This window comes from Lytechinus pictus, chromosome 16 (genome assembly GCF_037042905.1).
Source record: "Lytechinus pictus isolate F3 Inbred chromosome 16, Lp3.0, whole genome shotgun sequence".
NCBI classification, from domain to species: Eukaryota; Metazoa; Echinodermata; class Echinoidea; order Temnopleuroida; family Toxopneustidae; genus Lytechinus; species Lytechinus pictus.
In genome coordinates this window covers 10,356,194-10,407,200 of record NC_087260.1, presented here as the reverse complement: position 1 = coordinate 10,407,200, position 51,007 = coordinate 10,356,194, and the positions used below count along the sequence as shown (strand labels likewise).

At 36.6% G+C, this 51,007-nt stretch overlaps 3 protein-coding genes across 5 annotated transcripts; all 3 read left to right on the top strand.

The window, feature by feature from the left end:
- Nucleotides 1-10,232: 10,232 nt before the first annotated feature.
- Nucleotides 10,233-22,121, top strand: LOC129278494 (arf-GAP domain and FG repeat-containing protein 1-like). Of its 2 annotated transcripts, none has more exons than XM_064111709.1 (6): nucleotides 10,233-10,468; nucleotides 13,080-13,173; nucleotides 13,490-13,768; nucleotides 14,515-14,647; nucleotides 15,289-15,486; nucleotides 21,988-22,121. In XM_064111709.1, exons 1-6 carry the CDS (start codon nucleotides 10,308-10,310, stop codon nucleotides 22,104-22,106), a joined length of 984 nt encoding a protein of 327 aa, XP_063967779.1. In that variant the 5' UTR covers nucleotides 10,233-10,307; the 3' UTR covers nucleotides 22,107-22,121. The 2 variants fall into 2 exon arrangements, with proteins under 2 accessions (XP_063967779.1, XP_063967778.1); XM_064111708.1 differs by having other exon boundaries at nucleotides 10,234-10,468; nucleotides 15,286-15,486.
- A 4,592-nt stretch (nucleotides 22,122-26,713) lies between these two features.
- On the top strand, nucleotides 26,714-37,354 carry LOC129278856 (pro-resilin-like). The gene is made up of 4 exons (XM_064111707.1): nucleotides 26,714-26,952; nucleotides 30,608-31,114; nucleotides 31,494-32,080; nucleotides 32,836-37,354. Exons 1-4 carry the CDS (start codon nucleotides 26,811-26,813, stop codon nucleotides 32,911-32,913), a joined length of 1,314 nt encoding a protein of 437 aa, XP_063967777.1. The 5' UTR covers nucleotides 26,714-26,810; the 3' UTR covers nucleotides 32,914-37,354.
- An 8,009-nt stretch (nucleotides 37,355-45,363) lies between these two features.
- LOC129279239 (uncharacterized) lies at nucleotides 45,364-50,343 on the top strand. 2 transcript variants are annotated; one of them, XM_064111131.1, is made up of 2 exons: nucleotides 45,364-45,625; nucleotides 47,998-50,343. In XM_064111131.1, exon 2 carries the CDS (start codon nucleotides 48,055-48,057, stop codon nucleotides 48,808-48,810), a length of 756 nt encoding a protein of 251 aa, XP_063967201.1. In that variant the 5' UTR covers nucleotides 45,364-45,625; nucleotides 47,998-48,054; the 3' UTR covers nucleotides 48,811-50,343. The 2 variants fall into 2 exon arrangements, with proteins under 2 accessions (XP_063967201.1, XP_063967200.1); XM_064111130.1 differs by having other exon boundaries at nucleotides 45,431-46,713; nucleotides 47,998-50,318.
- The last annotated feature ends 664 nt before the right edge of the window (nucleotides 50,344-51,007 follow it).

The window sequence follows — 51,007 nt, the reverse complement described above, 5'->3', positions numbered from 1 at the left end:
CCTAAGGAAATAGAAGTTCAAACTTATATCACATGCTGCAAATTTAAACTTTATAAAAACAGACAAAAAATAATTTTGTTATGATAATACAATGGGAAGTATAACACAAATTTTCAAAGAATAAGAAGCCAGCATTTGGGAATTGCCTTTAATTATTTGAAATGCGTTTAATCGTAACTGGGTTTTTTTTTTTGCAATGGGCTACAAGGGACGTAAATATAATAAACATACAATGATAAGGAGATGAAAAGATAAAACTGTTGTTAATAATAATAATAATAATAATATATTTACCCAGGGTAGCCACTTCAGTTCCGAAAACTGTTCTCCCGCGGGCCATGCTATTATATTTACCCCGGCTAAGCTAGGCTACTTATTCAGATGCACACATCTTTTTGAGGAATTACTTCCTGTCGGTACCCATTTACCTCACCTGGGTCGAGTGCAGCATACTGTGGATAAATTCCTTGCTGAAGGAAACTACGCCATTACATGGCTGGGATTTGAACCCACGAACCTCTGTTTCAAAGTTCGGAGACTAATCCACTGGGCCACGACGCTCCACACTGTCAAACCAAATTAGGACAATCCGGGGCTTTTGGTAAAATTGTACAAGGGAGATTACTTTTATGGCGTTTTAAACCTCGTTCCAATTTGACATGTTCAAAAAGAAAGTGCAAGATTCGGCATGAATTAGTTATTTGCATCGATTTTGATTACTTTTCTTAATGAATATTGAAGGTCTTCCTTCACGGTTCATACTATCATAATATAAAAAAAAAACTAATTGGATTTATTTTCACAAACTGCAAAATAAGCAAAGGTGCCGCTGTCGTAAATTTTTGATCAAGGTTTCCTTACAGGTGTTAGCAACACTTGATTCGCGCCGACGCTATAGGTTTGGGAGATTTTACAGATATGAATATACAATGTAAACACAATACTCACGAGATTTGACCGTCACAGTTTTTTTCTGAATTATAAAGATCTATCTACAGTAGATGATTGACTAGGTTTATTTCCAAACTTTCTCTATATTACTCTCCTCCCGTTTCTTTTAATCTAATAAAAAGAGGTAGCAGATCTCTCGGGACATGCGAACGGACAATATGCTGTTTCTTAAACTGAACCAGTCGCAAAAATGAAACAAGGGTTTAGACCCAACTCTTCAAATATAATCAGGGTCGAATTGGCGTGCTTGTGATTAGTTGAAAGTCAAATTGTGTTTGAATTTCGGAGATGCCTTTCATCACAACTCTTTCTAGAATAGGTCGCAGAGGATTCTGAAGTTTTGAGATGCCTATCTCCATAATCGTCTGAAAATCAAAGCCGCGTTCGGGGAGCTCCCGATTTTTAGTTCTCCCAAATTTTCTTTTGTTCGTGCCAAGGATCTGGGTAACGATGAACTTGATAATTGGAAAGCGATAAAATACATTCTTGGCCTAGTTTAGAGAGCAGTCAAATTGGATAGGCTTTTGAGTAGGCATAATAAAACTTAGAATCGGGAATCGTTTTCATCATCAAGCAAAAACAAAACAAAAACAAAAATCAGAAGAAATTACGCGTACCGGGAAATGAAAATAGTTTAAAAATTCATTTTCCTCCGAAACGTACTAGAATTAATGCTATTTTACTTGTATCAATACCTCGAATTTTCTGAATAATTATTCAAATGCTTTATGATATATCATCTATTAGTAATCATTGTCATTTATAATATTCGATAAAAGTTCATGAATAAAATTTTGGAAAACAATTATCAATAATCATGGTCCCAAATGAACATATTTGTAACCTATACGCCAATCAACTGCATGATTTTAAGAGCTATAAGACTTACTTGATAATCTGCCTCTGTTGGTTTCCGAGCAGTGTACAAATCCATTTCATAATAAATCACGTCCTTTGACATCCACGTTTCAATCACACTATAAATATATTCATAGCCTTTGGACATCCTTTTTTTTTTCTTTTTATATACAGTGCGTCCCAGAAAAAAGGGAACCGGGATTCCCAGTTAATATCAAAAGATTATATAGTATTTCATTTATTCATGTTTTTATACTGTAATGTCAATTGAGTCCAGTTTTCTTTGAATCAAGTTTTTGTTTTGCATGACTCGATGACCGTGATTTTCTAATTGTGCAGTGTTCAACTTAACGAACCAATGCTTTGGAAAAGAGGTTGTGACTTTTGGAATAAGGTATAAATAGCATTCATCCAAAGTAGGTCAATAATGCTTAAAGAATTTTTGCATGATCCATTTTCGATTAAATGGTTTTCTTTTGTTATACTATTTTTGTACCATTTTCTGGAATGTAATAAGCTGTTTTCATGTTTGTTCTTTAATCATTCAATATGATTTCATTTTCACATAATATTTCGAGTCTAGTGTAGCTCAAACCATGAAGTAAATACATAAATCTGTATAAAAGGTAGGTATGAATATATTTTAGATAATGTATACATGTTTACTGGAGAACGGTTACATGATTTTTTTATTAATCATCATGCAATTAAGATATTTATCTTTTTTTTTAGGCCAAGTAGAAAGGTTCACGCTACTGAGGAGCAAAAAGAGTTTGAAATTTCAATGTCAAAACGAAATTGCGCAGAAATGGGTCAAGACTTGTTAAGGTCGATACACTGTCGGACGTCAAATCGTTTGTATTTTTTCTTTTTTTTACGTAATATTTTGTTTTTATTTTATTTATTCATTTTTTCTGGGGGTAATTTCTTTAAACTTATTTCGAGATGAGAAAAGTTTCGGATTCACACGTAAGATTGTGCGCAAATTATGTCTGAGATCCCTCAGTATTTATTGTTTAAAAACTGCCATGTGTTAATGGTTTACTATTCGTATTTGATCTTAAATCAAAGAGGAGATTCATTTTTTTCTTAATGACTGTGACATTTATTTCTTGAAATGGGTTCCCTTTTTTTCTGAAACACACTGTACAGTCTTCCCATTCATGGAGGGTAATAATGAAAGGAGTTTATGAGGAGTGCTTGATATTAAACTCAGCCATTCACCTCTGGGGAAATGCCTCAAGCCCCGTCGAAAGCACACGGAATGTTACCACGATCGGACATTTTTCATTTCCCTAAAATGCAATATTGATTTCAATCTCAGGAATTGAATTACTCAAGAAAGGTCGTGTTTGGGTTGGATGTGGTTATCATTCGTCGACGCCGCCGATTTATTCTTTACACAGAAACATTAGTTTGAATGGGTCGGGTCCGCCGCGTTCTATAAATGAATTGTTGACATTTGCCTGTAAGGTTATAATGGTATAGCCACATGCAACGCGGCGACACCGACTGCTTGTGTCTGATGCATACAAAAAAAACCTCATAGCCATTTTTGCCATAGTTTTTCCCCGAGTATTTCACTGTGTTATTGTCAATGGCATAACTTTGTTTGCCGTGGTTTTTGTTTATTTGCCAGAGTTCCTTTTCGCAAAAGTTTTTTTTTGCATCAGGCCCACCAAACCTATACTGCATTACAATGTTTAGGATCGATCGGTTTCCAATCGGTTGCGTTGATGTAAACTGTAGCACAACGTCGAAGTCACACTGGCAAACACCGTCTCCATGATCGACAAAGGTTATTACGTTATTTCCAATGACTTATCATCGGTCGGTTTGGAGTCAATTTCGTTGGTGTGACCAAGGCATAAGCATGACTAAAACAAGATAAGATGATAACAGGGAGAGCGTTTTGCTGAGTGAGAAGATGAAGAAGAAAAAAAGAGTCAGCGAGAATGAAGAGGTTGACGCAATTCGGGGGGGGGGGGGAGGAGCATGACTTTTTTTGTTGCTTGTCAGACTAAATGCTGATGATTTTCTAGGTACTCCACTGGGTTGAGGGATGATGAACTGTAAAGAAAAGGATGAATGATGGAAACGGAGAAAGAAAGAAAAAGAGACCGAAGCGCGCGCGAGAGAGAGATATATATATAGTTTTATGGATGAAACATTCGAGGAAGGACATCTTTCTTTTTTTTTTTGATTTTTTAAGTATCCCAGACGATGAAACTACATAATTATGGTTTGGAAGAGTGCTGAAAATCAATTTTGAAGAATTTCTTTAAAAAATAATAATGAATGAAATAAAGAGAGAGAGAGAGAGAGAATGAACTTTTTGGCTGAGTGTTATCAGAGAAAATCCTTTGATTACTAACGTTACATCCTTTAAAAGGGCATGCAGAAAGGCCGAGGAGCAAACTGAATTATTATAATCGTTCTCTTTTTATTCTCTCCTCTCTCTTTGAGTGTGTGTTCATGCCACTTCTGCAGCATAAATCAACTTTCCCTGTTAGCTGATACGATGTTTTTCACGGGTGTAACGCTTGAAAGGAAGCTATCATCACAGTTTGAGGCTCTGTTAAGAACCATGACATCGTGGTTATATACACGACGAAAGTTAATAACTTCCTCAAACATGTCACACAAGCATTTCAATACCGCTTTCCAATTACCCCATGATAGCCGTGCACTGTGGCATATTTTGTCCGGCGAATGTAATGCTTGATATTGTGAGCATGGAAATACATTACTGTATACAATAAGGAAATATTAACGGATGAGAAATGTTCCTTCAAGGAAATAGTTTTAGTTTGATACAATCCTGTAAAAGTTCATACTAGGGAAATAATCAACAGTCCAAATTTACTTAGAATATGAATAGATGTCAGAAATCTCTATGGTTAGGATCAAGTCCAGAATTACATCAATACAAAAAGTTAAAAGTTATTATAATTTTGTTTAGTTAGGATGTATATAATGAGTTTGGAAAAAGCCATATTATAATCTATGTTGTACTAAAATAAACACTTGAATATAAAAGTCAACTTATATCAAAAGAAATAAGGTTACTTAGTTGAATTTCATTTAATACTTATATTACACACAATCTACCAGTTTTCATGGTTTTATGAACAATGCGTAATACTTTGTTGTGTTTTCGAGCTCTTGTTTTCTTTTTATATATTTTTTAGGATGGCATTACTGATGTAATGACATCTTCCCCTAAAAGTAAAAACATATATATTGTACAGTGCGTTATCTCTAATTTCATCTCACATCACAAAGTTAAATTTCGATCCTTCATAACTGCAATTGAATTGCATAATAATGATTGTAATATTGACGATGATGATGACTGTGATGATGATGGTGGTGGTGGTGGTGGTGGCGGTGGTCATCATCATCATCATCACCATGGTAAAGAAGATGATGATGATGATAATGATGATGGTAATGATGGTGAAGAAGATGATGATAATGATAACGATGATGGTGATGATGATGATGATTAGGATGCTAATAATAATTTTGGTATAATAATAACAACAATCATGAGTCCAACAATAAGAAAAGGGATGAAAAGAGGAAGAATGATAATAAAACCAATAATTATTATCAATAAATAATGAAAATTGCCGTTGTTATCATTGTTTGTGTCATCATTATCATTCTGATAAAAAAGATGATGATTATGATGATAATATTTACAATAGTAATAATGAAAATTAAAATTATTATAATTATCATTATGATAATGAGCATAAAAATAATGATGATAAGTAAAATAATGGTAATGAAGATAACAATAACATTGACATGAAAAATATAATGAACATAGTGACTAAAGAAGTATCACTATAAAGATGGTGATGATAATAGCTAAAAGAATACACACTTAAAATGTTGGACAACATACTGTCTACTGTGTTGGGTAATGTATGTTGGTAATATATATATATATATATATATATATATATATATATATATATATATTATGGGCAACTATTATCCAACCTTTTTATGAGTGTAATGTATATGATACAAGGTACAGGAATTGGTATAACAAATAACAAAAATCATATTAGGGAAAGCAATTTATTTTTTCAAATATTAAGTGACCTCAAAATCTTGACTTTGTGACTTTATACATGTTATACGACTGATTATGATTTACCATTATTATACTGTCCAGATTAAGTCTTTTTTATAACTATCATTATTGTCAACTGCTTACAAAATTTGTCTGTGAGGCTGCAATATTCTCTTTGAAACCACCCTTAAATATACTTGAATTTAAATAAACGCTCCATTGCGGAGAAACTTTTTAAATTGTTAAAATTACGGAAAAACTTACTTGGAGCAGCAAACAGACAACCACTAATAGGATCCTTTCAAAATTCAGTCCTCGTCACGCTTATTATTGCACTTGAGATGATATCACGACTCCATTATACCACTTTGTATATTTATGCTGAGATTGAAACATGAACACTCACAAAACCAACATCACCAGCTGCAATAATTGTGTCCAGACGACAAAAGAGTTCAGCGGAAATTTTGCAATTTGGCGCGCGGAGAATAAGTGTGGTATTTTATCGCAAATTGTGGCGCCTCATTCGCGGCGCCACACGCCGCACACCGTAGTCCGTACAAATACGTTCAGAACGGACGTAGGCTGCTTGCGCAAATCCAGGTTAGCATGGTTAAGTCCGCGCAGATCGAAAAATATATTAATAAAGCAAGATTAATGCAGTGATTGAATATGATTGGCATGGGGGATTGACAGCGATCTCTCTCTATCTCTCTCTGCCATATCCCCAAACTCTCTCTCTCCACCTCCCCCCGCCTCTCTCTCTCTCTCTGTTCTGTCTTTCACGCTCGACTCACTGAAGGTCGCATACTCCATAAACACCGGTTTCAATTTAACACCAGCCCGGTATCTATCAGGTCCACACCAGAGAAGCATTGAAACAACACCAGTTTGGAATCAAACCGATGCAGATTTAATACTGATTGGTGTAAGTTGTATAAACACCTACCTGGTGTATGTTGTCTAACACTTAGATTCCAGGCTTGTTGCAAATCAACAGCGGAGTTTTTGCAGTGCATGCCTCCAATTAGGTCAAGTAATCACTAAACCCCCCCCCCCCCCTTGACCCGTATCATAATCGATGTCATGTATATGAAAAAATCATATAAACCTATAAAATTAGTGAATGATTGATATCTGATGACAATTTTTTTCGCATATCCCCTTTCCCAATGATTTGTGACTCTTACTGCTTCAGATAAGTCCCAAGATTGTTTACCCCTTATTTGGCGGAGTTTATTTTTAGTTGCCAAATAAAACTTATCACCAATGGATTTCCATATACGATTGAATGGATCAATCAATGGATCAATCAATGGATCAAAATAATGGATCAATCAATGAATCAATATCAATCGTTACGATTGAATGGATCAATCGTAACTCTTTATAAGACGGGGTCCATGGGTGTTAAAACTGGCATTATGATTTTAGCTGGTGTTCTTAGAGGACTGCACTCTGATCTGAGGTGTTAGAATTACAATCTTGAGTTTGAGAATAACTTCAAACGGTGTTAAAGGTAACAAAATGTGTTAAACCAGTGGGTGTGGAACTAACACCACGAATCTAACACCGCTGTAAAATGACAAGTGTGACCCTCCATATTAGTCAAAAACTATATAAAATGACTATATAAAAGTGTGCAACTATTGTATTAGTCACATTTGACTATTCGCTATAGTCTCGTTTAACTTGAATTTATGATAGTAAGATATACATCAGCTGCACCCAACTGACTTATGAATCTCCTCATTTGGACTAATTTGCATTTAGAGTACCATAATGCACGCTGGTTATTATGATTTTTACTTTTTAGTTAAAATTAAATTTATAAAAGGGGTCAGCGGAGTCTTTCATTGTAGTCATAATCTGACTAGTTTCTAGTAAAAAAAGTCACATAATCTTCACTTGAACAGAGAAATTTCTGACTAAAATGTAATATGTGACTAGAAAAGATAGCTCCCTAAGATGACTATTTTCCTCTTGCATTCTAAAAAAAAATTGAGGTAAAATTTACCCAATATTGGGTAAAAAGGGAACATGCATGTTTGTTGGGTAATTTTTCCCCCCATATTGGGCAAAAATGCATATTTTAAGGGAACATTTCAACGCAATATTGCGTAAAATTTACAACGTATAATTTGTGATCATTTTACCCAGCAAACGCATGCATGTTCCCATTTTACCCAATATTGGGTAAACTTTTTTTAGAGTACGTGTGTTAAAGCAGTTAAGAGAGTGCTTTAAAGACATAAATTCTAATCGTTTTGATGATCACCAAACAGGTTTGAACAGAACAGAATTCTCTAGACGACAGAATTAAGTTATTGTATAAATGATTTGAAATTATGTGTGCCAAAATGGTTTTGGAAAATATGCGTGATTGTTGAGAACATTGCAAATTCTACAGTAAATTCTTGCAGAGTGACGGGTCTCTTTCCAAGCCAATAATGAAAGTGTCCCAATAGGGGGCGCTGGTCAGAACTGGCTTCAAAGAACATCATCCTCCGAATTTACTTTGAATAATATATGCATCGAATTGGAAATAATGTCGGTATACGACTCGACTGCCCTACTCGAAATTCACGGTAAAAATTGATGATTTTCTAAACTTCGACCCCTTTTTTATAATAAAGTTGCGTTCAGGGTATCCTATCCTTCAATATAGGCCCTACAGCTCAGTCAATTTCAAATGTCTTAATTATTCACAAACCTGTCTTGAGAGATGTGTTAAAAAATGGCACAGATCGTAACTACCCAGCAATTAAAGATGTTTTTACATTGTTCATTTTTAAAAAGGTCATGTGGTATTTCAAGCCAAAATTTATATAGGGGGCTAGCAAAAGAATTGTGCATGAATTTCGTACTAGGTAGCTTTTTTCCATTGCCACAATGGCGAAGTTTTTTCTCCTATGAGGCAAGAATAATCGGAGAGGGGTGGGGGGTAGCCACCGCTGAGGTGATGCTATTTTATTGGGCATTAATGGGTGGGGTCGTGGTTAAATTGGCTGGTGCACTGGTGAAAAAAAAATTAGCTTCTAAAATTAATGCAGCCAGTCCCCCCCCCCCCCCCACCATCTAAACGATGCGAGCGAGAAAAATATTGTTGACATTTTTGTTACAAAAAAGTTTTTGATAAGTTTTTGACATGCCAAGATATTCAGAAAATTAGTTAATTCCTTAAATTTGCTTGTCTCTCTTCTTCATTCATTTGGGTATAATATTGGGAAACTTTTGGGGGACATCGCCCCAATTAAAGCCCCCCCCCCCTCATTTGTGTCCAGTTGCGGTAAAATCTACTAACACCATATAATTCGGCAATTTTAAATGAGATATATCCATCGCAATATATGCTTTTTTTTCTAAATAAATTCCCCATGTTCCGCCCCCCCCCCGGGGGGGGGGGCTCCCCAATGTTGCCGAATAAAACACCAAACGTCTGCTCTTGAGCAACTTTTTTTGGAGGGGTGATCAAGTTTAGTGCCCAAGTTAATTCGATCCCCTGAGTTCCACTCACATTAAGCAGATGGTGGAACCAGAACAAGTACAAATTGAAAAGAAGACATTTCGGGAGACATTTACAATAGAAGGGCAATAGGACTATCTGTATAATTATTATTGCAAGTAATTTACCCTCCCCCCAGTGGCGTACCTAGGATTTTCCACAGGGGGGGGGGGGGCAAATTCGTCCGCCAAAAAAATTGACAAGCAAAAAACACACAAAAAAAGGTCTTCAACCACAAAGGATCTCGTCCGCCAAAAAATTAGACAAGCCAAAAAAAAAAAAAAAAAGGTCTTCAACCACAAATAAAGGATTTCGTACCAGAAAAAAATTTGACAAGCAAAAAAAAAAGGTCTTCAAGACTCGTCAGGGGGGGGCAGGGATATGTCCCTTGCATGGGTTGTGACTCATGAGGGGGGCACTCTGCCCCCTCTGCCCCCCCCCCCCCCGTAGGTACGCTAGTGCCTCCCCCCCTCCCCCCGCACACACACTCAAAACAGGCGACACGCAGATTTTGGGAAAGTCTTTCAAATGAACTTAGAAATTGTGTTCGACACGAAATGACCTTGCATGACTAATTAAGGGGGCGTGCGTGCCCGAGCCATTATTCATCGAGCATTTCACATGATAAAATTAAAAGACGATATCGTTTTAGGAAAATCCACATTGGGTCTTACCATGAACCGGCATGGTCTTACCAAATTCCTCTAAAACGAAGACAACCTTTTTTTTTCAACACCTTAAAATGAATCAACAGATGTATATGAAGTATACCCTTGGTATAACAGCCAATAATTGTGTTATTTTAGGAAGAATGCCAACGCAAGCGACAGGTTGGATGTAGGAGATAACAAACGATAACAAAATTCGTGGGATTATCGATTGCATTGTTGCGATTCATTCAAAATGGCGTCCAAGAGGAAGCAAGATGACAAGCACCTTAAACAATTACGGGAGATGGTTAGCAGAGAACACAATAAAACGTGTTTTGAGTGTAATCAGAGGGGACCTACATATGTTGACATGACAATAGGGACATTTGTATGTACATCATGCAGCGGAATTTTGTAAGTATTGAGATCAAACTTGACATACCGGCATTTCGTCATGTTCATTTGGGCGGGTAGTGCAGCGGGCGGGCATGACTTACGGTTACGTGTTCATTATGCACGGGCGGCTGCTGGCGGTTGTGTGAGGTACAGTGCGTTACACGCGTGGGGCGTGTAACTGCCACTCTGTCACAGCCATCGGCCTATGCGTATTCAACTAATGTCATGTCTTTGGTCTTTAATCTTGGATATTATCATTCTCTTGCACTATTATCTTATAAATCATTTAGATGCCATTAATTTTATGCAGGAGGCATCTTTGTTTGACTCGAATTGTCAGATTGTTACTGAAAATGAAATTCTGTTTCTGTTTGATTCCCCCCCCCCCAAAAAAAAAAAAGAATAACATGGCTTATTTATTCGACAGGTGGCCTGCCAAGATGTCAATCTTATTTTCATCATTTTACAAGGCACAAATGCAAACCAGGCTAGCTAGCCCTTTCCTTCAGAAGTTATACTTATACACATCAATCAATCAAATTATTAAATATAAAATCTACAGCTATACTAGTATTATACTTTATAGTATAGCTATCATTCACCAGCCAGCAAAGGAATTCAAAACTATTAAAATGAAACGAGGCCTAGCCTAGGCCTAGATTTTAAAGAAAACAAAATTTTCCCTTAAGGCTTAAGAAATGCAAAGGTTGTGGCAAAGCAAGCAGAAGCATGACTCTGCATGAGTCTATCTGGGATTTAAGAGTTAGGATTACCAAAAATGTGCTAGAAATTAAATCGGTGATCTTGTTCAGAGGACAGTGCAGAGACAATCTTGAGTTTATTTTTATTTTTTTGCAAGCTTATCATTACGATGGTATCTTATGACAAATAAAACAAATCTGTGACCATGGCTACTCTGGTGCTCTGACAAAGTCAATCGCATTATTAAAAAGTTGCAGAGAGATGCTGGCCTACTCCCTCTTTTCCCTGAATGATTCAACTACAATATTGGGGGAAAAAAAGAATGGTTGCTGCAACTTAGGAGTTACCATACTTAAAAGCATGGTTTTCATAGCATTGGCCAGTCATTTGATTTTGTTGTACATAGGCCAATTGATGCTTAATGACAATGTCAGACCTTCATTTTTGAGGAGCGCGATCGCGCCGGCGCTCCTACCGCAAAAAATCGCGCTCCTAAAAAAAAAAAAAAAAAAAAAAAAAAAAATTCACATTTTACATCTTTAAATCCATTAAAAGGCCATCTATTTTCCATAATTCCTTGAAATTATTTTGATTTGGTTGAAAACTATCAGAAAAATGAAGAATATTCACCTCTTTCCCGACTCTGATTTGAATTTAAACTCGGTAAATATTGTAGTCCCATATATAGATTTTCATGGCAACACCATGGAAATCTACATGTATTGTGGGACTTCAAATCATTTTTCTGATAGTTTTCAACTAAATCAAAATAATTTCAAGGAATTATGGAAAATAGATGGCCATTGCATGGATTTAAAGAATGAAATTTTAGCTTTTTTTTTTTTTTTTTTTTTTTTAGCAGGAGCGCAATATTTTGTAAACGTATTGACCCAGGCCTAGTTTCACCACAGATTAATTAATAGCTACACAGCTATTGCATATACGATGTTAAGAAAAATCTACAATTTATCATACATGTATTGTATTGAATTGATTTGAGCTCCTCAAGGAGAGCGATTCTGAGGAGCTCAATTGAGCTCAAAAAAATAAGGAGAGCGATTTATTGAGCTCCACGAAATTATAAACGTGAAGGACTGTAATGTGTACATTTTTTTTAACTTCGGCCATCAATGTACGTGTAAAAGGAAGAAGACTGCGACCTAGGATGGAAGGAAAGCTTGTTTTTATTAACCATTTCATTTTTCAAAGTGCTTGTATTATTTTAGATAAGAATTGCTGGCATTAAGCCCATTTACTATTCACATTTGTTTTGCTTTTTTCAATTTAAGCATTGTAGACAGCCAACCAGAGCTTGTTAACTCTTTTCTTCTGTTTTCCTGTTTATTCTTGCATTTTACATCCTTTAGTAGTGTGAGACAAAATGTTTCAGAATGCTTTTAAGTTTTAAATGCCGTTATCTGATTTTGTACATGTGAACCAAACACCCTTCTTTGGATTGTGTGCATGCCAGTATAAATAATGATTTAATGTACTGTATTTGCGATGGTGTACTAATTCCTGGATGTTATATTTTGAAACTCAAGTACTGACTCTTGCTCTAGGAGAGAGAGAGAGATCCTTTATGGTCTTTAAAAATTTAAAAGTCAACATGATATTTTGGCAACAAAGGGTCCAGGGTCAAAGGTGGACAAAGACAAACAACACGTACGTTGTAATAGGAGGAAATATATTTTTACTAGGCCTGAGTTACATGTATTATGTTTATTTTTATCTAAAATTTAACCGCTTTTTCTAAAAGGGCAGTTCAGGTTAAATAACGAAGGGGGGGGGGTTCTTTCCCCAAAAGTTGCTGAAAAAATTTGACACCTCTATGAAATGCTATCTATTTGCCATCCATTTTTGCATACATGTATAATGTGTTTTCTATTGTTCATCCAATTTCTAACTTTATTTTATTTTTATACAGAAGAGGTATCAATCCACCACACAGGGTCAAATCTATATCAATGGCAAGTTATACAGCAGCAGAAATGACTTTCTTAGAAAAGAATGGCAATGAGGTAAGATTTAGCATCCAATGCTACATGTACAAGCTTCATCAGACATTGTGGCCCAAATTAAAAACGGTGAATAATGGTTTCGAACATGTGGTTTGAAACCATGATTCCTGCATTTATTCATAATGTTTCATTCAGCCGAAAGATTGAAAAAAGGGTTCGATAAAGAATGTGTGTTTTACCACAGCCTTCTTTATAATTATTGTGTTGAGCCAATTGTTTTGAATCATTAAAATGAGTCCATAGTTTTATGTTAATTTTATTTACATTCTATTATGAGAGTGTTAATGAAGGCCTCCCTACTCTATTCCCATTCCAGGTTTGTAGGCACATATGGCTGGGTTTGTACGACTCCAAATCACAACCCGGTCCCGAGTCCAAAGAAGACACCAAGGTGCGGGACTACCTGGTGCAGAAGTACGAGAAGAAGCGGTGGTACGTGGAGCCGGGCCAGGCCGCCGTCCTGGCCGCCGCCAAAGCAAAGGAAGTAGCTGAGAGTGCGGAGAGGAAAAGCACAAGCAGCTCACACAGTACGCCCGAGCCCAAACCGCTCAAGTCGTTAATAGGCAGCAATGCAGCTCCAATAAAAGTATCACAGGTAATGCTCTATTGAGGTCTTGTTCTGTGACAAGTTTCGTGTCATTCAACATTGTTGTTTGTAAAGGGGATGTTATACCTTGATGTTTTAGCCAGTATATCATATATGCCAATGTATGTAAGGCATGCCATGTTCTCATTTAAGCTTATTTCTCTGTATCAAGTATTTTCAGTCTTGAGAATTGCCTTTGTTAACACAAGTTATCAAGAAACCAAATCCATATTTTTTAAATTTGGTATTATAAGAAAGGCAATCCTTGATATAAGAAATAAGATTAAATAAGCAAATGATTTTATAAGAAATAGCTGGTCATATACGTTGGCATACACTGATTGTATTTTGAATGTATTCACTTGAATACATTCTTGGCTGCATTCATTTGAATACATCCTTGACTGTATTCACTTGAATGCATCCTTGAGCATGTACACTTGAATACCCTAGAATGTATTCACTTAAACACATTATTTTATGTTTCAACTTGATTTACATTGATACATGTATCCATGAATGTATTCACTTGAATACATCCTTAAATGTATTCATTTGAATACATTCTTGAATGTATCCACTTTGCAAGGTGTTCACTTGAATACTGTATTCACTGGAATACATCCTTGAATGTATTCATTTGAATAATCCTTGAATGTATCCAGTATACAAGTTATTCACTTGAATAATGTATTCTCTGGAATACATCCTTGAATGTATTTAACTGTATTTTACTTCCTTGATTTGATCTGTAGCCACCTGGGCACTCCACTTCCACACACAACATCAGCAAACCTCCTACGTTAGCTCAAACTGCCAACAAACAGAAGTCGGTTGATCTTCTAGCTGATCTAGGGGGAGACCCTTTCGCAAGTGCATCACAACCAGGTATGAGTGAAAACATGGAAAACTGAAGGAGCGATTAAATAGCTGTTAAATGCTTATTTGAAACATACAATTGTGATGGTGAGAACCACAATAATAATTGTATTGATGATAGTAATAGAAATGATGATTATGTTTGTTATTATTAGAATAAGGAGGAGGTGTATGAGGAAGGAGGAGAAAGAGACAAAAAAAATTATAGAGGCTGTGTTGCCCTCTCAGGGAATTCACAAGACAGTACAAAATCATTACAATGAAGCTTGCAATGAGTTCACAGGCACTGTAATATTATCCTATGCTGAAGTAACCTTCAAAAATTAATTTAGTTCATGACAAATGTCTACGGAACAATTATCAATTATAAGCCAGCAATAAGGTTGGGATCTTGACCACAATGAACTTTCATGTAGAATCTCAAAATACTTCACTAAGCACATTTTTATCTCTTTACGTCCACGCCATTACAGTTTGAAGACATGCACATTCATATAATGCAGTAATAAACCACGAATTTGACCAACACTTTCAGGGGAGATTTAGTCAAATTTAAGAGAGCTTTTTAGAGAAGCAACAAAATACATAATTTTTTTAATGTTTAAGAGGCAAGATCTTTAACTCAAGTTAGTTATTGTCATTTTTAGCAGCACAAACTGGAGGCTTTGGGCAAACACCCTTCGGTCAAGCAACTCAGCAATCTCCGTTTGGCCAGCCAGCCCAGCAAGCAGGCTTTGGGCAACAGCAGACGCCTTTCGGGCAACAGGCTGCATTCGGACAACCGGCCCAGCAGGGAGGTTTTGCCGATTTCAGCCAGGCTTTTGGAGGACAACCGCAAAGTAGCCAAGGTAAGAACTCCGATCCCTCCCTCTCCCCTTAGTCTACAAGCACAGACTCAAATTAAATACTTAAACAATAATGCAATGTCTAGGATGGAGACTAGACTCCAAACTTGACGTGTGTCAAATGAGCAGCCTCAGTACATGAGCGAATCTACATGTAGTCTCATACTTGAGACTCTGCATTAAATGCACTATGCGAAAACCAAAAGTCTGTGCCTGCAGACTATTCCTCCACCTTGGAGACCTGGTGGAATTGATCTGGGCCCAGTAACATGAGAGCTTAGTGATCACTCGCGATGCTGATTTAATCATTGACCATACACAATAATCAATGCAATCAATCATAGAAATCAGCCCCTTGATCAATCGTTAAGTTTAATGTGACGGGCCTAGAATTGTGCTTGGTAAAGAATCTGAGCATCAGTATACAAATAGCGAATAGGCATGAGTGCTATGGTCCGAGATTTCGCATGAGGTGAAAGAAATATGATCTATTCAACTCGGCTAACGCCTGGTTGAATAGAGCGTCTCTTTCTTTCACCGAATGCGAAATCTCGCACCATCGCACGAATAAGAATATTCGCTATTAGTGTCATCCCACATCCCACAAGCGCACATGACCTTGGGCAGCATTGCGCATTTAGCCAGCAGGCTAAGTACGCGTATTGCACCTTCATTTTTACTGAGCGCAATGAATTATAAATCTTATTGTGACGTCACCTCCTAAAGCCGTGCAACGGTACATTTTGGATGGTACGTCTTTTGTGCAACGGTACGAATGCTTGACATTCAGCCTCCCATTTGCTTGCGTACAACAAGCTCAGTAGGCGTTGTACAATGATTACTTCTTTGTTTCCCTTGATTTCAATTGGCTGTTTGGCAGTGTTATATTTGTTGTTGTCATACCATTTGATGAAAACATTTTTTTTTTTTTCAAGGGGGCCAGGGGTCTTGTTTTATCGATGTCTTTGTCAAGAGCAAATGCAAAATTTACAATACAAATAAGTTTTTAATGAATCAAAAGGCATTTAGTTGCTTGTAATAACAGTCATTGTAATGTGTTGTATTAACAATGTATAAAACAGGAAATCTGTTGTTTGATAATAGTTGTTTTACCAGAGTTCTAACAAGGTAGTAATTAATGGTAGGGGATCTACATGTACCAGGAGACAAGTGATTTTCTAATCGCTTAGTTTCTAGAGCGGGAGTTTCGAATTCCAGTGACCCAGTTTCAATTCCCACTTGGGCTACATGTACATGTAGGAGGGCTAGTGCCCTTTAGTAAGGCATTCATCCTCATTACCAAGTCCCTCTGAGAGGACCTCGACCCTTCGTTTTTCTGGTTGATTGCTCAGGGGAGCGTTTCATGAAAGGACTTGTCAGACGTTTCATCCGACAAGTACTGTTTTATCCGACAGTTACCATAGTAACAGTGCTTCTCAGCCAATCAGAATCTAGGAAAGATGTCAGACCTGACAACTTGTCGGACGAAAATGTTCATGAAACGCTCCCCAGGAGTACTCCTGCTTTCTTAATTGCAATCACATAAAAATTCTTTGCAGTCAATGTGGTAATGAAGGTTAGGGCTTCTCCTCAAAGTTACAAGGTCACGATATGCACTTTCATGATACATGTACAGTGGTGCTAGAAAGTTAGTGAACCCCACCACAAAATGCACTCCTTCATGCTGAGTGTTGAATGTAGACAACAACACTACAATGTCGGACAAGTCCAGAGAAACAAACTTTATTGAATGTAATATTTTATCACCTGACTTCACAATTAAATATCTAAAACAGCAGAACTTGAATACTTTTAAATATGTTCATTTTCTGGTGAGGTTCACAAACTTTTTAGCACCACTGTATATGCATACCAAGCAAACTAGGGTGATCTGCAGATGACAGTTTGCACTTCTACCATACACAAGATATTTCCACATTCTTGAGATTCACACATACAAAATATAGTATTGCCATTACTATTTGGAGATAGGTTCTTTGACTTTGTTATGTCTACATGTAGTTTATTATGGAATTGCTTTTTGTAATAGTTTTCAAAACCTGCTCAGGGAGGTTCTGATGCGTGCATGCTGTATGCTTATTAAGTGGAAGACAGGAAATGGATTTAAATAATGTGTATACATACATGTAGGAAGTGAAAGTAAAAGAAGTGGAAAAGGGAAGGAAGAGGTAATAGTCCAGCTAGAAATTAAAGGTCCTCTTACCCTTTTCGAGTGCACTTCATTTATTCAACATTTCTGAATCCTGCAATTACAGGTTCGGCAAACTTTCTCATGCCAATGTTTGAATATGCCACTCTCTCTGCATTTAATTTGCATCTTTCACAAAAATGTTCCCATGAAATAGTTTTTTTTTTTTGGTTTTTTTTTGGGGGGGGCAGTATGGATAGTATATATTCACCTGGTCTACATACAAGCATGTGATCTACTTCTGAGAAAGTCTTATATGTCATGGGCTGAACCCATTTGCTGTCCAAGCTTACATGTATTGCACTGGGTCTAATACCCTCTTAATCAGCTTTGCATTTAGAGCATGATCGGTTAAGGGTTAGCATTGAGGTGAATTTTTTTTTTTTAGATATTTCTATCAAAATTGCTTTTAAGATAATCTTTGATATCTCAGGTTTCAAAGAACTCAGTTTCATGAAGATTGATAAATCCGAAAGTACTGGAATAGTCCATTTTATTTGTGGGGGTGCTATTACCTCTCATCACGGACGGACATTTTTACTCAAATTAAATTCTCTCTAGTTTTATTGTTTTTAAAGTTATTCTAATTTGGTTTGGATGTTCTTGCACTCTGAACATTAATCTATTATCAAACATAAATTAGTAGAAAAAAAATATTGGGAAGTAATTTTTTTTGGTAGGTGTGAACATTTCCATTATGAAATTTCCGTCCGTGATGAAAAAAAATATAAAAAGTTTTTTTATTTTTTATCAGAATAGAAATGAAAAATAAAAAGGTGTAGAGGTATCTCACTAAACACTGTACATCATTTTATTTGAACATAGCTGAAATCCATACATTTTATCCATATCATAAACTCAATCAAAAATGATCACGGACGGACATTAATTTCATCATGGACGGACAGTGTAAATTCACTGAAACTCAATTCACTCTAGTTTTATTGTTTTCAAAGTTACTCCAATTTGGTTTGGATTTTCTTGTACTCTGAACATTAATCTATCATCAATAGTAGAAAAAATATGGGAAGTAAATTTTTCTGGTAGATGTTAACATTCCATTTTGAAATTTCCGTCCGTGATGAAATTAATGTCCGTCCGTGATCATTTTTATTGAGTTTATGATATGGATAATATGTATGGATTCAGCTTTTTATGCTTTATCAGAATAGAAACAAAAATAAAAGTGTGTAGAAGCATCTCACTAGACACTGTACATCATTTCATTTGAATATAGCTAAAATCTATACATTTTATCCATATCATAAATCAATCAAAATAATCGCAGACGGACATTAATTTCATCATGGACAGACAATGAGCAAATACTGAGCAGATTATGAATTTAATTTTAGTTCCAATTTGCAGTGAAAAATGGTAGTGAGAATTATTCAGAACTCAAATGGATGGAAACCTACAACTATTCACAATTTTTTGTGAAATCTTTCTTTGGCTGTTATTGGGGCTTAATTGTTGTCAGGAAATTTTTTTAAACATAATTGGAATGCAGGTAGAGTTGGAAGCTACATGTACATGTATGCCAAAAAGCTGGAAATGAAATAAAGCAAGAATAAGTCAAAAGCTGTATATTTCATCAATTGAAGCTTGCAGAAAGTGATAGAAAAGAAGAAAGTAGAATGCATATTCTGATAAGCAGAAAAAAAATCATCATTTTTTTCCATGTACAAACCTACATTGTATGGATTCACAATGCTTCTAACAGAACATGACATCATGTCCTTGAGGCTTGTGAAAAGTACAAGAATTCCTTTTTTTGAAAGTCCATTTTGGAGCTAATTTTGAGCAAATTGTTGATCTGGTAATCTGAAAATGCATACAATTCATATAAAGCTTGCACTGCAGTGTTTAGAAGTTTAATTGGTATCTGATTTCAATTTTGGATTCGGTCAGGGCCTAAATACATGAGGGTTGTTGATGTGAAGGGGTGTCTCCACTTTAATATGGACAAAAGATGAATTTGAAGAGAGCCTGGACAAGTGTTGTGGTCATACTTGATCCACTAAACAAGCATAATGATCAGCAACCTGCGAATCTTTTGGATTTAGTTAATGGACATTAAAAAAAATCTGTGCTCTTCGAAAATTAATGCCTAAATATGTATGAACATGTATCATCATGATATATCATAAAAAGTATCAACATGATCATTGATCCACTGGATGTTGATTTGGTACCAACTATAGTATTCTCTAAATTGAAAAGAAGACAATGTGCATTAGGATATTTGATTTTGAAAAGAACTGTGTTTAAAAGCAATCATATGGCTAGATTATTTTGTGTGTCTAGCATAGAAATCATGTTGCTACAACTTAAATCAAGTTGTAGCAACTTGATTTAAGTTGTAGCAACTTGATTGTGCAACTAATATTGTTTAATCATATAAAAAAATGTACAAATCATCAATACAATAGCATTTGTTCCCCCAAACAAGTAATAAGGACTTCTTACAAGGTACTTCCAATGTATTTTAATTGTGTCCGTCCGTGATGTCCGTCCGAGATGTCCGTCCGTGATGGAAAATATTTGCAATTCTCTCAGAAGTTTGATATTGGTTAAGAATTTAATATGCTGAACATAGAAGCTAACATACCTGAGTGTAAGTTGCATTAACAATTATTGGTCAAAGTTAAGCTATTTAGATAGAAACAATAAAAATGTTCAAAAATTCTGAAAACCACATTTCTATCATGTCCGTCCGTGATATGGCACATTTAGTGGCTACCTATGTTTGTAGGTAACCATGGCAACAAACTTTTTTCATCATTCAGCATACTTTGTCCTACCCTTCACTATAAAACAAAAAGGAACCATGTTCATCTTATTCCTAATTTGTTACAAGCCTTCAAAGTTTTCAAAATCTATCAAATGTCCGTCCTTGATGAACCGATCATGCTCTTTAGTCTAATTCCCGGTTGGTCCAATTTCCTTTTTGTCAACTTATTATTTTTTACTTTGTCAAATGAAAAAGTTGGACATAAATAAACAGTTCATCTATCCATATTTTTGGTGTGAGACCAAGCGGACATTAGACAAATGGGTTATGCCTAACTAGAGATTAGAAAAAATACCATCGAATTCTTCTTAATGGTAGTTTGAAATTCAACATTTTGGCTTTGTTTTCCCCACTAAAGATTACTTCCAAAAAATAAAGATGATATTTTGTCTTCGAGGAGGACCTTATCTTGGACTTGCCTTTTTGCCCTATCTGTACATGTACCTGTAGAAATGTTTATAAATAATACGCCAGAAAGCAGGAAAACAAATATGAATAAACATGAAGATGAATCTGTAAAGGTTCATGGCTTCTTCAATTACTTTGTGGCCTTAATGGTGTACATAAATGTACTGAGCAAAGAGGTTAAACCGTCAGTGGGTCATGATGAAATGTATTTATTACAGGATGTCAAACCGGGAGGTAAACAATTTTCCTGCTCTAAACGGGGAAATATGTGAATGTTTTCCCATCATGTGTATACGTGTACCAGGTATCCTTTTTATTCTTGTGACCTTCAAATACCTTTAATTTGATACAAATGGGAATAACATTACTTTGGAATCTGATTTTATGTACAAAAGTACATTTTAATACCTGTACATGTATACATACTGCAAACAGACATGGATGACTGAGATTTCTAGTGAAGTGGATGGCGTAGAATTGGGTACCAGATATATTCCATGAGTTTAAAGAATAATGCATGAATTGTAGATGAGTGCAATATTTGCCCTAATGAGTGGATTTTTTTTGTATCCCAATCAATATCATCATCTTTAATGATGATGTTAGACCGTGCAAATACAGCATGATATTGCACAGCAAGTTTTGTACATATCCTAGATGGGATAATGGTCAAATTTTGAGCAATCATGCAATACATGTATGCTATGATATCGCACTAGGAAGTAGGAAATCATGCAGACCAAAGGGCAGGTTTATAATGCATTGATAAAAGGCCCAATACCCTGTGAGTAAAAAGAAAAAATACCTAAAAAATTGCAAATTTTGTGAAAGTTCCTGTCTTGTACACATGATGTCTTGAATGAGTACATGTACATTCTCTGAAGCAATTTCATACGTGTACCATTTTGTGTGATATACTAGTATATATGTGCTCGGATAATCAGTAGACTATTGCTTTGCTGTGATGAAGTCATTATTTCATTAAAAATACATGTATCTCTCAATGAAATTAATATGAGAATTGATACTAAAAAGTGTTTACCAGTATGCTGTGTAATTCTATGTCTCCAACACTGGCATGCATCCGTCTCAGTTTCAGATGATAAAAGAGAAAACAATGACATATCGAGCAGTCCTGGGGACCTACATGTACTAGCAGACTTGCATGTAGCTTTTTCCCCTCAAACCATCCAACAAAATGATTGTGAGTAAAGATTGAGCGTGTCTAACCCATAACTGCACAATAGCATCTTTTTTACTAAATTACAATTTTCAGTTAGAGAACAGTATTTATTATTCTTATTCTTTGCCTCCGACGAAGATTCTGCTAGGATCGAAAGCTTAGGCCCCTTTTGACTCTCTAATTTACTCCATTGGCTCTTTTTTTAGATAAGCAGTTTTCAGCAGCTTCTTTTTGCCATAAATTTTAATTACCGTAATTCAGATTGTTTTATTATTATTTTTTTTTTGCAGAGCCCCCAGAAGAGACAAAACATATAAAAGAAAGAGTAACAAATTCTACATGCTGTAGCATCAGCATAATTATCTTTTCTAATGATAAAATCATCTACATGTACATGTATTCCGAAAATCCAAAAAGGGGAAGACGTTTCCATATGGTCAATTCCAGCGTAACGGACATGACGTTCAGACAAATTTTTGTAATTCAAAGGTTTATACAGTAGAATTAGCAGTCTTTTGATAGTTGTTACTGAGCTTATCAGACACATTTAAGTATCAGTTACATACACATGAAATTTCAAATCGTTTCATTGAACAGTTGCGGAGAAATTGCACTCTTTGTGAGCGTAACGGACATGACACGAAATGGACGAAGCATTTTTACCTCCTATTGCTTATCAAAATTCCTGTGAATTCTTAGATTGCATGCACCTGATGTTGGTGTTAATTTAACCTTAAGATCATGCTCTATCCATAAAATGGTGTTTAACAACAGTTTTGCAGTGCATTCTGTATTCATAGCTCAAAATGTAGCGTAACGGACATGACACACGAAGCGTAACGGACATGACAGTTTCGTCCACTTTTTGTAAGCAAATATAATTATTTTATTACAAGATATGGTACAAGTCTAATTGTTTACATGTTAAGGCTAGAGGTTAGAGACAAACATCATAACTGGTAATCTGTAATATCTCCTATTATTTTGCAATTTGAGAGGGGGTCTTTTCATACAATATTTATAAAACAAAAAAATATTTAGAAAAATTTCTTTTACAACAGTTAACAACAGATAATGAGTATTTTCCAGTTACCACCATCCGCCACACCTAATTAAAGGAGAAAAAGTTGATAGTAAAGATTATTTTTTATTCATGGCTTACTATTTGATAATATACACTAGCGTAACGGACATGACACCCTTACGAAGTGAACTTCATCAGCACTTCTTAGTTTCAAAATGAAAGAAATATGAATAATGAATGTAATTATGTAACAGCAAAGTACTTTTACTAACATTCTTAAGAAACATATGTAGATATTATTGGCAGGTATTATTAATTTAATAGCTATAGCCTACATGATAATTTTATATAGAATACAATGTTTATCGTACCACAACGGCACACTGAGAAGACCAAATCTCATTTTTGTGAGAAGAAAACAAAATGTACCAGACCTGTATAAATCCAAGATGAACATATTATGAAATGTATTTTATGATAAAGAATATGTACTAGTATTAATGTCAGTTTTAAGATTAAAAAAAATGATATTAAAAAGTATTTTAAAATTTAATAGCAGTACCTGGAAACCAATCTTTCATTATCGATTATGTAGGAGTTGAAAGGTAATCGGAATGTTTGTAAATCGCTTCTGAGATTTTTTTTCATTCAAAATAAATATCTTGAGTATAATTATCCTTCCATCAAATCTTGGATGTTCTAAATCTTATGATCTTGCTTGCTGACAAATGTGGCTGTATCTAATTTCGATGCATTGTCCGTGCTGCTTGTGTACAAATGAAGATACATCTTTCAAATCGTGATTATGGCTGACCAAGATACTATGATGACATAATTTATTGATCGCGCCTCATTCCTTTCACAGCCCCTTTGCTTTGTGATATTGCAAAGAAGTGCCACTGTAGATTCAAGGATTCATAGAGCTACATCATGTATCACAGATATCTGAATACAAACTTGTTTTTAAATGTGAGCCCGTGCCATCACTGAAGAAGTAGAGGTTGGTGAAAGTCAGATACTTTGAAGCAATATCATCAATGATCTCATGAATTCACAAGTTGGAGTTTTATCATGCTCCAAACTGTCAGTGCAAACACCTAAGATAATCAATTGTATTGTTCAAACACGAATGATGCAGATTGTGATCTGAGTATGTTGCCAGATCTAGCTGCATCTTATCCTAATATTATGTGGCATACCGTTAATTCTCAGAAAAATATACCAGAACATGAGCTGAACTTTCATCATTCACTAACTTCTAAAAATAGCTTGAATGACATGCAAATTCTAGGAGTTATTACATCCAGCTATCCTCAAGCAATTGAGACTGACCTCAGTCTGTGACACTGAGCCTAATATTTTGTTTTTGTGAATGATGCCTTTTGTCATATATAAGGCGTCATGTCCGTTACGCAAATTGTCATGTCCGTTACGCCATTTTTATTAAAATGAGAAGTGGTAAGGGAAAATGATTGCTACACATGGTAGGGGGTTTAATTCTAACATAGAATCTGAATCTGCAGTACCTTTAGACAAATTTCCTGTAAGCTATGAAAACTTTAAGTGAAAAACGTAACGGACATGACACTGATAATGGTAAAGAAATCGCACAAATCTGAAGACAGATTTCTCTAAAATTGATGAATGGCATAAAATTTAACGATGATTTTCTATTGATTTAAACATTAATCAACTATTCAAAAGTTAAAAGAGACCTCTGGGACCTTGTTTGCTTTTAGTAGAGACAGGAAAGATGAATTGTTTAAAAATAGCCACATTTTTTACATTTTGCAATTTACTAATCTATTTTTTTGATGATGGAAAAAACTACAAAATTTTATCAATATTACGAATTTTCTATGAAAAATTGAGACTTTATAGATTACTTTTTAAGAAAATTTGACCGCTTAAGTGAAATCTGAAACTTCATTTTTTTCTCTAAAGTGAAAATTTTTCATGGAATTGCCCATATCCATATGACATGCATACCAGTGTTGTACGTGTACATATAGCTACATTAGTCGGCAGTGGTCGGGCCCAACTGGCACAGAAGATTTCTGACCACCACTCATGAAAAATACTGCTTCCGTCCACCACTAATTTCAAATGAAAAGTGTTTCAAAACTAACCCCTTACAAAGAGGACTTGCACTTGTGTTCATTTCTATCTTTAGTCTTGTTCTATATGCATACTTTATATTAAACATTTTGATATTTGATAATTTTTTTTTCTTCAAAGATTTGCTGTCAGATTGTTTTTTTAAATACATTAAGTTCCTTAACCTCTGACGTTAAGATCACTAACTTGGCCTGAAAAAAACTTTATATAATGCCATGAAATAGTAAACACCACTAAAATGGGTCTAGCTAAACACTGATATTCATGTACACTATAAAGGGTGAAATGACCAAGGAAAATTATGCCAGTGACATTTCCAGTCTTCTGTGTAAAGTCTATTGCTCTCCAAATATATTTCACCAACAATGTCTTTCCCACTGTTCCCCTGCACAAAACAAAAAACATTTATTTTCTTTTAATACCTCAGATTGGGACACCTCTTAACTTAAAATTTACCCTCTTATCATTTAATTGCTGTCCTAAAAATGTAACAGTAGATAAACTACCGGGGGGAGGGGGGGGGGGCACTTACATTGAAAAGTGGATACCATGCGCGACAAAAAAAAAACACGTAAAAAGGATGTCTTTTACGCGTACATAAAGTAATAAGGGTGACAAAAACACTAAAATAATGAAAAAGGGTATCTAATTTCGCTAGGAAAACTACATGTATGTGTTCAGGGTCGAATTTGCGAAGGTATGAAAAATTATGTCTAAAATGTTTTATAAAGGGTGTACTTTTTGCCCAACAGTCAACACTACGTGTTTAGAGTACATTTTTGCGCGAGGTGTGGGAGGTGGGGCCGTACTAAACCCAATGATGTAGCCAAAGGTAATACCGACGACCGACGTTCGTGACAGAACAATAAAAATATCGCTGTACTTGTTCAGGGGTTCGATTCAGGGAACACTTGCCAAGAGTATCGTTTTGTTTCCAATACTTGTTAAGGGTAGGGTTTCACACGGCAATACTTGTTAAGGGGTGCATTTTCAGAATATGGAAAATACTTGTTTAGGGTGCTTTTTGAGACCCCATGGTCGCGCATGGTATCCACTCGTCAATGGAAGTGCCCAGCCCCCCCCCCCCCCCCCCCCCGGGATAAACTGACACATTTGGCACATACATGTACATGTATAACAATATAAAAATAGGAACTTATTTCTTTAAATGTATCAAAGCTCAACTTGCTCAAAAGAATGATGTTTGTGTTCAGTATGCATATAGAGCTCTTGGAAGTTGGAATGGCCCTATGGAGCATTCCCAGATGCAGACATGTATGTTGGAGGACAAGCAATAAAAACCTGTGCATTAAACCATGACAAATCATTGTTTTTTATGGTCTAATAAATGCACTGGTTTCCCATTTTTATGCCCTCCATATGATGTCACCTTAAACTACTCTTTTCTTCATGTACATGTAAAGCACATCTACATGTATGTACATACATGTGTACTGGCATACTGTATGTGCACAAACATAACAACCACCACTCGGCATTGTTCACATGTATTAAACAGTCAAGAGTCACCACAATTTTGGGGGACATGTGAACATATCTTGTGAGCCCCTTGTGCTTCCTAATCCTTTACATGTACATGTATATATCTCCAAACTTGCATGCAGCCTTTCCAGAAAATAATCCCAAGAAAGAAAGCTTTGATACGTCGTCGGGTGGTTCCGGAGACCTTGCAGACTTATTCTTTTCCCCTCAAACTACCCAACAGAATGATCGTGAGTAAGCTTGAGCGTGTCTAACCTTTAATCTTAATAGTGCACTGGTCATCCAAACTAAAACCATGTTAACCCTCTAAATTTGGTTTGTTTCTAATATTGTCATTGTTTTATATGTAATGCATGCTGTAGCACAATTTCATTCCGTGAGCACCCAACAGTGGCGGATACCGGCGCTATACAATAATCCATCATCATCATCACACACGTACTAAGCATTTTTTGTAGTACCACATTTGTATGCTAAGTACTGTACATAGCAAAATGACATATTTTAGCAAAATTACATCTTTGTAGTGTCGCACAATTACTGTAGTCTGTACCATAGCCTAGTAGTTCTACTGACTTGTTGAACCTAGATCCAGGGTTGCCACAATTGAAGCAATTTTGTTTAAAAATTCAATTCAAACACTCGTATTTAAAATGAATTAAAAAAATGTACAGTGTATATAACTTTTTTAATCACCATCCTGCCTTAATCACATACTAAAACCTGGGGGGCGTTTCATCAATATTTTCGTCCGACAAGTTGTCAGATATGACAACTTTCCTTGATTCTGATTGGTTGAGAAGCACTGTTACTATAGTAACTGTCGGATAAAATAGGACTTGTCGGATAAAACGTCCGACAAGTCCTTTCATGAAACGCTCCCCCGATATTAGGTTTGACATTGACACCTACAGTGTACTCTTCAATTGGATTGCAATGATGTGTTTAGCTTTGGGATTTAACTGTTTGACTTACATGTATTAATTGTATGTCCCTGTACCCTGAAAACACAGACTGCTACAGTGTATGTATTCTGTGGCTTATATCATGGACTTACAAATGCATGTCAAGTCCATGGATGCATTCATAAAAGTATACATGTACATCTACATTTCAATATTTTAAAAAGGGAATTAGTTAAGAGTGGCTTCAATCTGATGTATGTGATTTCATCCAAAGTGACAGCTGTAATGTCCGCTGTATTTGTTACATGCAAATGCTTTGAGATTTTGCAGGAAATACATGTGTATATGTATGCCCCATTCTCCGTTGAAGACCTACATGTACCGGTGTGTTGGCTCAGTTGGTAGAGCGTCCGTCTCACAACCGGGAGGTCGGGTGTTCAAACCCCGCCCGCGTCAGACCAAAAGACGTTAAAAGATGGGAGTTGCTGCTACCCTGTTTGGCGTTCAACGATTAAAGGGATAGAGCCTCGTCGATCTGGCGCTGCACAGCGGCTGCCGGGCCCACGATCAATTTGGCAAAGCAAATTTTCGGATTATTTCATTTCATGTCTATTTCGAACAATAAAAAAATAAAATAAAAATATGGATGTACGATAACTGTAGAATGCCTAAAGTTGATCGTATTCTGCTTATCGCACGATCTCCTGAGGCTGGCATACTGTACATATGTACAACATTCGTATGATTTCATAAATTTAGCAGGGATTCATGATCATTGCAGGTTCTACAATTTTGTTTCGTGTGGAAATTATTTTAAAAATTCAAAATTGTATTTATGTAGCATTTAACGCATTTTACTATCAGTGCAGGGGCATCATGTCCAATTTTTCTATTAATAAAATAAATGAAGGCCTTCTTGCCCATGAACCTCCCAGATGGCATCCATGCAATCCTATCATTTGCTATCAATTATGATGAAAGACATCAAAATGATATAGTTTAAGCGTACTGAAGACCTACATATAATACTGGCTCTGTGTTTCATTATCACTATTTTATCCATTATGAGTTGTAGTTCCTTCATTTACTAAATAGAACTCTATCTAACTTTCAGTTTTGAATTAAAAACTATTAACCTTTTATGTTTGTGTTATATTATGAGTGTTTTTTTGTGTAACTTATTTCATTGGTTTTTTTTGTTTGCTTATTTTATTTTCATTTTGTTATTATTTTATTTTTCATTTATTTTCATTTATTCATTCATTTATTTGTTTTATTTTATTTTATTTATTATTATTATTATTACTTATTTATTATTATTATTATTTTTTTTTTTTTGGGGGGGGCGACTTATTAAGTGTATTTGAACAGAACATGTAAAAGCATTAGTTTTTATTTGATTTAGCCATTATCTCAGAGAAATTTGTTTGATAGCATTGTTTTAAATACGAATTTGTCTGCAATAAAAAGATTGAAACAAGTCAAAAGGATTTATTCTGTAAAATGTAACTCAGAGCTTCCTCTTTTTTTGTTTTGAAAGAAAAGCTACATGTACAGTTTATAGTACATCCCTGGTTTGAATGGCTCTACAGTATGTACATCGACATGTTGTCACTTGATACTTGCCATTCTTCTTGGAAAAGAGAGCTCTTTTTCATGAACAAGTGATGTTTCTTGCTTCCTGCATTAAGTTACACTGAAGTGCCATGTCCATGTAGTATGGATACTGTTGTTTTCTTCACTATGTAAATCGTATTCCTCAATAGGTATTGTATGCCATATTGAGTTTCTTGATTGTTTACATGTAGAAACCCACCTTTTGTGCAGTGGGTATAACAGGAAATTGCTTAAAAATTGAGATTGATATCTTTTGACCAATGTACTGTCGTCCTTCATACCGACATGTATTGAGAGGGTTTGGTATAAACTTTTTTGTTGCTTCCTCCCTACCCGCCCCCATAGTCTCCCATGGGAGTGAAAATCATGGGTATGTTTTATAGAGTGGGATACATTGAACTGTTGCGCAATTTTTATAGAGGCATGAGTATGGCAGGCTATTCATATCAGGGGGCCGTTTCATAAAGCTGTTCGTAAGTTAAGAGCGACTTTAAGAACGACTGGTGATCCTTTCTTACGCGCTAAACCGTCGCCAATGAATATACCATTTACCACAAGAAATGATCACCAGTCGTTCTTAAAGTTGCTCTTAACTTACGAACAGCTTTATAAAACACCCACCTGGTATTGGAAACATCTTGAGTGGTATTCTGATAACCAATCCTAGAAGTTTATTAACCTTAGTCTAAACTAGAATTTCAAACCACACTTCTGTGGAGTGTTCGGTTTCATAATATTTCTTCTATTTTTTCATGGCAATCATACATGTATTACCGTAGGCACATATTAATTCATTAAAATTCATGGTATTTTTTTTATTTTCCTATTCTTTCCATTTCATGACTCAATTGAGTTTTTGAAAACTTTTGCAGCAGAATGAAAATATCTTTTATTTGGTGAATGAGTCGAAAACTGGCACACCACTCCATAAAATTGTGGTCTACAATGTAGTTTACTCAGGTTTAACTGACCATGGCTATCAGAATACCACACCCTTGTCTGTAATGAGGCTTACGGAATGTTCCATTTTTAGATGTAATTGTGGATCAAAAAGGGGGATGTTTCATGAAATACCATAGCAAGTAGTACATGGCAGGTCATTCATGTCACTCCTAGTTTTGGAAACTTGAATTCTCTATTGAGGTTTACAAATTATGATCAACAACCCATTAATACAAGGAATACAAGGGGAGGGGTGGGGTCTTACACGAAATTCCATTGCTAATATCTTGACAAATTGTAGCAATCGACCTCACAGTTTAATTTGTATAATTGAATGCACTGTATAATAAATGATGAGTGGTCACAAGGATTAATCTGTTGGTTCTGGATGATTTTATTTATTTATTTTTGTTCTTCACAGCTTTCATGCCAGCAGCTCAGCCCGCTGCAGGGTCTGCACCGTCAAACAATAACTTTGGGGCATTTGAATCAGCATTCACACCCCAGTCTGCCCCTGTTCCCGTTGCCTCCTCCGCAGCACCCCTCAACCCCACAGTGCAAGGTTTACAAGGGCTCTCTATTGCCAATGCAAGTCCGCCATCAGGTGGAGCTGCAGCGTCAGCAAGCTCAGGTGGTGACAAATATGCAGCATTTGCTTTAATGGACAGCAACGCCACACCCAGGGAAAGCACTACCGTCAACTGGAGCGGAGGCAGTAGTTCCTCGGCTGGTATTAATTGGGGTGGTGGAGGTGGTGGTAATGCTGTTCCTAAGAGTTCGTCAAGTTCTGGATTCGATTGGGGTACAGGGATGGCTAAGTCGTCACCGCAAGCATTTCCGGGAACAGGTAGCGGATCAGCCACATCATTAGGGACAACGTCAACATCTGCGGCACAACTGTTTGGTTCACCAAGTTTTGGTGCACAAGGTTAGTTTCTCTAGACTTTGATTAATGATTATGGTTCTGGAGGATGGTTGGCAGTTTTTAAGTGAAACTTAGAAGTGCTGTGGCATGCTTATGGTTCCTCTCTCCATTTGTAGTACTCTCTTGGGATGTGCAAATTTATGTAAATCTTTCCTTTTTTCAACAATGAACCATCCCAAATGTTTTTTTGGACATGTAAGCATGATATGCACTTTCCCTGAGAGATCAATACTACATGTATCAGGAAGGTGAGAATGAGCAGTGACTTGAATGTCGTGATGGCCTGTCATATCTCATGCAGAATTGCGTCAAAGTAATAACAGTATTGTAGACCATTCCCAGTCAGAACCGATTGTTTAACTCTTTTTTTTCTTTCATTCAGGAGTGCCGCAGGGTAATCCCTTCATGGCTATATCAAGTAGTGCTACCCCAGCAACAAGTACTATGGCAAACAACCCTTTCCTAGCAGGTGGAGCGCAAGGGGCTCCAGCCCAAGCAAATGGACTCTTTGGTATGCAGCCGGCTGGAGCTCCTGGAATGCCCGCACAGAACCCTATGATGGTTGCAGGAGCAGGTGGAGCCTTCAACCAGCAAACGCCTACACCTGGAGCCAATATGCAAATGAATGGAAGAGTAGGGGCAGGGTTTCCTCAAGGACAGTTTCCCGCGGCTGGTGGTTTTGGTGGCATGCCTCAAGGGGCAATGCCTAATCAGTTTGGGATGGGTATGCCAGTATCACAGCCTCAACAGCCGCAACAGACTCCTCAAGGAGGCATGAGTTTTGGGGGTGCTGGTATGGCCGCAATGGCAGGACTACAGTTTAATAAAATGGGCCAACCCCAGCAACCAATGGGGCAGTTTGGTGCACCTCAACAACCTACCCCGCAAGGTCAGCAACAGATGACCGCATGGGGAGCAGCACCCAATGCAGTACCACAACAGAATCCTATGGCTCCTAATCCTTTTCTGGTAAGTCAGGATCACCGTTTTCTTATCGAAGGTTAGAGATGTTTTTGGCATGGAGATATTGTAAGTTGAATAGTTCCTGGATAACTAGGTACTGTAATCGAACCTTGTGGCATTTTGCAAGATGTCTTTCACACTTTGCCCAATTAAATAAAAAGTTATTTTACAACCTGGTAAGAAATTCAGTGAATGTATGTATACATAATGATACTGAAGCTAGAATCAGGGTATATTCTTGTATGGCACACAGTAGTCCAACTTTGTGGAAATGGTGTTTGTTAATTGAGCTACTATAATCTTTTGTGAAAACCCAAAGACTGTAGGTGATTTTAACAACAGGAGAATTCAGAGGTGAAAAGGTCTTTGAAATCGTTCGACAAAAATGATGTCACACAGTGGAAATATCAAAATCAGCTTTGTGAATCAATCTTTTATTTTTTCTTAGTTGCTGGACTGTTAAACAGCAGATTTCAAAATTAAAAATGTTGAGGACAGCTAAGAGACAGCTGCCTAGAAATAGTTCTCTACAGGAATTGGGTTACTTTTTCAGACAATATAAAGGTGCCACCTTTGCATTGATTCTTAAAATATAGTTTTACTTGAGCTGCCATCAAGTTTTGTTTATTTTTGAGATACAAGGTTTGAACAGCCCAGTGACGATGTTTGTTATACATTTTCCGTTTGGATTACAATTTACGTTAATATACTCTCTCATTCTTTTTACTTAAATTTGGTATTCATCTTTCCCATCCTACCAGTCGCTGGGAGGAGGCGGATTCGGCGGCCAAGCTGCTATTCCACCAAAGAGCAGTAATGCCAGCAATCCATTCCTGTAATCATCACACCACCTATCAACCCACCTACATCCATCATCATCATCCATCTAGATTCGACCTAGTATCCTCTAAAGGTGACCAGACAAGCCCTCTTCTGTGGTAGAATGGCTTGGATGCTGTCATTGGGAAAGTCAGGACTGAACTGGATGCTACTGGACTTGACTGGAATTGACCGGAATGTACTTGAATTGATTAAATTCATACACCTGTAAGGTTGCTGCGAGCATAAATGGAACAGTTCTGGTTGTTAGTGGTCCTTGAGGCTCTTGATGAACTCCACCTGTGATCACGTCTTAGGACAACTTGGTGGCCAACACCAAATTGGCTCCAGCTTCCAGAGATCCGAGATGCTGTTTGAATGGAAGGAGAAGCACTGAAATGGAATTGCATTCCCAGATGGAGGATTTAGAATCTCTTTTGTAAATCTCATCTCGCCATAAAAATGATAATGTTATCTTTTTATTGTGATGTGGATATGTGTGTCTCTGTTCTTTGAGAGGACTGGGTAATATTGTACTGACCCTTATGTAACTTAGTGCGAAATGCATGCAAGAAATCAATCCTTCAAAATATCAATTCTCTACCCCTGGGTCAAGTTTGTCGAAGGTAGATGAATGCCTTGGCATAGGATATCAGTGGCATATGGGATTTGAGCCTTAAATCTTAAAGATGACAGACACTAGGTCATCACTAGGCCACAACACCTCGGAGTGATTAAAAAATGTGAATGGATTACTTCATTCCACACTCTCATGACCCATTGTTTCTAGTGCAGTTTTAACCCCCCCCCCCCCCTCTTCTCATCTACTTTTTTTTTTACAACATACTGCTATCATAGCATTGCCAAATAAAGCCAATTTTTAAAAAAATTGCCTGATACAGATCTCTAAGAAGCAGATGCCATCAATATTGGGTTAAAGTCTTCTTCATTGAGTAACCAGCATCATTGTTATCATTTTTCTTTACATAATACAAAACAGACCCTAAACTTGGCTAATTTCTTGTAGGTACAGTAACTGAACAATGTCAATTGTTTTGATTTCATTATTTTTTTTTAAATTCTCCATGCAGGCAATCTACTTTTAGTTAATGTTTTTTTTTTTTTTAGTCTTTGATTTTTGTTCATAGGTGCCAAATTGTTTGTTTATGAATAGTAGTCAAGGGCCTAAAATTCCAATTATTATTCAAGATACTATGACCTCAATAGACACTTTTATACCCAGCTATTAGATTTTCAATGTTAACCATGCAAACTGCGGCACCATGTCATAGAGTCTAAACAAGAATAGGCGGCCTTTCAGAACACTTCCGTTTTTGCTGAACAAGAATTTTTTTTTCTTCAAACATTTGTTTTTGTACCATAAATCTTCTTAGTGCGCACATAAAAAGTCATATGGGGCATTGCTTGAATCTTTTAATCGTTCAATTGCAAATCAAGTATTAAATTCAATATAAAGCAAGATGAGGTGTTGAAACAAAGTTGAGTTGCAATTAAATGCATATCAATCTCAAATTTTTGTTTATGAAAGGAGCGTTGTGGCCCAGTGGATTAGTCTTCTGACCTTAAAACAGAGGGTCATGGGTTTGAATCCCAGCCATGGCGTAATTTCCCTTCAGCAAGAAATTTATCTACATTGTGCTGCACTCAACCCAGGTGAGGTGAAGGGTACCTGGTAGGAAGAAATTCCTTGAATGCTTGAGCGCCTAGGCAGCCCAGCTAAAGCCAGGGTAATAATGATAGCAGGGCCCACTGGGAGAACAGTTTTCGGAACTGAAGTGGCTTCCCTGGGTAAATGTACCGATATTATTATTTTTATTGTTTTTTTACTTTCGCTTGATTTCAAATTGAACTTATAGTTTCTCGCAGTGCCCCAATTATAGTCACAAATCTATAATATCAAGATTTATGTTAATTTTGATATTATTAGAAATAAATTAATCCAATTCGACAAATGAACTCTGAATGTTTTTATACAAAAAAGACATTCATACTGAAATATTTGAAATTGTCTTTGATGAAATGCAGATTGAAAAATGAGGTTATGACATCATTTTTTCTCAAATTTAGACATTGACACCTTTGACTGCAATTTCACAACTCTTAGCATATAAACGGCCCATAATCACTGGTTCATGAACAAAGCAAAAATAAAAATGCTATTTAACTTTCAACCTGTGTTTCAAATTTCAAGCAAATATCACTCTTTCGCCTATTTTAGGTTAGTTTATGGATTTCAATTTGCTAATGCATAAATAGACTTTGGCAAAATACAACAAATGTTGGTTGAAATATTGGTCAGATTTGGTCAAATTTGACCGATATTGGTCTGTGTTTGCTGAACTCGACCAATGTTTGCTGACATATATGTCTGTATTAGCCGAATTCAACCACTATTGGTCAAATTATTGGGCAAACTGTTGGTGAAAATATTGGTCAGTATGTGCTAAATTCACCAAACTCAACGAATACTTTATTTCCTTGTTGGGTGTTTAAGGTTCACAAACCTGTCTATGCATACAAAAAGAAGCAGTGGTACATTTTAGTTTTTTCCCTCTTCTATAGGCTGATGATAGAAATAGTGGGGGTGTCTTTGTAAACTTGTTACTTCACAGTAAAAAAATTGTATGTTACTGCAACTAATGGTTAAAAAAGTGGTAGTGGATCACTATGTAATAAACACATTATACCTTTAGAAGTAAATTACTCAGAAATGAAAAATAAACTGGTAGTAGATCATTATCTGATAACATATAGATCATTCCTAGAGTGGAGGGCATGGCAATGGGAAACCTGTCTCATTAATACCTCAGTCACATTTGCTCTACAGCGGCTGTACTGCGAGTCGAAAAAAGCCGTTTTAACATTTTTTTGTAATAGCTGCATATAGGTGACCTGAATAGAAATGAATAAAACGGCTGTTTTCAATTCACCGTATGGCAGCTGTAGAGCGAATGTGACTGAGGTATTGACCATTAAAACAATGATTTATCATATTCCTCCAACAAGTCTGCTTCAGGGAATTCCCTATTCTACCTAAACTATCGGAATACCTGGAAATGAGGGGTGAAATCATTCATTTGGTTATTTGTGAGACAGGGCCCAAATGTATAGGCAGCATTGTAAATATGAGGAACACGTTTTTATACATTTAGGTCTCACAGTAAGACAACAGATTTAATTTATAGTTAAACAAGTGCTCAGAATATAAGCCCAACCCTCTAAGGGTGGATGTTTTTAGCCAATAGTGAATATACTAGTAATTATGATATAAAATTGTATAGGATTTAGTAAATAAGAATCATTCCTCTATATATTTGACAGACAAAAGCAAAATTGCCTTTTCTCTTAGAGATCGTCCATGTGTGTTATTTATGAGCTCTGTTTTTATGTTGGGTGGTGTTTTTGGTGTTTTCATGGTTGTGGGGACCCTGTTTCCTCTTCCTTAATTTTCACTGAAAGTGAAGATTTGGTCACAACGATTTATCAAACTAGTTAGTCCTGGCAAGTACATGTTATACAAGGGAATGTTTTAATATACTGAAGTCCTACCAAGTGATTCGCTGAGAGCCTGTTACAGAGAATTATAGCATTTGCAATTTATGAAACCGGGCCTTGGGTCCTGTTTCACAGAACTTGTCATTGATAATTGACAGCCATTAACGTTATAAACCACTGAAATTGTGGTTTTTAGTGGCTGAGAATTATCCAACAACTGATGCTCTTATATTGATAACTTGTTCTGAGAAACAAGACCCAGGCTTAGGATACCTAGGTAATTTAGATATGTTCCAACATCTATTCTTTTTATACAAAGTTATATAGATCTCTTGCCTAGAAAGGAAATCCTAAATAATCAAATACCCCTTTATGGATGAAGTCATTAGTTATGCATCATCATGATCATTAACCCCATTTCCATTGCCAGTATAATATCATTAACATATTTGCCTAATTCTTTGTTTACATCCATGTGAAATTATATTTCCAAATGTCTTTAACCCGTCATGAGTATTTATATGTATTATGTTTATATTTCATTTTTAGTATATATTTTTTGAAATGTTATCTCCTTTCTAAATACCCCAGTACTTCGTATGGGCTGCACTGGGCTCCAACAGGCAGCGCATATATTTACTCTTTTTGTTTACGGAGCTATGTTTAACGTTGATAAATATACTGTAAAGGAATTCATATATATTTTGTTTATTTAAATTTTGTCATATGCTGTACATGTATAAATTAATTAATTAATCGACAGATGTGTATTAATTTTACTTGTGATGGATCACAATGAATATGTGATTATCGTAACTTTATCTTATCCAAATTCATGTAAAATGGTATCTAGAACTTTTTTTGGAAACAGAAAGTTCTGTGCACTCGGAGGCTAGCTGTGTAAACTGAGCGATATGAAATAAATTGTTTCTTGTTCTTTACAAATGTCGTTTGTATTTCATATTGTGATGAGCAGGCTGTATTATATTTTTCAAGTATACGGTCTCAAGGTGACAAATGTTTATTTGTACCAAGTTCTATTTTTATTGGGCAGCTTATAACCTGTCTCTTGTTGAAAATTAAATAGTATTAATTAGCATTTAAGGTACATTAATGTTACATCTTCTTAAAGGTACATCTTCTATCCAGTTACCTATTCAGATGCGCAGGGGGAGGATACAGTGGAAAGGGGATCTTTTGAAGTAGGAAGATAACAACTTTTATATGACCCAAAGAAGGGTTGCCATTTATGATTGAGCTTTCATTACTGTACTGAAATAGAAACATTATTCCAAGAGTATTTAAGAAACAAACCACAATTGAAGTCAGGTCTAGGAGTTAGCACAATTAACCTCCACCCCCCATTCCCAGAACTTGACTTGGTTGTTTACCCCCCCCCCCCACCTCTCCTCGTTTTTATGGGCTATATAGTATGTTTATTCCAATTTCACTTTGCATTTGAGTTGTTTTTGACAACCAATACAGCTTGCCCAAGGTTTCCTATGAATCCAAATTACTTGTAACACAATAGGAGCTCAAAGAAAAGTGAATCTAAATAATCCAAACTGATCCATTTAGACCACAGATAAAATGTTTATAAATCTGATTGGGAGGGGGTGTTCAATAGGGCTCCACCTTATTTGCTCCGGCGACAATTGCTCCGCTTCAAATTCCACCCACTGATCGTATGACCAACTTCAACCTTGGGTTTAACACTATACCCTACCCTAAACCTAACATAACACCCTATTGCAACCCTAACCCTACATCCTTGACAAAATCAAGCCCGGAGCAATCGTTGCAGGAGCAAATATGGAACCCTCCAGATACTCATTCATTTATTATCAAGTAATCAAAGATACATATTTTTGTTAAAACATCCTGTTGATAATATTGTGTACCCAGTTCTTTTATTCACTGCCAAATGCCCTCCTATTTATGTTCTGTTATTCTTTGTATTAAGGCTTTCATTTGTTTTTTTCATGCTGCAATTTTATCACGCAATGTGCTTTCATAAGCAACAGGCTTTTTCAGTTCCCTTGTGGGCCCTGTTTGAATAAGAGTAGTGATCGATCCAACCAATCTCAATTATGGAAATCCATAGATATAGGTCCATAGATATTGTAAATGTTTGGAAACAGAGGAGCAAGCTAACTTATCAAGACAAGGATGCATGTATGGATGTACATCATAGAAGAAAACTTTGAACAAACTCATGCATTCTTGATGCTGGTGTTACTGGCTTTCCATAGTTGTAATCGACTGGATCAATCACATTTCTTTCTAAGACATGGTCTCAAATTATGTGCACTGGTATGCAGAAGATTTAATTGGTTATCCAGCTTGGCCTTGACGCGGCGAAAAGCTGTTTTGCCGAGTGCCTATGGGAGTTACCTCAACCGAAAAAGAATTATCTGTAAGAGTGCAGGGATTTAATGTATTTATTTAATGTATAAGCCAGTATTTAGGCATACAGATAATTTCATTATTTTTATTATTTTAAATACTTGTTCTGGGGCCCCCTAACACAAAGGTCAGTGATTGATTGCGAATGTGAAAGGGCAATGACAGTGTAATGAGCAAAATGCAATGATGATCTTGATCTTTCATTTAGTGATTAATAGCCAATCTTTGTGATCTATACGGGTGATCACTAAAGCCAGTAGTCATAATTGTTATCTATCATCCACTGCCTATAATGTATAATTCAAGGTCAAGCCTAACTTTTATTTGTCACACTATACACATCAATAAGCCAGTTCGTAGTTCCTTTCTGCGCATGATCAAAAGATTCTACGCATGATCAGAGGAAGGTCATTTGTACTAAAGTGACATGGTGGTTTAAAATCTAATGAGATAAGCACCAACTTTGATGTCTTGATTATTCATATATTCTTTTGAATTGTGGTTTTCATTTACATCCACAAAAAACAACAACGCGTCCACGAACGACTGGTTTTCACAGTTTGCCAAGTACATTGTCCAACATGCTATGATATGCATTCAAAGTAGGAATGCAACAAATACCTTCATAAAGTGTTCATTGGTGTGCTATTCTAGTCACCTGGTCTATTCAATTTCTTCATCCTACTATGTAAGGCAAGCTTACGTAATATTTTGCTTTGAAATCTGCCTATCATAATGAAAGAAATGAAAGGTCATTTGACCGAAAATTGTCCATGAGTAACTACTAACTGGTCAATTTGCATGTTTCTACCTCTGATTCCAGGGCCTTGTAATATGAAGCTTTGCGATTGATCATACTCTTGATTTTACGCTTGATCATACACATAAATCAATCACAATAATCACCCCATAAATCAATTGCTCAGCTTCATGCTACAGGTCTCAGATTTCTCAGGTAGCAGGTATTTAATCATGGCTTAGCAATAAGCCTGTTCACGGTTGTAAACTGCGCACGAGCAGAAAAAGGTCATTTGAGATAAACCATGAAGGTGGCTTTCAAATTCACTGACATAGGCATTTGTGATTTGATGATTATTCACGTATTCCTTTCAAAATATTCATTTTATCACATTCAAGCTAAAGAGTAACAAAGACTTCATAATCACTGGTATTTGACAGTAGCCTAAACAATAGTCAAATGTGCCAAAGGCAGACAATAAAATAGATTTCCAAACTTTATCCCTGATGTACTATTCTAGTCACCTGGTCTATACAATGCCTTTTGTTCTTAGAATTTGAATACTCTACCGGTAAAGCTTACGCAACATCTACATTTGAAAATGATAGTGCTTATCCTAATGAAAAATCACAAAGGTCATTTGAGAAAAGCTGATCATGAGCTAACCGTGAACTGGCTTATTATGGCATATTGTTATCGCACACATGTAACACACACAACAAACTGCATTTTGTTCAAAGTGCAGGGTGGCAAGTGAATGAATATCGCCCTCACCTTTTCTATGGAGAAACTCTGGAAGAGGGCAATATTTGTGGTCACTGACAACACCATCTTCATGTAAGAAATGAGTCATTCTAGATGATTTTTATCAAGCGTAAGTGGTATCCCTGAATAAGGTAATAGCTGTGTTGATCTGGGCCCCGTCTTACAAAGAGTTACGATTGATCCAATCAATCGTAACTCTATGGAAATTCATCAGTGTCATAGTTTTTTCTATAGGAAATTTGCACAATATCCTTTGTAAACAAAGAGAAGCACAGTGAATTTTCAAGAAAACAATGAATGCTTGAATATACATCATAGTTAGAAAATATTCTTAACAAACATGAATAATACATGTTGATGTTGCTGGCCGTCCATAGTTGCGATTGATCGGATCAATCGTAACTCTTTGTAAGATGGGGCCCTGGTGTCTGTTTCATAAAAACTATGGCAACTGTCATTATTGTAACTACCATGGAAGCCTTGATTGTGATTGGCTGCTGAGTCGTGTTACCATGACAACTGCAAGTGTTAGAACCTTTTATGAAACGGGCCCTGGGAGTAGGTTTTTCCACCGTTACTGAAATAAAAGCAGTCTTACTTTACTTGAAGTTTGCAACTCCATTTTCTACTGATCCTCTCCTCCAAATTGGAGTGGAGCGTTGTGGCCCAGTGGATTAGTCTCCGGACTTTGAAACAGAGGGTCGTGGGTTTTATTCCAGCCATGCGTAATTTCCTTCGGCAAGAAATTTATCCACATTGTGCTGCACTCGACCCAGGTGAGGTGAATGGGTACCCAGTAGGATTTTTCCTTGAACGCTTTAGCGCCTATTAATATGGTGGCTTAGCTGCAGCCGGGGTATTAATATGATACCAAGTATCAAAGCCAGCTGAGTATATGCACATAGTAACTGCGCTATATAAATGGACATATTATAATTTAGTTAGGCCTCTATGTAAGGATTTTAGAAAATCTTATATTTCTTTGTCATACATTTTTTATGAAACAAACATCTTGCGGTTAAAGGGTTCAATTTTAGAATTTCTTGCTATTACTTTTTTTTTTTTTTTTTTGAGGCCCCAACAACATCAGCGAATATCCAACAGAAGAGGATACAACACTCACAAAGCAATTTTTTTAGTGCAGCTCTTTACCAAACGATTTTCTTTAATTCAAAAGAATCGGGAAGACCCCACTTGATTTATTGTGACAATGAAGCGTTTGTTACCAAAGAATGCTGTATACAAAGTTCAAACCTATTAATCATTTGTTCAGAGAGGAGTATACTCATTTCTATTTGATATGTTTTATCTTGGGGTCATTAAACTGTTCATAAAGTAATTCAATTCTTTCAAAATGACTCAAACTTGCACCATCACATGATATTCTAACCAGGTTTGAGTTCATCTTATAAATTAAATTAATATATTCATGCCAGAATTATACTTCCCTACAGAAATATTTGCTAACATTAGTAACAATGTACATTTGAATATTTTCAGCTCTTAATGAATTGATTAAAAATGAGTCAGAGTATCATTTGGATTATCTTTAAGTGATTCATAACTTAATGCATATTCTCCTGACAGTTATATGAAAAGAACCCTACCTATACCAATCAATATTTTTTAGTATTGTGTATGTGATGCTGACAAAATTCTAACAATTAGAGAGACTAATGTGCATTTTTTTAAAATGTTTGTTGAGAATATTCACTATATGTTTGTCTTTTTGTAGTCTAAGTATTTGCAGCCCCGAGTGCATAGTACCACTAAGCATCTCATAAAAAAATAAAAATATTGACCGATTTATATTCTTCCAAGGGGTATAATATGTATTTATATTTGGTATTTGTATTTTATATTGTTACGCTGTGGAAATCCCCCCAACAAGCCAATTTGGTGTTGTAAATTATAATTATTGAAAATCTTTTTAGATAAAAAAATGTTACACTAACAGGCCCGATTTCTTGAACAACTCTGGAAAGAAACTGCAAACCCTTGTGTGTTTTCTTTAGTTTTATCTTGTGTTTTAGCCATTTATATTGTTTGGCCCGTATTCTGAACTCTGGTTTTACTTAGACCACAGTCTAACTCTTCTGTGCTAAAATTATGGGGAGCCAAAAATTTTGTTTATATTGTATATCTCTTATGTTTACTCTTTTGTTTCCTGTTGCTTTCATAATGCAGAAAAAATTGTTCAAAATACTTCAGTTATCATTCCCAGACACTTAAGAACAATTTGAGAGTCAAATGAGTTAATAAATTGGATGTGTACCGTTAGGGATTTGTGCCCCAATTGGCTCTTCATAGTTAAACCACAACTTTAAACCAGGGTTTAGTGTAAACCTGAGTTCAGAATATGGGTCATAGTATGTAGAACACCACACCATGCTGAAAACACTGTGTCACACAGTGCTAGATGTTATTCACACTTGGAAACTGTGATTTACACTGTGGACACCTACACCTGTGGAGTGTTCACAGTTGTGTTCATGTAGTTGACTATGGAACAATATGATTCACACTTCTAACATGCTCATATTGTATAGTGTGTAGATGATTTAGCAGTGTGTTTCATATTGTATCATAATTTCACATAATGAACACACTGTGGATAACATGGTGGGGCACTGTTGTTTCCTGCAGGGCAAGTCCTTGTATCCACACCATACAATATATCAGGATGTGAGATTTCATATAGATAGGCCCTATACAGGCCTCTAGAATAGGCAGGTTTAGATAGGTTCACCCCCCCCCCCCCCTCAATACAATGGGTAAAAGTTAATTGTGTGTTCATTTATGCGAAATTTTTACCATTTAAACCACAGGTTATAAAAGTGCACCCTCCCCTTAATTATTGCACTGCTTGATTTAGGATGTTAGATTAATTTCAGAGAAAAATTGTTCAAGAAATCGGGTCTATTAAAGTGTGTCAGATTTGATGGCACATCTAGCTCCATGTATTGTGTATGACAATGGAGGGAATTAAAAAATTAACAGCAAAGATAGACCAAAAAAGGTGTTTGTTTTGTATTTTTACAAGTGAAATATTTCAGGATGTAAATGTTTTGTTCAATATCTGCCCTCCCCAGCCCCCAAGCTCTGTATCCCTCTCTACTCATTTCCCATCTCTTTCCTCCCTCTTTTTGCATCTGCATTTTCTCTCACTCTCTCAGCCCCCCCCTCCCACATTCGGTTTATTTCCAATTGGTCTAATGCCACTTCGTCCAATTACCAACTCGTCTCCTATCATTTGGTCTACCATCTGTTCGTCCACTATTTTGTCCACTCTCCATTTCGTCTAATTACCAGTTGGTCCAATAGCCATTTGAGTGTTCATTGGGCGAAACGAATTAAAAGAAAATGGGTATTAGACCAACTGGTTATGAGACGAAAAGGTCATAGACGAACTGGTGACTAGACGAAGTGATGATTGGTCCAAATGGTCTTTAGATGAATTATTGATGGACGAAATGACATTAGACTGAGTGATGAGTGGACAAGTTTGCAATATACAAATTGGCAATTTACCCCACATTCTATCTCACTCACACTCACAATGATGCCAACTGTTTTATTTTTGGCAGATTAATGAAAATATTGCAATTAAGTTGCATGGAAAATCCTCTTTATTTTTAAACCCAAATAATAATATACGTCTATGACAGCAAAGTTGACAAGACTGTTTTCTTCCTGTCAAAATACTTCATCCCTCAACAAATTATTTTTAATAGCTTGGTATCCCTGATTAGTAGCTCCATGCTTATACCTTGTTTTTAACAATCTTCATGGGGGGGGGGGGGGGCGGGGTATTCTATAAATGCACTGAGGGGTAGTTTATCATTGTAAATGCCTCGATTAAAAGACGCATTATTGAGTGCGGAGTCAAATACAAAGAAAGGATAGAATTTAAAGCTTGCATGTTTTATCCCGTGTTGTACCAAATGATATCCAGCTCGATTCTGCGGTTTAGTACACAATAAAATGTATTTTCTTATTATTTTATCAAATATTTATGTAAAGACGGGAAATGTATCCTTTGCTGACATAACTGGAGACACTACAACACACTATTAATTACTCTCTTTTTATCTTGACACGCCGATATAGTATTGTTACACGCTGTATCGCCGCGAGGCTGACGGGCGATGAAATGTTAATGGAAATTAAGTGCTTCCCAATCGAGCGTTTCCATGGCAACGAGCCATGCATTAATCTTTCCCTTCGTCGGGCTGATGATGTTGCTTGTCATTATTTGTAAGAGAATCGATGGAGGGTAAATCAGTTGATGGATTATGGAATCGACGATATGGCATATCAGTGGCGTACTAGGTCACCCCCCCCTTCTCTCTCTCTCTCTCTCTCACCCCTGGCCAATTACACCCGCTGCCCTCGATCATGAAGAGAAGATCTACCCTACCTGGAAAAGACGGCAATGTCAAGAACAAATATTTCACCAAACTAAAGATTATTTTAGATAACAAAGCAACAAATCTTGTGCTGTTTGACACTGTTTGATGCACATAATTTAGTAAAATACTGATGCCAAAGATTGTTTACCCCCCCCCCCTCCCCTCCCAGCTTCCTAGCATGCTTTGGAAAGGACATGGGCACCTTACATGGGCACCTTAATCGAATCTGTTAGATATAAGCGGTTAATCTTTTAGCTGATGTCATTGTTGAGAGTACCTGAGTATTATGATATATGGACACCCAGGTTCAGAATGATCAAACTCTCACTCGATGGCTCTGCCCTAAGATAAAAGTCAAGCGTCCACCAGCATCATCATGCCTTCTTCGTCTCCAATAGATGCCTGGCTATACACCACAATGTCGAGTTGAAACCGATCTGTAAATGCTTCAGGCATGATCGTTTTATTTACCATCAGTGCCGTCCACCCATCATACCAATGAGATGGGTTTGTGTCACAGTCACATTAAGGAAACGGACTCCATCCCGACCGAAGCTATTACGTTATTTCCAATGACAGACCATCGATTGGTTTGGAGACGATTTCGTTGAGTGTGACGGCGCGTTATCGACACTCCACAGTTGCCGATGCAGGGAGCAGCGCGCGCGGTGATCGTCTGCTAGAAATTCATTATCGTTCACATCCGATACACAATGAAATCTACCGATCGACATCATAATGCTTGACGGCACAGCCGCGCCGCCTCCTCGTTTTATATGGTTTCCTTTACATTTTATATAAGAAATCAATCGAGATATGGATTCAGCATTCCCCGGCGGGAGATGAACGGATTCGAAGGAATTTGAAAATCAGGATAACAGTGATGGATAGGAAGTATGCTCCTTGATATTGCATTATAGAAGCATCGATAGAATAGATGTCTTTTTAATGTTTATCAATGGCTTCTACCAAAATTCGAAGTAGATGATTACTTATATTTATTTTTAGTTCAAGCTGAAAAAACATGAACAAGCGACGTACAAGAAACTTTGGATGAATTGGAAGTTATGCGATGATTAGTTGCCTATTTTATGACATTGAATTTATTCTCTCATCTTCTCTGTGATATGCAGTATTTACTATTTCCTGTCGCTCCTAAAAATATCTTCACTCTGGTTGCCGTTTTGTTCAGTGAGACATTGAATTCGCCATTTTTATTCTTAATTTAGATGATTATAATTCAAGGGCACAATTGATAATAGACAGCTATTGCTGAACAACTGAACAGTCGCGAGCAGTATAATATGGCCATGGTAATTATAGCTCCGTATAGTCACTAGAGCAAACGTTTGCCGAAGGGGAGACATGTATTATTGTGTATGAAGATATGAAATGATATCGTAATACAAAGAGAGCAACACAAATCGATTTGATTTGTTTTAATAGATCAATATCTGTTCCGTGTTTGCACTGAGCCAACATCGACGGTCATCAAAGTGTCTGTGATTATTTCTATGATTACGATCATCAATCCACTACAATCTATTGTTCAAATCAGAATTGTTTTGTTTTGATGGATGATGGATCAATATTTGTGATGTTAACGTCGAATCAAGCTCGGGGATCGTCTACTATCAGAGTCTAATAATTTTATTAGGAACATTATTCCATACATTACACACAGTATACTTCTCGGTAGATATTCTGAGATCATTTCTTTTTCGAACATGATGAGGAGATACTTGTGATGTTCAAACTCGGGGACTTTAATTCTAAAACTGTCGTCACACCCTTTGTCATTTTTTTTTCGACGGCATACAACTAAACATCATTACAGCGTAATATGATAATTTCACTACACTCATCTAAAACATTAAGTCTGTTGCCATTGCAATCATTCTGCAAAGAACAGATTAACGCGAATAGCTCTTATTGTTTTCACCACTGAATTGATCTGCGTTATCTTTAGAGAATGCATTAATGTAAGTTGCATTTATGATCTTTTTTTATAGGAATGATTGAATGTATTAAGTGAATTCGTACACTCAAAGCGGTGTTATGAACTTACGATCATCTGTTCATGGCAATTTAATATTGAGAAGTATACACACAGTCATGCTGTATGCGTGTGTTTGCTTCCATGTATTAATATTGATCAGAAGCTATTGTTGCAAACCTACCAGCTGACAAAAGGCATGCAGTAACGATATGACCCGATCTATTTTGGGGCTTGTGTACAAATAGTATAGGTAAAGTATTAAAGGAAGACATTGGTGTTCGTCAATGAAAGAAATCACATTGGCATTAGATGCTAATGAGATATTGAAAATTTTATCTAAAAAGATAATTGAAAAGCATATGTTTAGTTCGATTACTTAGTAGTATGTACAAAGATCTGTGTGCACGTTGAGTTGAATTTACCACCAACGTTCTTTGACACTTATTAATGTGTTATCATTACATTTTACTTATTCAAAATTGGAGCTAACAAAACCTAGACCAGCTCAGTGATAGGCCCTCTATAGTGAATACAATGTATTTGCATTAGGATAGGCCTAATGATAACGTTTTTTTTTGTCTAATCATCAAACTACCGTACCCCTAGCTCTCTCTGTCGGTTTATTTCCAATTCGTCTATTGCAAATTCGTCCAATAGCCAACTCGTCTACTATGGTCTACTTTGGTCTACCATCAGTTCGTCCACTCACCACATGGTCTACTTCCATTTAGTCTAATGCCATTCCGTCTAATAACCAGTTGATCCAATAGCACTTTCGTCCATATACCATGTGGTCTAATTAAACTAAAGTGTTAATCGTGCAAAATGAATGAAAAGAAAATGGGTATTAGACCAACTGGTTATGAGAAGAAATTGTAATAGACGAACTGAAGATTAGACAAATTGATGATTGGACCAAATGGTTGTTAGACGACATGTTGATGGACGGAATGGCATAAGACTAAATGGAGGTAGACCATGTGGTGAGTGGACGAGTTGGCAGTGGACGAATTGGCAATTTACCTCACTGCCTGCCTACTCTACTTTCTCCCTCTCTCCACTTTCTTTCTCTTACTCTCTCTCTCTCTCTCTCTCTCTCTTCTCTCATTTTCTCTCTCCTCACCCCACTCATCAATTGCTGTTATCATTTTACTTTTTCGCTTTCCCCTAAACATGCTAAAGCTCTCTCTTCTCTCCACTTTTTTTTTCAGCAAGACAAATCATAAGTTCTACAATTTTGTACACTTTTCATTACCCTTATCAACAGGACTACTAAACTGGGAATTCGAGAAGATGATGAAATAATCTTGGCTTAGTTTCCAAGATGGATCGAGCTTTGGCACCTTCTCACGCTCCGGACAAATACGCCTACTGTGAGTGGGTGAGTTGTGAGGCCTACCTCGGCCACCAAACCCTCAAGGACACAGACTGCCGATCACCCGGAGACCTTGCCCGACTAGCAGCAGAACTTTACCGTCAGCATCTTCTACGAGGGCGCCGAAGCGGGCGAGAAGTCTACACCCGGGTCATTCCGCAGAATATCCGACTACGCGTAACAACTCAAATCGACGATGGCAGCCGAGAGGATATTCTTGATCAGGAGTTCGATACTGTCAACATCGCCAGGTGCTCCACCGGTCATGACCCATTTCCGCATGTCGTGGTCTTTGTACACTGCATCGGCGTTATTGCGTCGCAAGGAGACGACGTCGAGCGTCGACGGGATGGAGGTACATCCACATCCGAGCCTCATCTTGAGATGCGTTGCCATGGTATCGCTTGCGCCAACCCCTGGATCGCATCCCGTCTTGCCAGGACGATATCCTCAGCGTTCGAAGACTCGAGGACGCTGCCCATGCTGCCGCAGGCCGTGTTTCTGCCACAGGGAATGCAACAGAGCAGGAAGATCAGTCGGAACACCGTGAGTACCATAGCAGCTCCTCCTGCCTATCAATCAACAGCTCAAACCTTCGATCCGTCCAGAGAAAGTAGCCCTCGGGATCCCTTGGGCGCCGCAGGACATCACCAGACGCGTCGAAAGGATGAGAAGAAGGGGCTTCCCGAAGTGGGTGCTTGGTAAAATCAGGCCCACTATGATAAACATTCTATTTCAACAAATGACGATGTGAAAGGTTGACGACATTAATTTGCAAATCTTGGATTTGGAGATTGCTCATAGCATGGTTTGGGTGTTGTGAGATATTGCAGGCACCGAGAACATTTAGAAAGGATGAGTAGCTAGCCGAAATAGGTACGTGCCTGGTTATAAAAATCAAGACCTATTGATTTACTCTTCGATTTATACAGTGTAATAAAAGAATACTAAAATTCATAGAATGTCTACATTTGCATATCATGGCTTGGTAATTTGATAGCTTGTGTGGTGTACATATATAAAGGATATTCATCAGGCACCTATAAAGGATAAGAAAGGACTTGGCCGAAGTAGGTGCTTTGTAAAATCAGAACCTCGTATCTGATCGATTGTAACATTCATATTCACCGAATGACGATGCAAAAAGTTGGCATGCAAAACATGGCTTTGAAGATTACTCAATAGTTTGGTTTATCACCATACATTGGTAGTTTTCTCTTAAGTTAGCCTTGAAACTTGTGAAGGTACCTTCATGGGACGAGGATGAGCAAAGCCTGTATACGATTCATCTATCATCTTTTATGAATTGCATGTTTGGTTATTTATTGTCTAGGCAGAAACATTATTGAGTTTTTGCAATCGCAACGGGGACGGACTCAACAATATAGAAAATATATTTAAATGCCCGTCAAATGACAATGAAAACAGCTGAGAGGGTCTTTGTCGAATATTATGTAATTTTGTTTGTTATCAATGATGAGTTCTATTCCAGTTGACACCTACATGACGATTCTCTACGAAGTAATTATGGTTCATGGTTCATGGTTATAATCTAACCATTACGCAAACTTTTGTCAGAGGAATCTTATGGCAAAGATTTGGTGGTGAAAGTATTTCCTTTTTTTTCTTTATATTTGTTTGTATTTGTTGTGGAGTGGAAGCTTTTTCATGTAAATTCTCATTTTCAGTGGCCATGCCAATGTTATGGAGAACTCTTCAAATGGCACTAAATCTAGGCGATCAAGGCAATCTGGTTTTACTTTATTTCTTAGCAAATGTGTCCTATTTTGTATAGTCTACTCAAATTTGATTTTCGTGTGACAGACTGGGAAAAACCCTAAGATTAGCACGATAAGACATTTATTGTGAACACAACTCATATTGAAAATGTAATATAATTAAGATTTTATTAAAGTTTAAAAATATTTATATAGTTTCTGTTTTAGAAATGTTGCTTATTCCACCTTGCAAAAGAAGTGATACTACATGCATAATAAACTGCAAACGAAAACTTAAACTAAAATATTACGTAGTCATTATTGCGGACGAGTACAATATCTGTGAATTACCATTATATTAGTCTTCTCATTTAGATATGTCATCTTCAGTGATGATATGGTAACATTCTTGCTTTCTGAATATGTTCTATTACAGCTCAATATTCAAATAGTCAGAGTGGTATTGATTGATTTATATAATTTGACATTGTATGGAATAAAAAAAAAAAAATTCCCAAGCTAGAAGGGGTCATTAGGTGATTTCAATTTCAGTGTTGACCTATTGGTGCTGTCAGGTCAAGTTTTACACGAGTACTGGTATAAGACCAAACATAAAAGGAAGATGGTCCTGAAAACAAAAGTGTTGAGCAGCCAATATTTTGATTTGGACTATTTGTATAAGCTCAGAATAGGTTAGGAAGCTTGGATACACAATCCAAATTGTGCTTCCAGCACCAACACTAACACCAACTCCGGACTAAAAATCTTCCATTGGAGCCGTTGCCGAAAGAGTTTCATTTAAAACGTAACCATAAAATCAGTCACATGTCCGAAGTATGCGCTTTCGATTGGTTTAAAATCAAGGTACAATTGATTTCTGGAGCTACGTTTGATTACAAATCTTCCTGCATCTGATCTTACTCTAGTTATTGGGCCCTGATTATTAGGAAATGCCGCAACACTACGCAGACGCTCCCTGGAACGTTGAGAATCTATTGTCAAATCCCTTTCTGACAAATAAGTCTTTGTCGAAAATCGATGAATCAAAACAACAGTGTTTTCCTGGACTCTTGTGGACAAACGACATACATGCTATTTTCCGTCAAATCCGAATCTTAGGACTATCTGCAGCTGTTCCTGTTAACCATTTTCGACAAAGACCTTTAAGATGTTAATCGTGATTT

Bases quoted from the DNA above. Each gene is read 5' to 3' on its own strand.
- LOC129278494 (XM_064111708.1), top strand. From the start codon at position 10,308: ATGGCGTCCAAGAGGAAGCAAGATGACAAGCACCTTAAACAATTACGG. The intron at 13,769-14,514 runs GTAATGCTCTAT...TTTGATCTGTAG, and splicing joins CTCCAATAAAAGTATCACAG to CCACCTGGGCACTCCACTTC. The intron at 14,648-15,285 runs GTATGAGTGAAA...TGTCATTTTTAG, and splicing joins CGCAAGTGCATCACAACCAG to CAGCACAAACTGGAGGCTTT.
- LOC129278856 (XM_064111707.1), top strand. From the start codon at position 26,811: ATGTACATGTATATATCTCCAAACTTGCATGCAGCCTTTCCAGAAAAT. The intron at 26,953-30,607 runs GTGAGTAAGCTT...TGTTCTTCACAG, and splicing joins AACTACCCAACAGAATGATC to CTTTCATGCCAGCAGCTCAG. The intron at 31,115-31,493 runs GTTAGTTTCTCT...TCTTTCATTCAG, and splicing joins ACCAAGTTTTGGTGCACAAG to GAGTGCCGCAGGGTAATCCC.
- LOC129279239 (XM_064111131.1), top strand. From the start codon at position 48,055: ATGGATCGAGCTTTGGCACCTTCTCACGCTCCGGACAAATACGCCTAC.